Raw genomic sequence first — 72,089 nt, 5'->3', positions numbered from 1 at the left:
ACAGATATCTAATTTATGAATATAAAATACATACTTTGGTTTTGGTTTTTTGTCTTTTGTTTCACAGAAGTTGCAATCAAATTCAATGTCCATCATTGCCCCGGTAGATTTACCGCATGTACCATAGCTAGGAACAAAGAATTTTTGCTCAGAGTTGACTATCAATGGAGTTCTTTTGATCCAAAAGTTTTTGATCTATTCAAAAGAGAAAATTGGAAGTTATGATTGATGGAAGTAGATTATATATGTAAATCTTTTGCCACAGTATGTAAGGGGAAGAATCTATTAAGTAAAAGAATGCATTTTACCAGTTGTAAGGAGGCAAGGATCTGTGAGATTGGTCTTATTTGACTGCTAGGAGGAGCAAGGACTTTCTGATTTATTTCTTCGTAAAGCTTCTGGCTAATGACTTTGTCAATATATGCTTTATTCTCATCACACCTGTGATATTTATGTAATTTTTTTAGTAATTGCTATATTTATTTATGAATAGTGAAGTTTTGAGTATTGAAAGGAAGGAAAAGGGAAATGTATACCAAATTTTTAGTGAAGCTGTCTGTTGTAATGGTGGATCAAGAATAATGGTACTACTTGGCCGGGTAGCAATATCAATTCCTTTGATTGTTATTTGTAAAGAGGAAAAAAGAACAGAAAATAATGTATTTCATCAGCTATATGATTGTGTATAAAGTAATTAAATTGTCATCTGAATGATAAGGAAGATACTAACGATGATACGTTGTGATCTTTGGCCATACAAGCAGAACTATGGGGCATGTGTGAATAATATTCATCAGCTCAATGCCTTCGATGTAAACATATGGTTCCCACATGGTAAAGATTATTGGTCTGCATCTGGTATATATGTAGATAATAATAGGTGAACAAGATAATGTATTAGATAGATAGTTGATTGCATGAAAATTTAGGTTGTATGCAGGTGTGTTTAATAAGATAAAATAGTTGAAAAGTTACTTAGGATTAACGGCAATGAATCTGCGGATTCTGCGTGGTCCTTTTGGAGTTGATTCATTGATTCTGGAAATCCTTGAATTAGAGCACAAAGCAGATCTGTAGAAATAAGATCATTTGATAAATGAATAGCTTTAGTATGAAAAAATTTAAGATAGGGATAGTTGTATTGAACAAATTGGAATAGAAAAGGTAGGCTTACTAAATCTGATGATATCATTGTTTTTGTATTTTTCAAGATCCCAGAATGAAGTTAATGGAAACCGATTGTCCAATGTTAGTTCATTTACTTTCTCTGCCTGTCTGATGAAAGTTGTTTTTGTGATTGTTAGTTGCCATGGGACAGAACCAGCTTGGTTTCTTTCATCAGTGATAGATGAAATAGTAGTGTTGCTGATGTAATAAGTGCGATAAAAATGAAGCTTGCTATCTGCGTAGTTTACATCTCTAGTGAATGCAATTGCTTGAATTGATTCATTCTGCAAACAAGGACGGATGAGTTCATTGAAACTTAATGATAAATAAAGAAAATTATGCATGGTAGAGAGGGATGTTATATTGAGGTAGATTATTTTTAATAGCTGAGAGTTTTTTTGTGACACGAGCAAGTATTATTATAGCAAAGAGTAAGTAAAATGGTTTTTGTTATGGTTGGCATTTTTTAATGGAACTTCTGATATGAAATTTACCTGCTCATCTGCAAACATGAATTGCTGGAATGTGCTCTGATCTTTTCCAGTAAAAATGTTTGTTTTTTCAATCAGGATGACTTTTATGATCCATTCACTTGATTTATTTGTCAAGGCATTCACAGCAGTGCATCTGTCATCCATATCTGCAATATAAGCAATCAGAAAGATATTAATATCAATAGAGATATGTAAATATATATGATGGTGAACATAGGTAGTTTTAATTCAATATATTTAAGTTTAGTACATAATCTTTAGCTGCAGCTGCCAAAATTTCTTGATAAACCACATTTCGAGTACAATTGTTGGATAAACAATCAGAAGAAACAGGTCTGAGTAAAATTTTAACATCATTAGCAGTTCTGACTCTTGATAGTGCAACATATAATTGACCATGTGAAAATACTGGCTCTTTCAAATATAATCCCACAAAATCAAGTGTTTGTCCCTGTGATTTGTTGATTGTCATGGCAAAACATAAGGATATTGGAAATTGAGTATGCTTGAAAGGGATTGGATATGACTCATCATTAGAGGTATGCAATGGAATGCGAGGAATGAAAACTTGTTTACCAGAATGAATTCCTACTGAAATTTGAGCATGAATGACATTTTTGTTAAAATTCAAACATATCAAACGTGTTCCATTGCATAATCCTTCTATTGGATTGAGATTTCTTAGGAGAATAATTGGGCAATTTTGCTTCAAAATCAATTCATGTGGAGGTAATCCTGGAGGGTGAATAGTATTTAAGAAGTCACCATGATCAACTTGTTTGGTTGGATCTATTGTTTGATCAAAGCTGATATACTTGACTTCTTCTCCAGGAAACTTCTGAATTAAAATTTGATTGATTTCATGCACAATATCATTTGTTGTACTGAGAATGGTCCTGTTAATGAGAGCAGAATTGCCGGGCAAAAAGGTGGACAGAGATGGATAAACTGTGTGTATCAGAGTGCCTAAAGATTCTTGATCATTGATGAAAGGGATGATCATGGAAGAAGGCAACTTGATTTTGTCGTCTGCAATAGTTGCTTCTGTTCCATTTCCAATGTTGAGTAGAAGATCTGAAAATAATGGATCTAAAGATGCTCTCATATTCTCAGTCAGCCGAATCTTTTGAAGGTGTGGCCAGATATATGAGTTGATGAGCGATGCAGAAATGTAATCTTCTTTTTGAGCCTTCCTGACAATTGGTAGAGTTTGCCGAAAATCTCCACTGAAAACAATGATTTTTCCACCAAAGATGTGATCAGAATTGAGCAGATCTCTAAGCAATCTGTCAAAGGATTTAATTGCATATTTTTTTGCCATTGCTGCCTCGTCCCATATTATTAACTTTGCAGCTTTGATCAACTGAGAGATGGCACTTTGTTTAGATAGATTGCATGTGGTATTGCTTTCATGATGGAGTGGAATTTTGAAACGTGAATGAGCAGTACATCCTCCTGGAAGTATTGATGCAGCTGCTCCTGATGTTGCGGTTGCTAATGCAATCGACCTTTTGATCTAATTGTTGCAAGGAGAGCTTTGTAGAGAAAGGACTTCCCTGTGCCATCAGGTCCATCAATAAAGAATGCAGCTGATGTATTTGTATTGACTGCTTCCATTATTTTTGAAATGCAAATTGCTGAACAGGATTCAACATAGATACTGCTGCTAAATCTTTTCTGGACACAGGTATTGCAAGTTCGGCTTCTATTTCTTTTCCAGGATTGTTAAATTGAGCATGTGGAATAAAATTAGAGAAGCCAAAATCTTTTATGCTTTTTCCCATTATCTGCAAGTATTGATCAATTAAGGCAAGTACTCTTGTGATAACTGCATTCTCTGTTAATGATGAATCTACTACAATGTCTTCTGATAAAAATGGTTGAAATTTTCTCCAGAGTTGCTGCGGATTAGATGGTGGACAGTGGACTAAAATTACTGCAAATAGTTGTCTTAAACATTGTGGCATTCCATAAATAACAGCCTCTGATAAGCATTCTTCAGCTCCACTGTCTGTCTGAAGGAAACCTCGCAGTTCTGCTGTTTCTTTAAATGAAGATGCGAGATAACCGTTCATTGTCTTGAGATCATCAAAGGAAGTAGGCTTTCGAACATGCATGAGTAATATTCTGAGATAATATCTTTCACCTTCAATCGGATGTACCATTATTATACGGCCAATGACCTGACCTCGTTTTCTAGCATACCAGATTCTATCATCTTCATCCCATACAAAATGCTGAGGAAATTCCTTGTATAGAAGATTAAGATCTTGTGCTTGCTTGTTTGTTCGATTGATTGTAAAGAACTCTGTGAGCATTGTTCGTGAAAGCCTGTCATCAGCAATTACCTCTATTAAAGACTGATTCTCATCAAAAGACATAGACTGGTAGTTTTGAAGGTGTAGATGAAGTAAAATGACTGATGGACTAATAACACTGAGATCGAAAGCATAAATCCTCTACATGGCTTCAGGAGCACACACCCATCTGGCAGATTGAAAATTCTTTATCTCATCAATGATTCTATTTGCTTGTTATGCTGTCAATTGATACATTACTCTGTCATGGCCCTTATATATATATATTTGTATATATACTTCACATCTTCAATAGCAGAACATATTTCTACATTGATGTGACAATTATATTTAGCAAGAAAATATGGATTATAAAGGACAATCCATCGGTTGTCTAACTCATGTTCTCTGATATACACTCTGCTGCCATCATCTCGTCTTCTATATATAGGATAGGAATTTTTTCCATGTTTTGTACATTATGAGAAATCCTTTGGATAGTTGTTTCTGCATTTGTGATTCTGCCGCATACAAGGATTACTTGGATTCATCAATCCGCATGGCCCATGAATCATATGTTTTATAACCAGATAATATAAGTAGAATGACTTGCATTTATCCGGAAGTTCTGCACAAACAATCTTATTGTATTCTTCTAGAGAAAACATCTTTGAATGCTCTTTTAAGATGATCAAGAAATAAACATGCGGCAAACCTCTTTTCGGAAATTCAATAACATAAGTATAAGCAGCAACATGACCAAAAAGATGCTTCTTGAAAAGATCTTCCTTCAATTATTCTATTTTTGCACGAAATACCCGTGCAATCAAATCTGGCCGATTCTGAGTCTCATCTGGTTCTTGCAGATGCTTTTTTGTTTCAGGCCAAGAGGGATTACAGGTCATTGTAAGGAAAATATCCGGCTTTCCAAAACGTTGGACAAGGGTGATAGCATCCATATATCGCCGTCGCATATCCCTTGGCCCTCCTATAAAACTTGCTGGCAAAATGATACGTTTTCCTACATCTGATGCATTTGTTTGCCCTTTTGCTATGATATCGAGCAATCCCTGATAAGCTTCCGTCCTTAATCTGTTTTGCTTGTTTCTGTGAAATTCAAGACATGATGTCTCTAGTTTGACATAACTATCAATAGAATATTGCTGCAGCAGACGGCCAATATGGAGCAAATGTGATTGATCTGTATCTCGCATTTGAAACTTGTATGCGTAATATTCTCGGCATGAAACTATTGGCCTTTTCTTTTTTTTTTCTCTGTAGCAGCTGTGAATAGAACAAAAATGTAAGAATTAGAGATTTTATAGTATAGTAAATAAAGAGTAGAAAATATAAATGTTTGCAGGTGTACCTGTTTGTTCTGCATCAAATATTTGTTCTAGATCACTATATTGATGAAGAGAAACCAGATTTTCTTTTTTCACAGGTCTGATGAGGTTGGTTAAGAATTTGAGTTTTTGTCTTTCGAAGGATTCCAGGATGCCATCCAGTTTCTCCACGAGCAAATATCAGTGGATATTGTAATGTGTCATAGCAACTGTAATGTTGTTTAACTATTTTTTTGCCTCCTATTTTTGTACAGATTTCAATTTCTCTTGGGCTGTCTCCATTGGTATTGTTATTGTCTAACCAGATTGCTACCACTTGAGAGACTGATGGAACATTGAAAACACGCTGATCTAATCCTGGATCAAATTAAGAAAAATTTGTATTTATCTAAATCTTCGATGCCTACTAACCTCCGGATAAAAACAGAATAAGGGTTCTCATGAAGAATGGATCTTAGCTGCTGAACAATTGACTCCCTAAATTTGCTGGATAGAGCCATTCTGTTCTGTACCTCATGTTCTGTATCATAAAAGTACAGTTGGAGATTTGATGCCTTTTCACCATCAGAAGGTTTTAATGGATTGACAAAATGATAGATCTGGCCTTGGACTTGAAATGTGTAAATGTCACTATTTCTTTTACTGAGATCCTTGTCATAGTGAACTCCTAGTGATGTAAAGGCAAATATGTTGTTGTAACTCCTGATACATTGTCTAAATTCAATAGCTTCAGGAGTATATCCTCTATAAAGTTGCACAAGTCTATCTGGCATTTTTGTCTCTGCTAGACGAATTTCTCCTGATGCACAACAAAATCTTGGTGGTTCCATATAGAAACGTTTAGCATGACAATTTGGACAATCAGGAGCAGATGGGAGGATGGCTGGTTCCAATGGTATTTGCTAGAGCAATGGTATATTTTCTCTCCGTCGCGTTCGAGCTAACAGTATTAAGTATGAATGTGAATGAGTTATAACACAAACATAGATAAAGTCTATGGTATGTATCAGGAGATTAAAGCAATGAAAATAGTATGAAGGTTTTTGCCGCACCACTTCGATTTGGACAGGTGCAGACAAACTTGATGCTTCTGCTATTATTGGTGGCTGTGCTGAAAATTGGTTATTGTGATTATGGTATTGATGTAAAGGTTAGAATGTATTTTAGATATCTGGTATAATAATATAGGATTAAGTGTTTATTGATATTATTAGAGGAAAGAAGGAACCTACAGGCATAGATAGGACAGCTGAACCATTGAGTGAGAGCATCAGATGAAGGGGAATTGAAAATGTTTTGTAAGACTGGATCATTTGCTGCAGGAAGATAATCTATATATATACATATGTATATGTATACGTATGTATATATATATATAAGGATTTTGCACGTCATTGAAATAACCAGTAAAAATATGGAAAAAGTATATGAGAAAAGTAAGAAGTGAATAAATACATGGATCAATTGCAGATATAGCTGATATAGATAAGCTATCCAGTATTTGAGGAACTGGTGTGACAGGAAAAGGAAAACAGGAAGAAGGACTTGGAACAAATGGTGAGGATCGGCAAAAAGCATCAGAAGGTTTATAAGGGAAGGAGTTGATAATTGCTGATGCAGTAGTATAAATAGGCACATCAACTAAATGGTCTTCGTGTGCAGAAGAAATAGGAATAGATAAAACATCTGCAGCATTAGGGGTGCTAGATTCATGAAGTGCAACACAGTCTGTCTTTTGGTTGGGCATTCGTGCAGCCTGCTCGTGCCGTTTGGCTATTTCTGCAGCATATCTGTCTCGTCGTCGTTGATTTTTTTGGACACGGCATTCATCTTGAGAGCAAAATTTACGCTTTGGAGGCATACTAAATAAAATTAATGGACAGATAAATGTATACATTGTAATTAATGATTGTTATGATTAGATATAACAGGCAAGCAATGAATTCAGTTGATATGAACAATGTGAGATTATAGAAGTTAGAACTACCATGCACTTATGAAATAGTAAAATGAATAATATGTAAAGATAAACATAAAAGTTTTAAGATAGCATATGGAATATAAAATAGAATAGATCACCTTTAATTTGATATGCAGAGGGGAGGATGGAATGGAAGAGTGAGCGAAATGGAAAAGAGCCTGCAATTAAAATGTACATTGTAGCAAAGTGAGTGAAAAAGAGACATAAAAAACTATAATAATAATGATGATAATCACAATAACTGAAAAATAATTCATTATAAAATGAGTAACTGTTAAATACAAAAGCATCATTCATGCACATGCAGGTAAGGGAAGAAAAATCTCAAATCAAAGAATCATCATGTGCATTAGTGATCAAGATTGAACATGCAATAAACAACAATATAAAATATAAATAACAGGTAAGAAAAATGGAGAAATAGAAAGAAATATTTGTCTGCTACGATACAGTAAATGAAAACAGAAAGAGTATGAAAAACAGTTAAATATTGGAATGAAAGAACTGATACAAGTCAGAATATAGAAGTCTATTAACAGGAAACAAGTAGCAGAGTAACAGGTAGGCACAAAATTGCTGAAAAGAAGACATGACTAAAAAGTAAAGGATCTATTAACAGGAAAAAGAAGTCAAAAGAGATATAAATGCATCTTCATAAGTATAAAGGGAAACAGGTCATAATGATAAAACATGCATGCGTGATGGTAGCAGGGGAAGCAAAAAAGACAAAGGAAAGCATTAACGCAACAAAAGCATTGGATATATAAATCGTGGAGGCAAAACTAAAATAACTATAAATGGAAAGAAAGATTGTTAAGATCGAAAGGAAGGCATACAGAGTAAGTTATCAGGTAGAAGTTCGAGCAAAGAAGATGCAGTACAATAACAAAAGGTAACAATGAAACTGAGCTCCACTTTACCAAAGGAAAAGCTCATGTAGGAACCGAAGTCACAGGAAATTAGTAAAATAACGATAGGTAATAAAAGAAGGTACTTGGTGGCAGTAAACATCCAACGGACAGGGAAGTGGGAAGATTAAAATCAAGGATAATGAATGGTGATAAGATCATCTATGTACTAACTAAACATCTGGGTATATTTAATATAGATTAGATGGTGAAAAGAATGAACAAAAATAGTGACCATGTAAGTAGATGAATGACACTTGGCTATAAAGTAATCTAAATAGTAAATAGCCACATGGGTACATTAAATGAAGATTAGATAGTGGAAGAGTTTAGTATTAGAAAAACTAAAAGAAAAGAAATATAGTGAGGAATATAAATTCATAAATATAATATATACAAATTAAGGATTTTTAACAATTTGAAATTTTAAATTTAGAATCATATATTTGTATTTATTTATCGAATAATTGTTTTTTGAATCAATAAATATTCGATTGATTTATTTTTAAGTTTATATATATTAAATGCATGTCAAGTACATATGATTTTCATTCATTTGTATTAATATCAAATAGCATAATCGATTTATATATATTGATTGGAATTTAATAGTTAATATTTTTGTCAATATACACACTTTCGACAAAATTGATTGGAAACACATAAAATTTGTATTCATTTGCATATATTAGATGCATGGACAATTTTTAGCGATTTGCATATTTTTTTCATATTTAATATTTTTGCTAATATTTACATTTTGGAGAAAATTAATTAAACTTATATATATTAGATACATGTTAAGTACATATGATTTTCATTGATTTGTATTAATACGAAACAGCATAATTGATTTATATATACTGATTGAATATAGATAGATTTTTTACTCATTTGCATATATTAGATGTACGTAGGTTTTTAGGAATTTGCATATATTTTTCATATTTAATATTTTTTGCTAATATATATATTTTGGAGAAAATTAATGAATAAGTGAATAAATATAAAAAAGGCTATTTTATGTATTAGATGTGCATAGCATTTTTAGCGACTTGCATATTTTTTTGATATTTAATATGTTTGTTAATATACACATTTTAGAGAAACTTAATAAGCAAGAGAATAAATATAAAAAAAGTGGTAAAATTATAAACATAAAAATACTTTGCTCAATATATATTAGATATATGTTAAGTACATATGATTTTCATTGATTTGTATTAATACGAAACAGCATAATTGATTTATATATATTGATTGGATACAGATAGAATTTTTACTCATTTGCATATATTAGATGCACGTAGGATTTTTAGCAATTTGCATATTTTTTCATATTTAATATTTTTTGCTAATATACATATATTTTGGAGAAAATTAATAAATAAGTGAATAAATATAAAAGAAGGCTATTTTATGTATTAGATGGGCATAGCATTTTTAGTGACTTGCGTATTTTTTAATATTTAATATGTTTGTTAATATACACATTTTAGAGAAACTTAATAAGCAAGGGAATAAATATAAAAAAGTGGTAAAATTATAAACATAAAAATAAGTGAATAAATATAAAAAGAAGGCTATTTTATGTATTAGATGTGCATAGCATTTTTAGCGATTTGCATATTTTTTTGATATTTAATATGTTTGTTAATCTACACATTATTTTTTTGATATTTAATATATTTGTTAATATACACATTTTAGAGAAACTTAATAAGCAAGGGAATAAATATAAAAAAAGTGGTAAAATTATAAACATAAAAATACTCTGGTAAATATACACGGCTTTTTTTTTTTTTTTCTTCCGAAGCCCAAAGGGCCTACGTCAATATACACGGCTTCAAGATAGCAAAACGACGGGAGGAAAAGATCGAAGAAACAAAAGGACAAAATTGATTGCAAAATTACAAACGAACCAAGAGAAAGGGTACAATGGGAACAAAGCAACAAAAAAAGAAATGAGGACAAGCAGGACAGGAAGCAAAGCCGCTGCATGGAGCCTGGGAAAAGACCAAAAAGGATGAAATCAGCTACGAAATCACAACGAAACCGGCACAATCAACTGTAGCTCGACCTTCGGCGCTTTATGTAGTTTAGTTTAGATAATACGTTTGTATTTAGACAGAGGGATTTTGGCAAATTTGGATTTGATAAATCCCCAGCCCTAAGCCCTTAGCCTATTGGAAAATCTTTTGGAGTTGGAATTCTATATTCACTCATTCACTAGCATTTAGCATAGAATATTTTTTTTATTATGACTAGTAATGAATCGATGCAAGGCATAAGTAATTCATGAATAATGTTTTTATATATTATGTATGTTTATATCATATAATTATTGTATTCCAAAATTTACTACCATTTTGATCTTTACAAACTTTCATACGCAAATTTATTCCCAAGATGTCTGATTTTTCTTTATTTTTTAATCTTCCAATTTTTTTCTAAAATCTCACAACTTGATTTGATTTTATATCTCACTAACTTAAACTATGAGAGTATTTATAAACGCATAGAATGTCTAAATTCTTATAAAAATCATATAACTTATTTTCAATATAATTTGGTTGCATTTTCTAATACAACTCTTGTTTTAAAAGATCTAATCTTATTTGCATTATAAGTCTTTTAAGTGTAATTTGTCTTACAAATTAAATTATAAGTTATTAAAACTTATCATTCAAGTTTGAAGCCCTTTTAATCTTGCTAATGAAATCATTAATGTATGTGATCCATTAGATTCTCATACAAGTTGGCAATAACTCTTGATATGAATAAGGGTTAGATAAATTAAAGTCCTTTAATTTCTTTTTGATTCAACTAACTAATCAACTTATTCTTATAAATCAAAATTGGCATCTAACAAGACATCATGATCACTTTAGTGAGGAGAAAAGTTAATTAGATGTGCACATTTTTCATGTGATAAATACCCTTACCACACTTGTCGCACATTAGTTTAGAGTATAAAATATGTGCTAATTCTAAAGTGACTAATGATACTTCTTTGTTACAAAAATATAACTTCTACGAAGAGGAATTTAGAAATATCAATCTAAGATCTTTCCATTTAGAGCCAAGATTCCTTTAGTTATACTTCAACAAGTGGTCATAAACGAGATAACTTATTTACTATTACCGGTGGCACAATAGGCATATCATTATATATTACTTGCTATCCTTCCACATTCACACTATTCTCTGTCTCTAGTGGTTTAAGTCACTCATTTATGAGAAGCAATTAATTAGGTCGGAGTATAATAATTTATACTCGAGATATTATGATAACTTCAAATCTAAAAATCGCTTACATTTTCGGTCCATTAGCACTCAGATAGTTATTCTTGTGGAGATCTTTATATTGATTAATCTAGTGAATTTGATCATCTATCTAATACCCATATATTAGTTTAGTTGTCCATACATAATACTAGATGATATCTACTACTTCATTCAAAAGAAAAAATATATAAAATATGTTAGTCTATCCATATTAGCAATATCTTATCTTGTTAATACTATGACTAAAGATATTTAAGAATAAACCCTAAATAAGTCAATTAATCTCATCATGATAGCTCTTATGATCTCAATGACTTAGATTTATTCTAAGATGTTTATGATTCTAACGTAAAATAGATGCAATCAAAATGCTAAAAAAGCTATTCATTAATACATATCTAGTAAAAGTATATAAGAAATCCTATAAATCTATGGGCCCTATTTGACAAATGAGTTTTTTGGGTGTTTGTCTAAATTTACTATAGAAGTTGTAGAAAAAATTTTTGAAATAGGTAAATTTTTGAATATTTTGGAGTGTATAGTTTAAAAATTTTGAGAAGTTTTTTTTAAGTTATTATAGCTAAGTTGTTAAAAAAACTTGTAACAGACAAACTTGGCCAAAAACTTATTTGCCAAACAAGCCCATGGTTATAGGATATACATACTAACAAATATATCTAAACAAACACAATTAACAAATTCCAATAGGAATCCTACTCCTTTTATTTGTTTACCACTGCTGTGAGAGCTCCAATATTAGAGCTCATTTTCTCTTTTTTTTTTCTTTCTCTTCTTCTTCATTCTTCTTTCTTTTGAAAAATTTCCTCCTTATCACATACTTAACCATTTTTTTCTTTTAGAAAGCTCTTCTACATTAGACATATCTTCATCTTGAATGATCAAGAGGATTTTATATATTGAGAATGATGTTCTTGGGGATCATTTAACCAAAGTGATCTTATATTTGGTTTTGAAAATGATAATTGGTGGCATTACATAAAAAAAAATATTTGGTGTTCTTTTGGTGTTGAAAAGGCTCAATACTTATTTTTTGTTTACTTTATCTTATTGTATATTAACAAAATTAGACTATTATGATATATTCAAAATATTGGGTGAACTTTATTTGAATTTATTAACATTTTTAGAAATTGGTATCCTTTCCAGAAGTTATGTAATTTTCTATTGTCTACATTTTCTATGAAAAATAGAAAGGATAAATTTCATATACACCCCCTTGTGGTTAAGTGCTTTTTGAAATACATCCCATGTGATACAAATATGTTCACCTACACCTCCCTGGGCTTTGAATTTAAGTGAAAAAACGTATAGAATTCAACACTACTAATGGAAATTTCATCATTTGCGCTCCAACAGTGCAACTAGTTACTTTATTTTAATGATGTGAGACTTTAATAATGTTTTTCTTCCAAAAAATGTCTCTGAAATTATTGGATCATCTGAAATTTTTATGAAATTAAGTCATCATTATTGGATCATCTGAACTTTTTATGAAATACAAAACGTTCGAACCTTTTTATGGATTGCAAACGTTCATTTGGGGGTATTTTCGGAAGAAAAAAAGTTACCATTGCCACTATCAAAGCATTTGAACCTTTTGCACAATATAAAATGTTTGAACCTTTTTATAGATTACAAACATTCATTTGGAGGAAATTTCGGAAGAAAAACGTTACTAGAAATAAGTAATTTACACTATTGGATTTTGTGTATGGTTAATTTTCACTAGTAGAGTCTACTTCTGTTTGTTTTCCACTTAAATTTAGAACAAGGGATGTAAAGTGGATATTTTTAAATCACAAAGAGCGTGTCTTTTTTTTAACCTTTTTTTTTTGGAGGTTTTGAATCTAAAACTGCCTACTTACAATTTTTCTCTTGTCATCACCCAATACAACCCTCTCCCCCAAAAGGAGTGTATCTTAAAAAGCACTTGACTATGGAGTTGCGGGGCTTTTGATAAAAAAAAAAAGAGACTTTTAGGTGTTAAAAGTACTTTTAAAGTATTTAGTGAATATTATCCCATAAAATTAGGAATAAAACTTTGATATTGAAAGCACTTTTAGCAAAAACTCAAATTTGGTACTTTTAAAGTAACTTTTGTGATTTAAAAAATAAAACATCAAATTTAATCATTCTATCCTATACACATATTTTCAAAATTCTTTTGAAAATTTTCAAATTACACATTATCTAATATAATAAATACTTATTGAATTATATTTTCAAACAATATATTTAAAAGTACTTAAGTAGTTAATAAGTACCTTCATTAAAAGTTCTACAGGAAAGTACTTTTCAATAAGTTATTGTAATTCCAAACTAATCCTGTAAGGGGTATATATAAAATTTACCTAAATAAAAAAAAAAAGAATTAGTGGCCCAATTGGTTTAACTAGTGAAATCGGGAACCAGTCACTCAGCCAGGTCACTCGCGAATCTGAGTTTAGAATCACTGACCAAAAGTACACTGACACTCTTATAAATACTAGTGAGACGGCCTGCGCGATACGCAGGAGGGCTAATATTTTTCGTATTAAGTTGCTTAATTTTTAGCCATTATATATTTTTGATAATGTAGAGAGTCATATAATTGTTATAAGTCTGGCTTGAATTATAAAATAATAGTATGGTAAATTGGTTGGGTGAATATGGTGTTAACAGTTTGTGTAGTATGGAGGATACTTTGTAATATAATGGTTAATAAAGTACTATAATTGAGACAATGCAATGTCGACATTTGTGTGGTATGATTTGTATATATTATGTGGTTTGGGTGAGGTAATTATAAAGATACCCATCTATATTTATGTATATCTCTATTACTCACTAAGTTTCATAAACATAGGCCTATTTCCTTTTTTTGCACAAATTAAAACATTTAATCAATATAATCACAACAATTATTTTTCCTTCATATTTTTGTAAAATGTTGCTCACTAATATTAGATCATTAATCCACATTAAGAGCCATGTATTATTACATTGTTTTTGAAATTTACAGTATTTTAATTTTTTAATGTAAGAAAAAATCTAATTAATGTTGCATGTTTGACTAAAAGAATAATAAAAAAATAGCATACAACATTGCTTTTCAATTTAGAGCAATTTAGCCCCATTAGAAAAAATGAATATGCTAAAAATTTTATTATAATTATATATATACATTAAATATGGATATCTATCTAACAATATAAAAGTGAGAGTTACCCTATAAACAGTGCTTTTTTGTCAAGCGGTTATCCTACAATTGTTATTGGATGTCCGGACTATTAGTAAATAACAAACAAATATTGTTTTTTAGAGAACGAAGAGAATAAGAATAAAAACAAGGACATTAGAAATTTGTAATAATTATATAGAGTAAATATGGATATATAGACTAATATATCTTTATAATTGTATGTTTTAAAAAGTAGTAGGATTAGAAACCATTTTTAGTCCAAACCCTTGACACCTTAACCAATTTTGGTTGATTGTGATAACAATGCTAGACTTCTCTTTTTTTTTTAATTGCTGTTCAATTTTTGGGAATCGTGCAATCAAAAGCTACTGCTAACATGCTAAACAACCACTGCATTCAACAATTTTACAAAACACTATTTTATTTCATGTTTTTGCAATATATGCATTCATTTTTCTGCAAACAATTTCATTTCATGTCACAGTAATAAAATCCATTTTTTAGACTCACTATAGCCAATAATAATTTATTAATTATTTCCTTAATGTGTATTTACAGAACACTTAACAATTTTATTTTGTGTTAAGCCAACAATAATTTATTAATTGTTTCCTCAATAATTGTGCATTTACAGAAAACTTCAAAAGCAAACAATTAACCACAAAATTAACTTTCTACTAAAAATACAAGACTAACTTTTAAATTTTTTTAAAAAAGTAAAAAAAATCACTAAATTCAACATTCCAACTTAAAGAGCCTAAATAAAAAGGTATATAATAACATTAAATCACATAAATTGTCTCTTTTTAAGATGTACAACATATAAGGTAAAGGTTAGATTGGATGGTAAAGTAGAACATGTGAATTTTGGCAATCAATAATTTTGTTTTTTTTTTCTTCTTTTCAAGTAGTACCATTAAAGAAATATAAGAAATCAATGAAATCTAGCATTTTACATTCAATCCAAATTTCAAAAAGGAAGTCCCAAACCCGAGAGGGATGAATCATGAAAAAGGAGGGCGTGATGGGCGTTTGCTGGTAAGTACGGAACCACGATCACCTTCCATTTAGTTATAGGCAAAGTAGCAAACGAAGAGGTAGCAATAGCTGGAAGCAAATGAAGCAGTCCAATTGACAAAAAATGGCCAACCATTTGGCAAGAATTACGGGATAACTGCTTGACAAGACATGCACTATTCATTGGACAACTCTCCCTTTTATATAGTTAGAAGATAATATATATATATATAGTTAGATTATATAGATTATATATATATATATGTTATAATATGGTATAATATAATTGTTAGATATCTAAGTAGTCTTAGCGATACATGTACACTGCCCCCGGAGAGATATGGTGATGGTGACGATCCTAGAGTGTGAAGAGACGTGATGCACCATTTCCTAAGCTATGCATCATAATAATGCAGTTTATGCAAGCCACCGCCACTTTTTTTTTTTTTTTTTTGTCCGGTGTTAATCTATATCATTTCACAGAACTCACAAGAATAGCCTCTATATCAACCGCTTGACCAAAAAGGAATTATTCATTACCCAACTCTCGCTTTTATATATTTAGATAGATGCTCTAAGAAGGAACCGAAGTAATATTTATGCTCTACCAGAAAGAATCCAAACTGGCTATAAATTAATAGCTTTGCCCTTTTTGACGGGTCAAATGAAGCGAAGATGGCCAAAGTTGATAACCTACCATTATACCCGATAGGGACAAAGCATAATTTTCGGTTCATTACAACAAAAAAGCCAAAAAGTCACCCAAAGGAATGGTTCACACTTCACAACTGTATGCTCCTAGTTGAAGTCTAATTATTTTAAGGGTAAAATGTTGCAGTGGCTTTCCAACTATTATAAAATTTAATTTTTGATCCTCTAACTATTAATTGATAAGTTTTAACCCTTCAATTAATTAAATACATATAATTCTAGCACTTTCATCAACTTGAACTATTACGGTTAACAAAAATAGCATAACATGCGCAGCAGTGGCTCTCAAATTATTATAAAATTCAACTTTGACTCTCCAACTATTAACAGATAATTTTACTCTTCCAACTAATTAAAACATATAATTCTAATCCTTTCATCAATTTGAATCATTATGTTGAACAGAAACATCATCATGTGCACAATAAGGGCATAATCGATGGGTGCTTTTGTCTTCACATGACATGTGTTAAGGTAAAATTGTTTTTTACCCCATTGGACTCATAACCTAATTTACCAAATCTCCAATTGCTGAACTTGGCCAAAATCAATTGAAAAACTAAAACCCAAAACCCTGAATAAAGAAATTCTAGCAATGATAGGCAACTTGAATCAATTGACTCGTCTTCATTTGAAGGTTAACTTATTTTTCAATGCTGTTCCAAATTCATTGAGTTCATGTGCTTCTCTTAATGACATAAATCTGGCATATAATTCTTTTTCTGGGAATATTCCAACAAGTCTTAATTTTCTTCCAAGTTTGAACTTTCTAAATCTCTCAAATAATCAATTCTCTGGTGAGATTCCTCAAAACTTTACAACACTATATCTAAACTTTCTTGATTTGTCAAACACTCGGTTGGGCACATCCAATTATTTATCAATAGATGTTTCTATTTGAGATAACAATTCAAATTGACGGAAAGAATAGAATTATATGTTTTAATTAGTTGGAAGACTAAAATTTATCAGTTAATAATTGGAGGGTCAAAAGTTAAATTTTGTAATAGTTTGAGGGCCATTAGCATCTCATGAATCCTTTATCTCTTTAGACATAACAATTCAAGTTGACGGAAGGGCTAGAATTATATGTTTTAATTAGTATCAATTAATAGTTTAAGAGCCAAAAGTTGAATTTCGTAATTGTTTGAGAGCCATTGGGGCATTTTGCTTCAACTAGGATGGTTCACAACAACTATTAGTCATAATCAAGTATTAGTCACAAAGAGGAATGGTTCACAACAATATGCTTAAATATGCTCCTATTTTAATGCTAGTAACATTCTTCTCGGATAAGATTTATGAGTTATGGGCTATTTTGATATTTAATATCAAATGTTAAATACTAACGATGTGCTAATAACCATAATCCCTTATAACAAAATCTTCATGGATGGTTCGAAATACAATTTACAAAATGTAATTTCAAAACGTGGGTACTTTACATTTCATGAAATCAGATACTAAAATTCCTTCGATTTTGTTTCAAACTAATAAGTGCCATTCAAATAGCTTTTGGTTTGAAAAAAATGTATATAAATACGTAGAACAATATATGATTTCATCTTTTCTAGGTCACCAAGTATTAGAGATAAATTGATTATTTAATTGAGAGAATTAGACGTTCAGCACACTTTTTTAAGAGTACGCCAAGAAAATATAATCCCAAGTACCTTATCCTATGATGGAGTTTCCAATCAATTTAAAAGTGTTCTTTGCTCCTAAAGATGTTTTATCTTGTCCTAAAAACCATGGATTAACTTTTTATATATTGACAGTAGAGTGATTTTTTTGTTTTACATTAGCAAGTTTGGATTTATACCACATGTGCATAATTTGAATTTATGTTATGTGGTATGATCTAAACCTGCTACTGTAAAAAAAAAAAATTTATACACTGATAATGTATAAAAAAGTTATCCATAAACTTTTAAGAATAAAGAATTTTTTTGCCTTTGTTATGATTTGGTATAGAATTTTGCACACAAGTATTAGATTCGCATGTAATTCTGTATAATTCAAGAAGCCACAATATATTCTTGATAAGAAGTCTTTATCTGATGGATACATGAGGCAACAATAATATGCTTCAACAAAATAATTTCCATCAGAATTCCTTTTCTAAGGCTTGGGCGTATCAAATGATGCATTATACTACTTCTTTTGCAAGTCACGCAATTTATACTTCTTGAACACACAATATCAGTTATAGGTCCCCTTATTCTACACAATCAAGACAATTTTACTTTGATTAAAGTTTAAGCTTTAATTCATTTCCAGTAAAAAACATTACTTTATTTTAGTGCTTTTTCCAGGTATATGTATGTGATTATTGAGTTGATTAAAGAAAACCCTAAACTTTAATTTCTTTAATACATTTCCTTTAATTTCTTTTTTGATAGCCTTTAAGCATTTGCTCATAGGATTCTTTTGTAGAGCAGCAAAAGGGATACTAATTCCCACTCCCAAGTAATTGTAGCTTAAATTGATGTATGTTTGTGTGAATTATGATTGAAAATAACCTGCTGTGCAAATATACAGAAGTTGTTTTTGTTCCCATTGAAACTATCAATATTTTCATTTACGTCCTTGTATAAATAACAATTTATTTTCTTAAAATCTTAATAAAGTATAAAATTTTCCCCTAGAGGATTATTTCCTGCTTCAATCTTCTTTACATGTTTACTTAACACTAAAAAGGAGCTGCCTTGTCTGGTTCCTTTCTTTTTCAAGTAATACTTAAATTCCAAATTACTTTTTTGACTAATACTTGATTATGATATCTCTAGACTCCTTGGCATTAAGTAAGATAACTGGTTTTTGGCATTTTTGTTAATATTAAGACTCAATTTGGATGGTAAATCTTTTAGGGGCTTTTTCATTAAAAAATTACTAGGACTATTCTTTCTTCAAAAAAAAAAAGACGATCAAAATTTTTGTTTAAATTAAAAAAAGAAGAAGAAAACAAAAAGCTTCAAGGACATAACGCCATTTTTAAAAAAAATCTAATCTATGATGTTAATGTAAAAGTTGAATCTTGCTCGTGTTAAAGCTAATTAAGGATGTAGTTTCTTGTTAACATCATGAACATTTGAATTCTCAATTCCTTAATTTTTGGGCATCTTCTTTCTTCTTTCTCTAAAATAGTTGAAGTGAAGTATTTTGTATTTTGTTTGCACCAAAAGGTATCCCAGAAAAGCACATTTACCAGATAAAACCTAGTTGTGTATTCCTTTTTTGTTTTTTTTTTAATTGGGAGCTTAGTTGTGTATTCTTGTTTGTTAATCAAGTGGCGTTTGGGGTTATGTGATGGGCACTTCATTCCTCAAGTTGTTCAATTTACAAAGGAACACTAACAGTCTTATCAAAAGATTAAATAAATAAAACAAAAAAAAGGGGACACTAACAATGATCAACAGACAATGATTAGCAAGAGTAAAACAAGAAACAGTGCCCAATTCTTTTCTAGTTGAAGTACCCAAAACAGCCCCTGGGCCTTGGTCATCCCAAGCCTTCTAAGGCTTGGTGATGCGGGAGGTCAAGAATCCGAACATTACCTCCTATAAAAATTGTCACAATATGTGACGGTTTTCATTGGCCATTTTTGATGAAGTTTCTACTCACATGACACATCGAGTTCCCTCCCACTCCCTCTAGAATAAACTAGTTTAGGTTATAGGAATCCTATCATTGTGACAAAAAAAAAAGAAGTACCCAAAACACCTATATGATTTTGTATCCAGATATATATTATCCAAACAGCTAATCAAAGTGAAAATTTATCTAAAAAGGGTTCTAATTTGCGTATTGGGCTCTTTATATTACAGTTGTTCATTTTTTAACTTACATTTGCTATATATGATTAGAAATTTATTCTTGTCTATAAAACCAATTCTCTCCTCCTTTTCTCTAAAAACTCGTCCAACCAGAACTTCCTTCTAACTCTCTCATGAGAGAAAGACCAGATTTGTCTGATCTTTATCTATTAAAGGAGTCCTCACTCCCGTTTTCTCTTTAACTTGTTTGAATAAAATTTATTTTTAGAGTTTTTTGGTCAGAGTTTCTTGTATTTTGAACTCTTCCAATGAGCTTTTTATTCTCTCTTAAAATTTTCTTGTGAGTCTTTTGTTAATTTTTGTCATTTTCCTATAGGATCTAAGGTCTTGCAGATCTGCAAATCTAGATTTCTCACTTTGCAGATTCAAATTTCTCTTTGGACTAGAAAGAATTTTTATTAGATCTGACAGTTAGAAGAAATGAAGAGATCTACTAAGTTACAATGATTCGTATGAATTGAAGATATTTTAGAGTTTACAACATTATTTTTATTATCCTTGCCCAAAAAATTTTATTTTTATTGTTCTTTTTTTTGAGATATGTTAGATCATATAATTTTGTGATCCTTATGTATCTGTGACATGTTAATGTGTTTTCTACCCTTAATGCAAATTCATGATAATGGAATTATGTCGTTTATCGTAAAATAAATATTTAACTTACATTTAGACGTTTATCCGATTTAACTTCAAATATCCAACAAATTAATTACTAAAATGCATTTTAATAAGTGTCAGCAGCACACCTGTCAAACAATTATAATAAGCCAAGCTCAAAAATTTCCATCTTTTTTTTTTTTACTATTTTCATCTTTTTACTATTGCTCTACTTCTTTTTTTTTTATCGCAATGATAGGATTTCTATAATCTAAACTAGGGGGAGACGGAGGGGACTCGATGTGAATAGAAACTCTATCGAAAATAGTCAACGAAACCGTCACATATTGTGACAATTTTTTGTGAGAGGCAAGGGTCGACCTCCCACACCACCAACCCTTAGAAGGCTGGGCTCTACTTCAAAAATTCCATTTCTGGTAACCCTTTAGTGGACCACGCATCATAGCTTGTAGACCAATCAATTCTCTACTATTGAAGAGTCAACTTCGCGAAAAGCCATTTGAACCGATTCTTATGTCAAGTCTTTCACTTTCCAGACATACGTGACCAACCATCAATTCTCAACAATCCTGCATTAGAGATACTCTTTTTTGAAAAATAAATAAATAAAAAGAGAACAACTCAAAAAGTTGTTCAGTTCTTTTTTTTTTTTTTCAACCTCTCTTTGACATTCAACTTGCTGATTTGAAGCTATAAAAAAAAGTTTTATTAATTTCACAAAATAGTTTCTGCATTTAAATTTGAGTAACTCTGATACATACTGATAGTGTATATACTATCGCCGTTGAATCTACGACACAAGTGCAAAAATTGGATTTTAATTCTAAATTTTGTATAATTATCATTCATTCAAAACTGACAGTAGGAAAGATTAATCCTTAAAATTTTGGAGATAAAAATACCCATTTAGTTTTCAAATATATTTTTTTGAGCCAATTAGAACAACCACTCAATTAGTCATCCTAGATTATGTTCAAAAATCAATATAAAATTCCAGATCAAATTAGAATTGAACTTAATACCAAATAATTTGCATCTTCAGTCAACTTGTGAAAAATCAATATAAAACATGTATTTTTTGTTTTTTTTGGTGGTAAGAATGTGATTGCATAGCTAATCATTCAAGGCATTTTTTAGTGGCTAATGATAATTGCTTATTCTATTGTATGAAAAATACACAATATACATACATACACACAAATATACGTAGATACTAATGAAATAAATGTTGACACTATTTCAATTGTGCATGCATGTTCAAATCCTACTCAATATACTTTCAGAAGTTCTCTAATTTTTAATTTATGCGTAACAATAATATTCCAATTGTGGAATATTCATCTTGAATTCTTCTCAATAATTTTTTCTAATGTTCAATCTGTTATTAGTTAGTCGAATTTAAAATTATAAACAACGATTAATTCAGATTTCAGAACCACATCTATAAAAGTCAAACAAGATACTATAACTTTTGCATACTTTGCTCAGAAGAAAAATGTTAAAATGGGAAATTTGTGAAAGAAAGTGGAGGAAGGAAAATGAAAATCACTTTTATCTATATTTAATTGACAAAACTTCTGCGACAAAATGAGTGGTTAGAGTGGTAGTTATTTGACAATATTTTTAATAACTAATAATTTTTCTCCAAAATTCTGGTAATTTTTAGAGTACAAAATGTAGCTAAGTGAGGGAAAGTATAGAAAAATTTTTCAACTTTCCTACAAAACAAATACACACAAATGAAAAAATAACTAACTTTTCTTCATTTTTTCATATTTTTCCTTACAAACAAATATTAACTAATTGGCCTAGTTACTAACACAAAAAAAAAAAAAAGTAGAGTTTAAGTTTTTTTTTCTTTTCAGGATACTAACAAATCTGAGCCGTAGAAACATGGTTAAGATTAAATAATTTTTTTGTGGCAAATCACTTTTGTGTTCACACACGAGGTATTTGAAATCCTCTTGTAGATATTATTATGAGCCAGGAAGGATAAACATAAAAAGTAACATGGAAAAAAAAATTTCCTTTAAAATTCCCTTTATCAATATTATGAAAAAAATATATTAGCTCAATCCATTAATTCTTTTTGAGTTTTAAAATCCCAACCTTGATATACAAACTTTGTTCATATTGAAATGAAATACAATAAATATTCGAAATTTTACCTGCAAAGTTTTCATTTTCTCAAATTGCTCGCTTAAAAAGCAACATAAAATACTTTCATAATATGTGTCTTATCTAGTTTTTTTTGGTGTCAATCGAAGAAGTTGAAGAAACAAGCAGGAAGGCCGCCGCTGGGGGGGGGGGGGGGGTTAAAAGCGCCTTTTGTTTTTACGTCATTGAATCAAATCATAAATTCCTCCGCTACAATCTCCAACCACTTCTTCGATAGGTGAAAAAGTCCGCACGCAAGGAGGAGTCTCCAAACAAGGGGAATTTGGAGACTCCTCACATTCATAGACTTCACTTTTTTTGGTCTCCATTGGCATTATCACTCGATAGGTAAGTTCTTCATCATAATCACTTTTTACCTTGTAACAGTTCACTGGTTATTGTAGTGGGCTCTTTTTGTACTTTTAGCTGAAGAAGAGGCCTTTTTGGGTGCAAACAAAGAGTGCCTTTAGAAAAGAAAAGAAAAAAAAAACTTGAATGGAGGTTCTTGATTGACTTTTTGGGTTCTTCGAGGAGTGGATTTTTGTGGGTTCATCCCATTTTTGGGAAATACTTGGAGGGAAGAGAGAATTCGGTAGTCAGAGGTAGGTAGATAATCAGCATGGCGGATTTTATTAAGGAGTTTTTCACAAAGAAGACAGTTGTGGCTATTGGTTTGGGACAATTGCTCTCTCTTGTGATCACTTCTACTGGATTTTCATCTTCAGAACTTGCTAGAAAAGGTCTGTTTCACGTCTGAAACTCTCTATATTATCTCTGTTTTTTGAGGAAGAGCCCGTAATTTTCTGTTGTTTGAAGTACTTGAAAATGGTTTTTTGCTGCTTCTTTTAGTATTAGTCTGTTTTTTCTGAATGAATTTTGAGGATATATGATTATTGACTTCTCAAATTTGCGGGGGAAAAGAAGAATTAGTTTTTGTGATTGTCTATTCTTAGTGGATTATATCTGTTACCTTGTGTTCACTTCTTAAACTCTTTAATGGGGGAAGAGGCTTTTGTTCATAAATTGTAATCCAACCAACCTTTTGTGATAGTCTATTCTAAGTAATTATGGCTGTAATATTGTGTGCATTTCTTAACTGTTTAATGCGGAAAGAGGTCTTTCTTGATAAAATTGTAATCTGACCAACCTTTTTCTCCCATGTTTTCCTAGGAATTAATGCTCCAACTTCTCAATCTTTCTTGAATTACGTTCTATTGGGTGTAATATATGGAGGGGTTATGATCTACAGACGGAAACCACTGAAGGTTAGCTATCTCTGTATCTGAGCTTTTGCGAGGGTGTTTACATTTCCATATAATTAGTTGGTAATAAGTTGATGTTATAGCTGTCTTTCTGATATTGAGGTGATAATAGTTGATTGAATCTGTAAATGGTTTTCTGATCTTGAGGTGATAATAGTTGATTGAATCTGTAAATGGTTTTAACAGATAATAGTCTATCAAGTTGATAGTATATGGTGATATATGTCAATTCGCTTATGAACTGGTTGTGCCTCATAGAATTGGTAGTATTGTGGTATGAGCGTCTATCAAGTTAAGATTTTGAAAACTAACGGTAGGTTTTTTTAAAGCTGCCTCTGGTCAAATGCTCAAGATTTTCATGTTCTTAAACGTAAAAGCAGAGTTGCCAATCTCTCAAACATGCAGTTTATGTTATGTGAGGACAATGGCTACTCCATGGAGTTTTAAGATGGTGACGGGGTTGTCTTTATCTACTCAGATTCGTTCCATAGCAGTTGCAAAATAATGTGAGCAAAATTGTTCCTAAGACATTTGTGGTCTTATTTAACCTCTGTTATTATGTAACTAACATTTCCTGAATGGAAATATCCCACAAAGTTTCTCTGCATTTTCAATGGCAAACCGTATATATGTTTGTGTTTGCATTTCTCTGCTTGTAATCATGGGAGGGTTTGTTCTTTTAAGTAAATTTCTAAGTAGTGTTTCTGATTTGCGTACATGTGTCTGTTTATGATATATACATAGATACATGCACACGTACATGGACACACATATACACATATGGGGAGAGAGAGAGAGAGAGGGGATAAGAGTCATCTAAGAGAAAATTATTAACATATCATTTAGCTTGGAGTAATGTTTAATTTTCTGGATGAAGAAAGTGTGGATAGAAAGAAGAAACAATAATGAGATGAAACCTAACGTAGTTCATATATTACTGATGAACATGAACTTGCAAATAAGCTAATGATATAGGCATGACAGCATACTCACAGCTACAGAAATGCTCCCAGAGAGAGAGAGAGTGAGAGAGAGAGAGAGAGAGAGATTGATAAACTCAGAAACATGGCTGAAAAGTTGGTCACTTAGAGACTGGTGTTGGGTAGAGATGCATCTTTTACAAGAGAGTGAATTGAATGGAGTAGAAAAGTTATGAGTCCTCTCCAGGAGAATTCCATTTTTCAGAGTTGAGCTATAACTCATGAGAATACATTGCAGGAATGAAGAGAACTCAGCTGGGGTTGAGGTTGCTGAAGAACTGCCTATCATAGAAATTTTTATTGCTATAATGGACAAGATTGGTGGCGATTGTGTGAAATATAGTTGAGAAATTCTGTAATTCAGTCATCAGGACCTCAAAAGAGTATTTACTTTGACCAGCGTTGAGTTGGTCAATATTTCATGTTTAGATAAAAGGTAAGATATACAATGCATGACAGGGGAAAGTTTGTCAGACTGACTCCTGTTGAAAAAAACTAGCCTACTGGTTTGCAATGCCATTGAAATTGATTTAGTAATCATTAAGCCAGCAAGTTCATTTCTATTGTTGCTTTGATGAGATGTCAGCTTTTGGTTAAGAAGTGGGATTGTGAACATGCAACACTGATGACTTGTTAGTACCAGCCTTAGATGTTTGTGGCCTTCATGATTTTTCATCTTTTTGAACCTTTTCCTTTCATTGCTGTTGAGCAGGCAAAATGGTATTACTACGTCCTTCTTGCAGTTGTTGATGTGGAGGCCAATTTTCTAGGTGAGAATTACATGCATACTTTTATGATTTTTTGAATAATTAACATGTTAGATTGTGTTTTTCCTTAAGCATCAATAAATATCTTAATTAGCGTCTCAAGACTCTCTGGATAACTAACATATTATTGTAGTTCTCTTTTTGGTCAGATATTTAAAAAAAAATAGAAGTTTTATACATCTTATGTCATCCCAAACTTTTAGACTACGGAACTAAGTTACTCGTTCTTTTCTTAAAATGTGATTTTCCACTCTCTCCCAAAATATATTGCCACGTGAAACTTTAAATTTTCAAACGAAGGAGTAGTTGATGTTGTTACATTGTATCACTCAACCCCCCTATGATTCTTGGAATTAATTGCACAAACCCAATTGTTGACCTTTTACTGTCTGTAATGTCATTTTTGGGGCTCTAAGTAGAAATTTCCACTAATTTTCTAAATCCTATACCTCAATGGCTGCAATTAGATTTTTATCTCAATTAATTTTAGAAAGTGAAGGCAGAGAGAAAAGATGGAAGAACTGATTTTTTTGTAATATACAAGTTGGTGGAAACTGAAAGATACTGTGAATGTGTGTTGAGGGTCGTCTGAGATAATAACGTGAAAATTTGGAACTTGAAGCTCCCAGAATAAAAGTGTTGATTTAAAATTTAGGCATCGAAGTAGAAGAACATGTGAACAAGTAAAGACAAGAAGACAAGTCACAACAGGATTCAGTTTATCTATGAACAAATGGAAGTTATCAAAGTAAATGAAATCTTTTTGAAAGAGTTTTTTTTTCTTGTGCAATGATCCTGACATAACATTCCGTGCCATGGCTGGCAGCATTCTGTCATCCTGATTTTATTCCAAGATACAGGTAGAGCTTTGAAAATGAGATCACTGGATCAAGCCGATGGGTCAATGACTGACAGGAGAAAGAACAACCATTTTAAGCTCTTTTAACTCAGCATTGTTGGATTATTAAATCCTATACACTTCAAAGTAATTTTAAAATATTCAGGAAGGATTAATCTGATGTGTGATAGTGTATAAGTTTTGTCTTCTGATGTGTTTATGCTGGTACTTGGAGAAAGTTACCCACTCACGTGTTTTCCTTACTAGTGTATTCTGGAATGAGAATGAGGAAAAAGGAATATTTTCCCAAGCTTATATATGAAAATGAAAAACGAGATTTTTTGCGGAAACTTTAAAAATTATTGCAAAATGGCATTTATCTTCCTCTAGATTATGATTTGGTTTTTGGTTGATCTACAGTGGTGAAGTCATACCAGTACACATCCATAACTAGTGTAATGCTACTGGATTGTTGGTCAATCCCGTGTGTCATATTGCTTACATGGCTTTTTTTGAAGACAAAATACCAATACAGAAAATTTGTTGGTGTTGCAATCTGTGTGGCTGGGCTGGTGTTGGTCATTTTCTCGGACGTACATTCAGCAGATCGAGCACGTAAAGTCTTTCTACCTTGTTTTTCATGTATATTTTTTCCTTATTGATAAAAGTTGTATAAGTGCAATCACCTGATGGGATTTACCCTTCCTTTCCCACATGGCCACGTTATCAAAACTGGGTAACATACAAACCCAAAAGTTTAATAATATGAATCATTTGTTTTGCTTCCATTGCTTTCCATTTTTTATACTTCTTGCACAGAGTGAGACTTACATCTTATCCATTATCAAATTTTTTGGACTATATACAATGGAATATGTCTGCATGTGTTTCTTGTAACATGTTGGTCAAGGCTTATTCTCTTTTGTTATCTTGTAGTCAATGGTTGATAAACAATGCAAAGTGACCTTACTTTATGGGCATCTTAATTTTATGCTTTCTTGAGTGAGTTAATGCTTGATCTCAAAAATTTATACATATATATGTGAATTGCAAAATTGGATTAAAGGTAGAAGTAATGTTGTTACTAATTCTTTTAATTTGGCTATGGATTTTTCAGTTTCATTTGCAGCATTCCATTTGTCATATTGCAGCCTTTGCTTTTAATTTTGTATTTTATTTATTGATGATGATATGTCTGTAACCGATAGTCAGTATTTTTCAAGTTTTCCTTTTCTCAAAAAGTAAGTATAATTAAGTTGAAAGTGCCATTTCCTTTTCTACAGGAAAGAATTTGGAATAATGCGAGGTTATTATCTTCTTGCAACCATGTACACATGTATATTGTTTCTAAACGAAAAGAAGGCTATTGTGTTCTTGTACTTGCAGTGATTTATTTCTAGTCTCACAATGGTTTGCATGCTGCATGATCCATTGAATCCGCATTTACTGGACAGATTTTGCTATCCAGTTTTCACCTTGGATATCTTGTTGAGTATTCATTTGATGTTCATATTTGGAAATTACTTTTTCTTTCACTAATTTAATTGTCTGGCTGTAGATGGCAGCAATCCAATTAAAGGGGATATACTTATAATTGCTGGGGCTACACTTTATGCTGTCAGTAATGTCAGTGAGGTTGGTAAAATCAACAATCCGAACCTTTTGCATATACAAAATGATTAATCTGCCATCAGAAAAGTCATTTCTGCCTTCAATATCTGTCTGATTTAACCATTTCCTGTTACAGACTTGAAATTTGCTCAAGATAAAAGTGAGTAAAATTCCATCTATGTGCGCATACACCAGACATATGTACATATTTTTGTTTCTGCTTTTTTTTTGGGGGGGGGGGGGGGTGGGGGGTGGGGGGGAGGGCTCAGAGAAGAAGTGAGAGAGCGAGAGCGGAAGCTGTAAGCATTGTTCTGGAATTAAAGGGGTCCTTGACCTGTAACCCTATGTGTTATATAAGCAGCAGTTGCTTGCCCAAACTTTGCTACTATTAGCTTTACTTTCAAAATAATGCCAATCTGTCTATTACCTTGATTTTTTTTGGGGTTGGAGTCTATTACCTTGATGGTGCACTATAAAAAAGCAGCTCTGATGTTAAGTCCGAGGCTACTGTAAATATTACTTCTTTTTTTGGCAAAATGTCCTTGGAATGCTTCCATGATCATCTGTGGCAAGACATGATATTCTTTTTCTCATTGGATGTCACAAGTCTATAACAGTTACGAACCATTCTATGGGATGCTTTCTTACTTTTTACTGGGTTTGGTTGTTAATAAATTGGAAGTTTGACAGCCTCTGCTCAAGACCTGAAAGAAGAAAGCAAGGTGTTGAATGGGCAGAAGTTTCCGTCAGAAGAAGTTTATGTTTATAATTTGATGGCTTTGGAAGGCTGAAAGAAGTGTTTCTGATTTTAATGGACTCATCTGGATAAAAGCTATCAATACACAGAGCCAGACAAAATGAGTTTTAGAGCAGAGGCGGAGTGATTCTTAAAATTTGTTTTATGTATATACTGATGGTTGGCTTTACCTAAGGGCAGATCCCAAGAGATATTGGTGTTTACATGCAGACTTGTATGTCCATATGTTTATGTTCATGTGCATACAGTAAGCTAATAAATGGAATTCTTTGACTACTCTCTTCTATGACAATTGCATGAAGTTGGCCTCTAGTGTATCTCTTGTAACCATATTTGTTATATTTCTTTTCCCTAAATTGATCTGAAGTTGGTGTTAGTAATCCTTCTTATTCTATATACAGGAGTTTCTTGTCAAAAGTGCTGACAGGGTTGAACTTATGGCATTCTTGGGCTTCTTTGGTGCAATTGTCAGTGCTTGCCAAATGTATCCTTTATAAGATTTGCATGCTTCTACTTGTATTTGACATATAGATGTCGTGCCTGTAATGATTCAGGTCAATCCACTTATTATTATTAATCAAACAGCCTTCAATGTGGTTTTCTTTTGGTAGCTGTTTTATTTAGTATAAAACTCACTTGTACGAACTGTATGGGATGGAGTTTGGAGAGCTCTGATGTCTAAACTGCATTCCTTCACCTGTTTGGGAACTGTAATAAGCATATTTCTTGGGTATGCAAATGATAATATCTGCAGTTAACTAGAAGCTACCCACCATTAAATTTTGCAATATGGTTATTGATTGTCATGAATTCATACAGCCATAGTTCTGCAAAACAGGCGCTTAGTCATGTTAGTTTTTGTTTGGAAAATCACAGTATGAGATTTCTGCTTGTACAGGCCAGGAATGGGTTGACTTACTGAATAATTTTATGTCTGGGTTAGTAATTGTCCTTAATCATGTATATAGAAGCATACTTGAACGGGATGAACTCAAGTCTATTCACTGGTCAGCTGGAGCTGTGAGTCTTTCTCTCGCTCTCTCTCTCTTTTTCTCTAGCAGACACAAAATCACACAACCTCTGCCCTTCCACTGACCTACCCTTTTCTTTTTCAAAAAAAATTAGTAAGTAAGTGCATGAGCTTTCCGAGATGTAAAAGCCAAGCTATTGAATACATCTCTACAGAAATATGACCAAATTGTATGGAATATTTTATTCACCTGCTTACGTTGACACTATAAATTATACGCTCACACTTTTTTCCTGTCTGTAAATATTAGGCCACTTTGTATGTTGACATCAAAAGAAAACTTAGAAGTGTAGATTTTTGTTTTGACCACGTTCTGTTGATCTATAAATGGGTGTATTTTTAGGTTTACGAGTTATCAGATGTGCAATTAAATTTTAATCGTGCCCAACAAATTTTTTGAAGTTTGACGACTTAAAATCAATTTTTGGTCCTAGATATGCATGGGCAAGTTTCTAGATCTTTTATGTTTTCAAGTTACTCTTTTTTGAGGTTAATGGTCCCCAATCGACTTGTCTTACTTCCCATTTTGGTCAATCCTGAATATATTGCCCTTTCTACAGCAGAAACATTTAATACACAAATATCCCATACTTTATAGACTAAAGAAGATAAATGCACCCATATGGTTGTCCCCAGAATGTGTCGTTACTTTTTCTTCACATGTTTATATGTTTTCAGCTCTTCTGTAAAAGTTATGACTTGTCAAGCTAATGGATTCAGTCTAGAATGGTAATAATTATTTTTAAATACTCCTTTCTGGGACCTTTTTCGTAACTAAAGACAACTTTATCGAAGTTGATCAGAAAAGCATGGAGAAGATAGAAAATGTTTTGTGTCAAAGAGTTGTATATACATCTCTGCTTTATCAGTTCAGTTTTAATTATCGCTTCTTTGTATGCATGTTATGTATTTTCCTTTAGTAATTTCTTAACATTATCCCTGTATTTTTCCTTGCAATCTTTTGGTTTCAGGCTCTTCCATTTTTTGGATTTTCAGTGGCTATGTTTTTCTTTTACTCATTGGTCCCTGTCTTACTAAAGGTATGGATTAACTTGGAGTTTCCTACACATGTTTTCAGTGTTTTCAATACAGATGAGGCTTGTTTTCTCAGGTGCTAGAAAAGACAGCTATGTAGTTGTTTCAAGAAACATGCTTGATGATGTCCACTAAAGTTGCCCTTTGATGAATTAATTTGTCTCTCTCTTTTCACTTTGATGCCATACTTTACCGTATCCTTTTTTGACTTTTTGTGTTTTCATGTGTGATCCTCTTATAACATGCCCCTCATCCTAAGCAACCAATTGAAAATCAGCTTTATGAATGCAGGCAGCAAGAGTTTTTTCTTGAGGCCAACTTTACAAAATTGTCTGAAATATTATTTGTAGCCAAAGATGGATTGACCACCAATAAAGGGGATCAAAGTTGAATAAAGGAGCATCACCAAGCGAGGTTTTGTCTTGTGGGTGACAAAGGACCAGTTTTCATAGAATTGATATAGAGCAGTAGAAGTACCGAAGGGAGGAAAAGCCATCTGAAATGTCGTCTTTGTCTTCTTCGGACCAATCTTAATAGTTTCCCTGCAGCCCAATCCTTTCTTGTTCCCTTGCTATTTCTTTGTTCTTCATATTCTCATGCATGGCATGAAGGGGGTATGAATCTTGGTTTCACTGCCTGCTAATAGTAAGTAGGGGTAGAACTTACACTTATAAAAGGTAGATAAACCATCACTGACGTTGTAGATTAATGGCAAACTGGAAACTTACTGTGTCCCAATGTTAATGTCATGCTTTGACTCCCTTTTGGTACGTCCCACAATTAGTGTCTCCTACCCACAATCTCAAACTACTTTTTTTCTAGTTTCCAGCTCTTACCCATATTGTTTTACTACTGTTTTTCCATAGTTTGTGGGCACATAAGTTATCAAACAAGGTTCCCTCCAACACTCAAAAGATTGCAGTTGAGCATGTATCATATACACTAAAAATGATCATTGTAGAATTGTTAAAGTTTGTAACTATGCAACAACAGAGTTCAACTTTTCAGTGGCCAACAAAAGGATTATATGACCCAATTAAATCAAATATTGCTTATCATGACAATTCTTGTGCTTCTAACATAAAAAATGGCAATTCAAGTCAATAAAATTGGATACAAGTTCTTATGAATGTCCATGTTTTCATTCTGCACTCACGGACTCCTAAACACAACCATAAATTTGGGATGGAGGGGGTATATGTTTTGCTTCCTTGGTTATCCATATTTGTGAGGCCACTTCACTCAATTACGTTGAAATTCTTGTTTCTTACTGAAGGCCTCTCCTTTTATGCAGATCAGTGGTTCCACAATGTTGAATCTATCGTTACTTACATCAGACATGTGGGCTGTTCTAATTCGTATCTTCGCGTACCATGAAAAGGTTCAACTGGATCAACAAGAATTGAACTGTTAAATAGTATTACATTCTATAAAACAAATTTGAGTAGCTGTTTACCTTTTTCTAACCTATTTTTCTTTGCTGTCCAGGTTGATTGGATGTACTTTGTAGCATTTGCTGGTGTTGCTGTTGGGCTCGTAGTTTATTCAGGGTATAAAAATATATACATGTTCTCTCTTTTTGTTCAGAGGAGTAGTAGTGAATCTAATGGATGGCTATTTTATGTTTTGGCTCAACTTTAGCTCTTCTTGCAGTTTACCAGCTGATTAGATGAAGCTTCTTACTTGATCTTTACACAAATTGATAAAGCAAGATATTCTTGTTTTGCATGCGTTAGCTGTCTGATGTGTGCTAAATGGCCATAGGCTTTTAAATGGCCCTAAAGAGAAGGATTGCAGAAGATCACATTCTGCTGCCTTTTCTATGTTGCATACATTGCCATATTAATCAATAGGTTTACTGGATATGCTACTACATATAAAGCTTACGGAAGTGTTTGGTGCAACGTCACTTTCTAAATTTCCAAAACTATCTTTTAACAAAAGATTTTCTATAATTACATCCAAGCATGAATCAGTAATCTAACTACCACCTACTTCTTGCTTTTCAAACTCACTAACAATGAGTACCATATCTTCTCCTCACCTCCTATTACTACTGAAGTCTTTCTATTACTACTGAAGTCTTTAAAGGTTTTCCTCTTATATTTCTTTTCCGGAAGAAGTTGAACACAAGGAGTGCCTCTGCCACTAGTTTGATTAAGTGCTAAGCCTCTAGAGTTTTTTACTGTGCCAGGTTTCAGCAGTTTGATTACTGCATATTTCTTCCTGTTGATTTTGTTTCTGGTGGTTTTTTGTTGAAAGAGTTTGTCTAAACTTAATTATCTTTTTATCCTGGCGAAGGTGATGTTTTGTACTTGTTTTGCTGGTAAAGTACAACCTGTTGATTATATTGAAAAGGGAAAAAAAATTAGAAATATTCTTTTAGATCAGTGGAATAGATTTTATCAAGTATCCTACTTCTAAGGAGAATGTGCCGCCTGGTGCCAAAACTTGAATGGTTCTAGATTTGCCTTAACAAATGTTTTCTGCAGTTGGTTGTTACCTGTTCCTATACTTGTCCATACTGTTCTTGAAGTTCCTTTAAAAGTAGTTAGAATACTTATGTTTTCACGGTTTATGATATCTACTGCTGCAAAGTTTAGTCAATTAGATGACCTTAACCCTTCAAACAATAATGAGTTGGTTTATGACTTTGGTTGGAATTGAACCTAACCTAAGTGTGTTGTTAATCCATCTGTTGATCAAAACCTCATCCTAACACGAATGTCACAAGTACAAGGTGGTGTTAACCAAAACAAGTTTGATTTGTAGCCGTTTGGCAAAGTTGTGGTTCATCAATCTCTGATTTACTTCCGTAGATATTTGTCTCTGAATTGCAGAGACCTATATTGGAACAGCAAATAGTTTAGATATTCATGAGTGCATCATTCAATGACTATAACTTTTTGGTAGCAAACTAACGAGTCCCTGTGGCTGCCTATGTTGTGTAGGAGTGATAAAGAAGAGGATGGAATTCGCACTGAGACTGGTGATGAGCAGCAAAGCAAGCATTTCGACGAGGAAGCTGGCTCAGGAAGCTCATCAAGAACCGTTTATAACAGCAGGCCTGGTGTTACCTCCACCAGTGCTTCAGAGAAGGACAAGATTCCAAGAGGCAAAGACATGGCTAGAGAAACACAAGGGAACAAATTCAGGCATCTAGGGGTTTACAAGGGGTAGACACTGGTTGCTTGTTAGCTATGCAGGATGATGTAGAACTTGACTTCCCTAGAGGTAAGGGCAAATAAAGGCAAAAAGCCAAATGGGGTAGAATTTAAATTTTAAAAAAAAAAATGCTCGTATCTGTTGTCAAAATCATTGAATTTGGTGGCTCCATGAGCAATTTGCAATTTTACACGGTTGATGGGTATCCAATTCCATCTATTAGTTTTCTTTGTTCTAGTTATGAGTTTTACTTGGGATCCATAGTTTTGGATTCATGCTAGATTCTTGGGAAATTTAAGTTTGGAGGAGAAGAGGTTAAAAATATTTCTAGATTTGAGACGTGATAAATTTGAAAAATACATCATTAGTTTGCGAATTCCCTTTGAAATTGTACAAAGAAAAGCTAAAAATAAATGCTTTTGAAATGAAAGCAAAGATGGCACAATCCAAGATTTTCTATTCAACCATATCACCCATCTGTGTATTCTTGTCATACCAGAGTGCAGTTTGGGCTCCATTACCTATAGAAATGCCTATAAATGGCTGAACCAAATCCCTGCATTTCATTGTTTTCCTCCAAATCCATGAGCAACTAGAAATTGAATTGACTTCCCATAAACTTCTCCCCTTTGAGCATTACTGAGTGAATCCATCTCACCCATAAAGTGTCTTTCTTGCTGCAAATGTTCCAAGCTAGCTAAAGCAAGTATTCGACTGAGCTATGTTTTTTATTCCCAAACCACCTTCCCTCTTTGGCGTGCAAATATCACTCCATTTCGCCTTTAGCTGCATATTGTCCTTTTAAATCACCAGACCATGAAAAAGAGGCCAACATCCCATAAACCTTATGGATATTGTTGTCAAGTGTAAGCGGATTGCAATTCTATCAAAATAAATAAATTATTAAAATTGTACACATTGGTAAGAGAGAATTTTTGTTTTCAATTTACCATTTTCACAATCCATTTCTAGATGAAGTGGAAGAAAAAATAAACACCAGAAGATAATAAGCTTGACTAGAAAAATGCCAAGCTTGAGTGGGACTAAAGTTTAAGGGATTAAATTGTAGAATTAATTACAAAACTCCTCTTATGTTAGCCAATTTTGCATTTTAGCCCCTAAAATTATTTTTTCTCACTTTACTCCCGAGAATTAATTACAAAATCCCTCTTTGGTGCATCCAATTTGCACGTTAGACCTTAATATTATGTTTTCCCACTTTACTCCCAAAACTGTTAGTCAACTTGATGTTGTATAACGATAATGTCAAAAATAAATTTAGACCCCTAAAAGTTAGGGTTAATATCAGAAACCTCCCTTGAGGTTTCTTCTAATCACATCTAGCACCCCCCATGTTTTTGAAATCACACTTAGCATCCCTGAAATGACAACTTTGGTATCTTGTCAGCCCCTCTATTTGAAAATGGTAGTAAAAAATGAATTGTAGGAGAGAGACTTTATTTTTGTTCCACTTTTACCCAAAGCCCAAAATGATTAGTGAATTTTAGAAGATAAAAATAGAAATAAATAGGCATATGATATTAATTTAGAAGCTGAGGGTGTAAAAGTGTAATAAAAAGAATGTTATAACTAATTATCAGAGATTTTGGCGATATAGTGATGCATAACTAATTATGGACCTGGGGCCGGAACGGTTGCACTCCGGAAGCTTGTGTGCATTTTGCACACGGTGTAACATCATTTGTACACGTTGTAACACTAGAACAACAGCGAGTAATTATACTACCTTTAACACAAGCATTTTGCACACGGTGTAACATCATTTGTACACGTTGTAACACTAGAACAACAACGAGTAATTATACTACCTTTAATACAAGCATTTTGCACATGGTGTAACATCATTTGTACACGTTGTAACACTAGAACAACAGCGAGTAATTATACTACCTTTAACAGCAGTAACCGTCCCACACGGTGTAACATCATTTGTACACGTTGTAACACTAGAACAACAGCGAGTAATTATACTACCTTTAACAGCAGTAACCGTCCCTGCCCGTTCTCCACTAATTACATAGTCCATGATACTTCATTGGATCGGTCTGGTAACATGATACGTAAGCCTTATATTGCAATCCAATTCTGAACAAAAACACCATCTACAACTAGTTGTTTAGATGGTGAGGATTGCAATGCACAAAACTATACACAAGTAGTTCTAAGATTAGTCAAACAACACCATAAGTGGCAGGAAATATAAATCAGATGCACATTGCACCACTTATCAAAAAATTGTCCACAAAAGCTAACATTGCTTCAGTATTGCTGGGAGCTAAGAAGACTAGTACCTAAACTACTTCAGATACCAAAAGCAAGGATTGCGGGGAACCTTTAGCACTCTCAAAACATCATAGAGAAACTGCTGGTAATAGTGTTAGAGGCCACTATTGCAGCAGTATTAATGCTAACAGAAGTTTCGGCTTGAGATCCACCATTTAGAGTAGTTTGAGCATTTGGTACAAAGGGAATTATACCTTGCTTGTTTACAGCAGCATTGGTTTTCCAGCATTTCCCCGCTTAAAAATTTGCCTGGTATTGGTGGTTTTTGGGTAATTTCTCACCTTTTGATTAGGACAACCTGTCACATTCTACTGCCAGGGGTGCTAAGTGTGATTTCAAAAACATGAAGGGTACTAGATGTGATTAGAAGAAACCTCAGGGGAGGTTTCTGATATTAACCCTAAAAGTTAAATATATTAAATCCTTTTGCAATTTGCCCCCTTCCATCATTTTGATCCCAATTTCTCCTTTTGTCCCAAAACCGTCGACCAATTTAGGACAAATAATGTCTAATAACATTAATATTGCTGACATAATAATGTAAAAATAATACATTTATGGATATGGATTTAATTAAATCTCATCCCATAATTCAACTTTTTTGTACATCGAGTTTTCACAGTGATAAGGAAAAAGTTTTAGAAAAATATTATTATTAAAAACTAAATTGTGATAGTATTTTTAAAGCCGTAAATATACATGGGTAGCATCTATATTATATTAAAAAATGAATCTAAAAGATTTATAAGCCAAATCTATCATAGTTCTCTCCTTTATTTAGGATTACCAATAAAAAATGTATACTTTCATATTAAGAAAATATCTAGCTATTAAAAGAAAGTGCAGCTACATGTATGTTTTGAAATAGAGACCAACAATATCCATGCATTTTTTAGGCCTTTAGTAATATTTTCACATTTTAATTCTTCAACAATGATTTTCGCTAATTTTTTTCCCTTAATACATGAAATGAGTAAGATATTTCCCTCTATCTAGAAAAAAGTGTAATTATGGAATGAAATTTAATTGGATTCATATCCATAAATATATTATGCAATCACTATTGTAATAGAGATATTGATTTTTTTTTAGACATAATGTGTCATAAGTGTCATAAAGCATTGGAGATAACTAATGGTTTTTAAAGCAAATAGACAAATTGAGAAAGGATAAAAAATGTTAATGGGTACAGTTCAAAACATGCTATAAGTTAAGGTGTGGTTTGGGAGTAGGAGTTTTGGGCTAAAAGAAGAGGAAAAGAAGAGAAAGTCAATTTTTTCTTGTTTGATAGATTTTAGAAAGAACAAAAAAATAATAATAATAAGGGAAGCGGGAGGATTTGGAGGAATATAGTGTAGCATTATAGTGGCCCAAACTTTAAGGTAGAAACCTGAAGGAAGCTTGTTAAAATTTTAAAATTTACTTATCTTTAAAATGTTCTTGAACAAATATTTAGTGACTTACATATCCAAAATCATTTCACTTATTCTCCAAACTCCCAAACAACATCACATTCCTTTCTTTTCTCTTGTTTCTCTTATTTTCTCTGAAAACTTGAAGTTTTCCCTTCTGTCTTAAACTCTCAAACTAGCCTTAAGAGGATTTAGGCTTAGTTTGAGAGTTTAGGACAGAAGAGAAAAGAAAGAACAAGTTATAACAAAAAAAAGAAATTCCTATGAAAAAAAAGAAAAGAAGAGAAAATATATATATGATTTTCTTCTCAAGTTGATTGAGAGTTTAGGAAAGAAAAAAATGATTTTGGACATATTAGATATTATAATTTTATTGTTTAACATTTTTTGGGTAAAGTTGGCATTTGAAAAAGTTTATGACGGTTAAGTGGAACTTTCCTTCGTTTCTTTCCATTTATCGGATGAAAGTATTTTAACCAATCCATCCCTCCATCTCCTTCCACTTTCCTTTCTTTTCTTCCCACGTAAATCTTCCAAACAAGGGAAAACTTTAATTTCCTTATTTTTCTCGAAATCTCAACTCCCAAACTAAGTCTTGCAGTAATTAACCTCTAGGTGTGTGTATGTTTATAGACACATATATATACTTGATAAATTAATAATCTCTAGTATGTAACAATTTTTCTCAGTCTCGACTTGGGCTAACAAGGCAAATTAGTAATTTTGATAAAATAATAAAATAATTTAAAAACCTTAACATAACCCTTTGTTCCTATTCATAACATAAATTAATAATTCACTAAAATTACATATAATATTTTTCTAAATATATGAGTCTAATTGTTGATTTATGAACACCTTTTAAATGGAACACCATAGTTTAACAATGAGATATGTAAGAAAGTTTTGTGTTTATTTATTATAAGAAGACTTCCTTGTCATCATTGTTAATCTGATTCATTTAATGTTTATAATTTTTGTGACCTTTTGATAATAGAAAAATCTCATCAATTAAAGTATGTTGAATACATTAATAGAATTAAATTACACTTACAAATCAAGTAGATATAGTTTGGAGGGGGGTGGGTTGGAATTAGGGATAAGGTAGGAGAGATTGTAAATAAGAGATGCTAAATTCAAAACCTTGCAATTATGCAAAAAAAAAAAAAAATAGATGTAGATTGGTTCATATTTGAATTTTAGGCTCATTTTATTTATAGAATAATTGACCTTTTATAAAATAAAATAACACTTTAGTTGATTAAATAAGTGTGTCTTTGAATTGTAAGTACACTTAATAAAAGGAAAAATTAATTGCATTCTCCTTTTTGTTAGTCACATTTTCATCATCATTTTTATCATATGGTTTTCATTTAATAGACTATATAATAAAATAAATGGCCAGATTGTGATTAACAAAAAGTGGAGTGCGATTAACATTTTTACTAGATGAATTAATAAATTATTTATTTATCAATTAATTAATACTTCTTTAAGTTAATAAAATTTGTATGGTCCCAAGGTTATTAATTCATAGAGGTTATATATATGTATGTAAGTATGTATATATGTGTGTGTGTTAGTTTGACATTAGTGCTATAGAGCATTAAACTTGACTAACAATTTTGGAGGCACAAAGTGAGGAAAAGATTATTAGGGGATAAAATGTAAAACTGGCTATATCGGGGATGATATTTCTTAATTACCCCTAAATTGTAATTAATCAAACAGAAAGCTCATACAAATAGTTCTTCACATATTGGTTTTGTACCTGTTATATCTCTCATATATGGAACGATGATTTTTCACTCCTCACATATTATTTTTATACATGTTGCATACCTAACATATGAAATGATGATTTTTCGTCCCTTACAAATGAAAAACCCACAATTTTATTCCTTTGGGTTATTTCTGCTAAAAATCTTGCCAAGAAAAAAAAAATCATGTGCAACTCATGCCTCACAAACTTTAGGGACAAAAACAAAATATTGCAGAAAAAGAGGGACAAATTTTCATGAATTTCATGATAAGCTAGGCAAACCCTGCCCTCTTGGCAATCTTAAAGCCCTGCTCTATTATGAAATCCAAAAAAAAAATCAGAATTTTCCCTTATGGACAATTATCGAGTTAGAGAAGAAAACAAGGAAGAAAGCTGTTTAATTCTTCATTTTATGAAAACAAGATTGACTTTTATTTCTCTAGAGGATTCTACCCCCTTAATGATACAAAGGATTCTTATATAAAAGAATCTTGACGATTCAAACTTATGAAAAGTCTCTTAATCCTTCGGAAAAGTAAAATACACTTCTCATAACCCTTCGAAAAAGTAAACACACTTGACTCTTGACTCTTCAAAAAAAAAATAAGCACACTTGACCTTTTGTACAGTAACTTGACTTTTCGGAAAAGCAAAACACACTTAGACGTTTATTTCTTCATCAGGAGGTGTGTTTCATGGGGTGCTTTCAAGATCAATAATATTATAATCAGTAATATATTCATGATGCCTGCTCCTATTGCGCCTTTTGTTGAGTGCACGTCTGGCCTTTGTACTACGTTTATACTTTGGTGAGAACCTGCTGGTACTTTTAGGATAAGGATCTTGTGAATCTTGCATCATGCTATCGGTCATCATATTAGAGTAATCTTGTCTAACTTTGGCAATGGCTTCCCAATGGGGATGGGAGAATGAGAAATTTATGGGTCGTGGAATTTCTCATCCTCCCATCCCCATTGAGAAGTCATTGCCAAAGCTAGACAAGATTAATATGATATGATGACCGACAACATGCTGCAATATTCACAAGATCCTTATCCTGAAAGTAGCAGTAGGCACTCACCAAAGTATAAAAGCAGAACAAAGACTAGACGTGCACTCAATAAAAGATGCAATATGAGAAGGCATCAGGAATATATTACTGATTATAATATTACCAATCCTGATAGCACCCTATCAATAAAAGATGCAATAGGAGAAGGCATCAGGAATATATTATTGATCATAATATTACTAATCCTGATAGCACCCCATCAGACACCCCTTTTGATGAGGAAATAAATGTTTAAATGTGCTTTACTTTTTTGAAGAGTCAATTTACTGTACAAAAGGTCAAGTGTGCTTTATTTTTTCGAAGAGTCAAGAGTCAAGTGTGTTTGGCCTTGTTTGGATAGGTATTTTTCTAAAGAAAAATTGCTACGTTTTCGGTGAATGCATTTCTCAATCACCTTTTTATCTCACATATATCAAATCGCTACAGTAATTTTTTTATAAGAAATCTAGAAAAATGCAATCCAAACAAGGCCAATTTTTCTGAAGGGCAATGTTTTAAAAACCGTACCGTTAATTGAACCGGTGAAGTGAAAGGGTTGAGGTTCAACCGGTCGGACCGGTTCAACCCCGGTTCAATGAATTTTTAAAAAAATAATATATATATATATGCACAAAATAAGACATGTAATGGACTAATTTAATACTTTATATGATGAAAAGTTTACTATTTTTAATAACTTGGATTTTTAAAAATAAATTTTTAAATTATAAGTTAAAACAATAAATTTCATCTCAATTTCAATTATATCTAAATCCAACCCAAAAATATCACAATATTTTGAAATTATACAAAATTCACGACTATGATAATTTAGACATTGTGAACTTAAATTTTAATTTACGTTTTGGGATTTAGAGATTGCAATTTAAAAAAGGAAGTTTGGAGTTCAAAGGAAGTCAAGAGAATCGAAAATAGAAATGTAAACTTGATAAGAAACAAAAAAATGAGATAAAAGTGAGTGGTTGTGGCATTAAATAATTTGAGTTAAAGAAAAATAATTCTTTTCTAACCTTTTTTCAATTTAATGGACAAAAACAAAATTAAAAGATGGAAGAAAACATCAATAAATTAAAAATAAAGAGGTTTGATTAAAAAGAGAGTGATAAAAGAAAAGAGGATAGAGAGAGAGAGAGATAGAGAGAGAGAGAGAGTTGAAGATTAAAAAGAGAGAGCCATGAGAGGATGAGATTTTGTAAGAAAAATGAAAAAAAGAAATATAAGTGTTTGTTTTATATAAATAACTTATAAAAAAAAACTAATAAGATGTGATGGTGCAACGGTTGATACATTGGTCTTCTATTACAAAGGTCTTGAACTCGAATCTTGATAGTTGCATTTTGCAAAACTTTTTTAAAAAAAAGGGAAAGTTGAAAACCGAAAAACCGCCGGTTCAATCCGGTTCGACGGTTTTCATGGTTCAACCGGATTTTGACCGATTTTCTGGCAAAGTCAACAATGGCATAGAACCGGACCGGTGCCATGGCCGGTTCGCGGTTCAACCGGTCTGGTCCGGTTTTCAAAACATTGCTGAAGGGTCAAGAGAAGTGTATTTTACTTTTCCGAAGGGTCAAGAGACTTTTCATAAAGAGTCAAGGATTCTCATATCATTAAAGGGGCATAATCCCTCGAAGAAATAAAAGTCAGTCTTGTTTTCAAAAAATGCAGAACTAAACAGCTTTCTTCCTAGTTTTCTTCTCTAACTCGATAATGGTCCATAAGGGAAAATTTTGAATTTTCTTTGAGATTTCATAATAGAGCAGGGCTTTAAGATTGCCAAGAGGGCAGGGTTTGCCTAACTTGTCATGAAATTCATGAAAATTTGAGTATGTTCCCTGGTGGTATTAGGCTTCTAAAAGATGTGTTTTTTTCTTCTTCACCCTATTTTCCTAATCAAGAGTGTGGCAATAGCTATGGCTACCTTCGGTTGCCATGCTGGTGGTGTCGTCGTCGATTGCCTTCACTTTCGGTCACAAATTTTCATTAAAATTTAATTTCCTCTTAGTTTTTTCTGTAGAATTTGATTTTAGTATTAATTTTTTCAAAAATGAACACATGTGGTTGGGAAATAGAAAAAATACATGCAGATAGAATTTGGCTTCAATAATAGTTTCGTGTTTTTTTTTTCTAAACTCATGTAGCTAATAGAAAAACACTAGCATTTTTTTGTATTGGTTGTGTAAGATTCTATCCATCACCTTTTTTTTGGCTGTTTTTGTTTATTTTTTGTAAAAATTAATATTAAAATTGGATTCTACACCAAAAAATTGAGTTGGGAGTTAAAATTTCATAAAGTTTTGTGATAGAAAGTGGTAGTGATAGTCGTGCCTAATAGGTTGAAAATGATAGAAATGTGAATGACGTTTTCCCTAGGGGTGGGCGTGGGTTAAGTACCCGTCCCGTCCACTATTTGGCTGACCCAACCCACACCTTGCGGGTCAGCCATTTTCTGACCCTTATCCGCCTCACATATCAGGTGCCCGCTGAGATAGGGTCGGATCAATGGGTACCCGCTCCACCCTATTTATCATTTATTTATTTAAAAAAATGATTTGTACTAATTTAATTTTGTATTTTACATATTCATCTAAAATTTAATAAAGATTTTTTCTCAAAAAAGTCTCCCACTAAGAAATAAACATGCGAAGAGAATACAAGAAAAGGAAAAAAAATTAAAAGAATTCAAAATTAATAAAAGTTTGAAATAAGTAGCACATTTTTTTAAACATTTGTTCCACATTAATTAAATTCTTTTGTATAAAATAAAAGATCATAATCTATACAAATGAATCTTGTAAATAAACTATAGTCTCTCATATTTGTAACGTAATTTGTTCAATGAAATTGCTTATTTAACTCTAAAAATAATATTTTATGGTAGGTGTATAAAAATAAAAAAATATATATATATGCGAGGCGGTTGGGTATCCGCTGGTTTTTAATTGTGTGACCATAACCTGCCCCGCATCCTAACGGGTATTCGATCCTTTTTTGATTCGATCAAATAATGCATATTGGGTATCCTAATTTTCGAATTTAATCAGATCAAATATGTCAGATTTTTGGGTTTGCGGATAATTTTGCCCACCCCTAGTTTTCTCCTTGTTCCTATCTTTCAATTTTGCCCCTAGAATTTGTGAGACATGCACGTAATTTTCTTCCAACAAATATATGAGTCTAAATGAGTCAAAAGACTGACTATCTCACCAATTCAAGTATTAAGGTAGCGTTTGGTTCGCATCTTATAATTGGATTCAAATTTGGGATCTTTCATCTTCGGTTTAGAATGAAGTCAGTCATTTCAATAAATTTGTTTGGTTCAATACCAAGAATGTATATCATTACTATAGTTGATATTTGATTCGTTGACTCTTTCGAAATAGGATATAAGAAATTTTCACTAATTAAATGTATAAGTTTAAATGTATTAGTAATTTTAGTATAACTATTTAATAATTTCTATTAGTAAACATGTATAATTATTAGCATAATTAATACTATCACTTATATTACATATACTAATATACATTATATAATACATATAACTAATAATATCATTATTATAAGTTTGTAACTAACTAAATTAAATATTATATATAAAATTAAATATAATTATACAAATATTATAATATAAATATATAATTATAATTATATAATATATATAAATATTAATTATACTAGTGTATTATATAATATTAATGTATATTATATATTAGATATAATCATTATTATATTTATAATAATAAATATAACTATAATTATATAATATATTATTATATACACATATATATTATCATTATATGCATATATAATATATATTTATAAATAATATAAATATATTATTATATAGTATTATTAAATTTATAATATATTAAATAAATATATATATTGTAATTATTAAATTTATAATATAATTATATTTAATTAAATAATTACAAAATATATTTATATAATATATTATATATGTGTATATAATAATTATAAATATATTATATAATTATACTAATATTGTAATAAAATATATAATTTTAATTATAATATATATAATATATATGTATATAATTATACATTAATTTTTTAAACGGGTGGTTGGACGGGCTCCATTTCTAAACGGGAATCAGATTTGAGTTTTGTCCAAAACCCTCTAAATTACTAAGGAATTAGGGAATTCCAAATTTTTAGATATTATTCCAAAATTTCAATTCCGATAGTAGTAATCCAAACAATAATTATGCGATTTATTCCAATTTTCCATTCTGAAATCCTCTTACCAAACGTTACCTGAGTATTGAAGATGTTGCAAAATTTAGACCGTTAGGTTTACAAGACTAGGGCCCCGTTTGGCAAATGAATTTATTGGATGTTTATTTAAACCTTTACTGTAACTTACTGTACAAGTTGTAGGAAATTTTTTTGAAAAATTAATCTTTCCTACACTGTCAGCATTCGATGAATGATAACTGTGCAAAATTTGAATTTGACACATGTTATGAATCCAACGGTGATAATGTATACACTGTCAGTGTGTATAAGATTTACTTTATTTTGAAGTGTATAATTTAAAAGTTTTGAGAAATTTTTTGAGATTATTTTAACTAAGGCCTTGTTTGCCAAATAAGTTTTTGGTCAAGTTTGTCTGTTACAAGTTTTTTAACAACTTTAGCTACAGTAACCTTAAAAAATTTTTCAAAAATTTTAAATTATATATTTCAAAATATCCAAAATTTACGCACTTCAAAATTTTTTTTTACAACTTCTACAGTAAATTACAATAAAGTTCTAAACAAATATCCAAAAAACTCACTTGTCAAATGGGGTTTAAAGTTATTAAAAAACTTGTAGTAGACATACTTGATCAAAAACCTGTTTACTATACAGGTCCTAGGTTTACCAAATTTCTACCAAAAGCTAGAAATAGACCTGGCAATTAGATTCAAAACCTAACAACCCACCCAACTCACCCACTAATTTGAGATGTTGGGTTGGGTCAATTGGGTGTTGGGTCAATTTTGGATTGGTAATAAAAACTCATGTATATTTTAGATGGTTTGGATATTTGTGTTGGACAACCATTACCCAATTTAAAAAAACAAATAAACAAATTAAAATCTCCACCACCACCACCACCACTTTCGCCGCCTTTACTCTTTGAGCAAATTCACAAGCCTCCTCGACGAACAGTTCTTTCTTGCTAACAAGTTTTCAATCAAAAGAAACAAAATTTCAATCCCACTGTGGGTTCATTTTTGCTACCCCCTTTTTGCAGTTCTATCATCCCAAATCCAAGCAGAAGTCCTAGTACAATCTATATTTTGTCTTTTCCTTAATTCTTCCGGTCACAAAATCTCAGATTAAAGCTCTCGAACCTTAACCCCATTTGTTTCTGTGGTGTCCTTGGCTATTGTTTCGACAGGTATAGGGCCTTTATTTGTTTCTCTATATTTTTAGCTTTCTGAGTACTATTTTATTTAAAGTCCTTGGTTGGTTATAGATCAATTGGAATATTGCAGATTTAACTAAATTTAAAGCCTTTATTCATTGATTGGAATCTCTGTACTTCCCTTTTGTTTTTATTTGCCGTTGTCCTTTTACTCGATAGTGTACTTGCGTTTCTTTATTTTCAGTTGAACTGTTTTGGGCTGTTGCAAAAGATTGTCCTTGATTTTGTGTCTAATGGAACTGACAGAAATCCCCCCCCCCCCCCCCTCGAGGGCAATAGATTGTGGTTTTGTATGATTATTGTGCTAAGTTGATCTGCTGGCTTAGAGTAGTTGATGATGATTAGATGGATGATTCTTTGGAATTATGCTGCTGAGACTGCTACGTAGGATGCTGTAACCTAAATTTGACCATTAGTTACACAGACTGGTTAGAAATCAGCAGCTATTTGCTACTATATTGAGTGTATAAGGGCTTTAAATTCTAAATTTTGCTGTGCTAGAATAGTAATATTTTTCAGTTTGGGATTGAAATTGGGAAAGCTCGAGGGAAATAAAGATTCATAGCTGGAACTGATGTAAGGATTTGATGCATTGCTAATGGCCTCAATGAATCCTTTGCTTGATATTTTACCTGTAGATGAGGAACTACACTATTAAGTTTGTTATAAACAAGAGTGCAGTAGAAAATATAACAATCTTTACTGCACTTTCTTTGATTAACAATTCAGAATAATTCCTATGAGGAAGTCTCTTTTAGCTGTCTTATAAGCCGAATGTAAATAAAGAAAACAGTATAAGCGCTTTGCTGTTTTCTTCCCTCTTCTTTTGTTTAACATTAACCTAAGCCTCAATTAAGTCTTAGACTGCATGCCCCCTTTTTCCTTTCTGCCCCATTTATTGGCTTTTTGGTGTAGTCGTGTCCTTGATAGCAAACATAACATGTTTAGTGTTAAGAATACTTGATTTGAGTGAAATGATGAGGCAAATGATATACTTTGCTTGGGAACCAATGAATTAGGCAAAAAGAGTTTGAAAGAAATTATCTTTTTTTTTTAATGATTCCTTTTGAACTCTTTTTCATTTTTGAGCCCATTATTCTCCGCATGTTTGTTTCTTTTATTTGTGGTTTCATATAAATCTTTACTAGAGAATCAGTAGTAGAAGGAAAACATTTTAATAGGATTTTACTGTTGTAGATGGACCCAGAAGCTGCAAGAACAGCACGAGAATCTCTTGACCTAGTATTCCACATGTCAAACATTCTTGAAACTGGGCTGGATCGTCATACACTTTCGATTCTCATTGCCCTTTGTGAAATGGGTCTCAACCCTGAGGCACTAGCTGCTGTTGTTAAGGAGCTCCGCTGGGAAACCATTCCCAATCTTTCATCGTCTGCTTCTTCTTTGTCTGCAACACCACCGGCTCCTTCCATTCCTTAGGCGGAGGTAATTTTTCTTTTCATTGTTAGTGTGATTTTTCTAATTGTTGGTTATATGTTCTCTTGATATTTGTTCTTTAAGTATCAATATTTTTTTGGCCTTGTGTTGGGGTTAACAAGTTGATGGGCTTTGAGGTATGAATGTTTACTATGTTGTTGTGAATGCAATATTATTCTATTCAATTCTATTTTTAGTGGAAAACCAAGTGGTAGTGAAAATTTGAATAAAATCCAGAAGAAATATGAATCTGTATATTAGAACTTGTTTCTCAAGTTGTATAAATTTTTAATGGAAAGAGAGAGATATTATTGAATAGTAGACTGCCTTTAATTGTTGAGTGGGTTCCTTTATATTGGATGCATGGTCAACATGGTCCTTTGACAGAGAGCACTTGGAAGGAGGGAGACAACTAACAAGCTGTTTTGTTTTGACACTTAGCAAAACCATGCCAAAACTAGGTAGAAGATTACAGAGTTGGCACTGTTGCTACCTCTGGAGAAGGGGAAGTAAAATGAAAGATAGAAAGAAAGAAATTCAAAGTGAAACAAGTGCATGACTCAATTGTCCCAGTAAATGTCATGTATTTTGCCTGTATTAGTTAATAAATAACAGTGAATAGGCATGAGCAATATTGGCTTATCCACTTTGGCATGACATAATATTTGGAAACTCCTGAATACATCCTGCCCATTTGCTACATGTACTTGACATTTGTAACACATCGCTATTATGATCAATGTTTGAGGAGTAGGTTGTGGCAATTGGTGGCAATGTCTTGAGGAGTAGTTAGTCCTCTTTTGGTGGCAATTGTTGCAAGGACAGTTGTCAGTTGCAGTCCTATTGTATTTTGGGTGGTTAATAATTGGGCATCAACACAAATTTTCAAAATGCGTGGTCCAGATTTCGTGGGTCTAGATATATTTCACGAAATCCTGGCCACACATTTTTGAAAGTTTTGTCAGTGGTGAAATTCGGTTATTAACCAAGCTGACAATTGCTCCTATCTAATTCCTGCATTTTTATGTGACCCATAAATTGCAAGCAACACGTATTTAGTTTTGAATAGGTGCTAACTGATTCATTGTTTATGGTAATGTACTACGTTTTTTTCAATGGATGGAAACAAATTAATACTTCGAGATATGGTAAAATGCTATGGTTCAAACACCAAAAAAGTGGTGAAATTTAGTTATTGACCAAGCTGACAATTGTTCCTATCCAATTCCTGCATTTTTATGTGACCCGTAAATTGCGAGCAACATGTATTTAGTTTTGAATAGGTGCTAATTCATTCATTATTTGCACTAATGTATTACGTTTTTTCAATATATGGAAACAAATTAATAGTTTGAGATACGGTAAAATGCTATGGTTCAAATATGAACAAAAGATTAGCTGATAGATAACCCATTATTACTGAAGGATTTCTCAAAATATTGTTAAATAAAAAAAAAGTTGGGAAAATGTTGCTAGGTGAAGGGCCTTTTCTTAATTTATGCCCACCAAATATTATCCTTAATTTTTTTTTTTTTAAAAAGCAAGTCTACCGTACTTTGAGAACACAGCGGGTAGTATTTGCAAATACACAGCAGGGACCAAATTTGTGAATTGAGCCTGCCGTTGCAGCGGTCAATTTAACAAATATAAGATGAAATTCTATCTAATTATCTGTAAAACCCAACCATAACGAAAGGGAAATGACTTGGGCTAATTACTCAGAATATTGCCAAAAAAAAAAAAAATTGGACATTTACGGCTCTGACAATGGTGTGGTATTAAACTATTGCTGTCGGGCTCTGTCAGCCCGGCAGCAAAAGCAAAAATTTTTTTTTTTTGAAAAACAGCACTGTCAGCCGGGCAGCCAATTGTGATACAGCCCGGCAGCAGCTGCAAAAAGTTAAAAAAAAAGCCATCTCCTAACTTGATTAGACGTGTGAGTTTAGATTCAATTTACCGCAACGTTTTCTTCAACATCCGTGAGTAACTCTCAGTAAAGGGGCTCAATTTTTGGACACTAAAAAACAATATCATGAAAAAGTATCAGAAGCATTTGTTAAGGGTGCGGTGCAACTTCAAAGTGACCTTTTTACTCTTCTCGGGTCATTGGACATTGAAGATCATGAATTCATGATTAGGCAGGCGGACGCTACTTTTGATGCTTTGGACTTGTTACAAATTGAGCATAAGAAATAGGGTTAATCTGGCGGAGTTTCGACAGAATCAGGCACTCGTGAATCTGGCGGAACTTTGGCCAATTCTGTTGGGCAGTGAAGTGAATCTGTTGAAATGGGAGATAGAGATGGGAGAAAGTTCAGATATCAGGAAATAAGATGGTGCTGAGTGAAGTTTGCTGCTTGGTTTGTTTATATAGATCCTTGGTGAAAATTTAGCCGTTCAAATGAACGGCTAGATTACAAAATTGTAATTTTTTTTTAAAATTTACCATACTACCGGGCTGAGACAGACCGGTAGGGGACAACACGTGAAAAAAATTGCTCACGGGATGCTGAAGCAAAAAACTTTAGTCAGATGCTAGCCTTTTTTTTCTGTCGACTTATGTAGTTAGGCTAGGTTAGGTTTTTTTTTTTTTGACTTTTTGTCAGCCCGGCAGCACTGACACAACTGGCTGCCGGGTTGTGTCAGCTCGGCAGCCAGTCAATTTAAAAAAAAAAAATTTTTGAGCTGGCAGCTAGTGCTGTTTTTTTAAAAAAAAAATTTTTGCTTTTGCTGTTGGGTTGTATTTAATATCACACCATTGTCAAAACTGTAAATGTCCGATTTTTTTTTTAACAATATTCTGAGTAATTGGCCAATGACTTTCTGCTTCCTTTTTTTTCCTATATTTGTCTTCATTTTTTTTGGTTATGTGAAAAGATTAACAAACTCATGCATTTTAACACTGAATTTTTATAGAAAAATAATAATTTCCAAAGAATAAGGGTTTTGTAGTCAGAATAAAATTTTCCAGGAAATCTTCATCACTAGCCCGTATCTTATAAGTGAGACTGGGGGCTCCTCCCAAAATCTGAATTTCTTCATATTTTTCACTATTTGTTTTATACATTCTCATTTTAGTTTGTTAGACTATAAAATCTTTATTCTTTGGAAATTATTATTTTGGTATAAAAATTCAGTGTTAAAATTCACGAGTTTGTTAATCTTTTCACATAACCAAAAAAAATGAAGATAAATTTAGAAAAAAAAAGGAAGCTGCAAGTCATTGGTTAATTACTCAGAATATTGCCAAAAAAAAAATCGGACATTTACGGCTTTGACAATGGTGTGGTATTAAATACAGCCCGGTAGCAAAAGCAAAATATATATATATATTTTTTAAAAACAGAACTAGTTGCCGGCTCAAAAAAATTTATTTTTAAAAAATTGACTGTCAGCCCGGTAGCCAGTTGTGTCAGTGCTGCCAGGCTGACAAAAAGTAAAAAAAAAAAAAAAAAAGGCTGGCCTAGCCTAGCTATATAAGTCGACAGAAAAAAAAAGGCTAGCGGAATCTGACTAAAGTTTTTTGCTTCAGCATCCCGTGAGCAATTTTTTTCACGTGTTGTCCCCAAGCCCGGTAGTATGGTAAGTTTAAAAAAAAAATTCAACTTTGTAATCTAGCCGTTCCAGATTTTCACCGAGGGTCTGTATAAACAAACCAAGTAGCAAATTTCATTCCGCACCATCTTATTTCCATTTTAACACTGAATTTTTATACCAAAATAATAATTTCCAAAGAATAAGGGTTTTGTAGTCTAACAAACTTAAATGGGAATGTATAAAACAAATAGTGGAAAATATGAAGAAATTCAGATTTTGGGAGGAGCCCCCAGTCTCACTTATAAGATATGGACTAGTGATTAAGATTTCCTGGAAAATTTTATTCCGCCAAGTGCTCCTCATCAGTTCCTGAAGTGGTACTTGATCATTTTCTTGAAATTGATAAATTTTTGGGTACCTGGAATTGGAGTTGTTGAGCTTTTGGAACTGTTGAACTTTTGAAACTGGTATCCAATTTGACCCATCTCGAGCTTTCTGCCGACATAGCTGAGACAATTTCTTTCTTCAGTTGAAGTTGAAGTCAATGCTATAGATTTTTTGAAGTTTATGCTTAGATTCTATTACAAAAGGAATGCTTAGATTCTGTTTTTCCTTCATCCCACCATCTCCAGATGAACAATTATGGCCCTTCTTCATTGATTGTTGCAGATCTTTGAAATATTTGTTAGTTTATTAATTAAAGCTACTGACCTCATATTAGGCAACTTTGAAAACCCTGAAGGACCCAAACTATCTGTTCAAAATAAGTGATGTTATGCATAGAGTATTAGGCTATGGTGTATATCAAATTAACCTGCCATGTGTAGCTAGCTTTTGCGTTATCTGAATATTGCTAGATGATAGATAATTTGTTTCTACTATACTGATCCTTTAAAGCGGTAATTTTTTCTTTTTCAGTAGAAAGGTGCCTGCCGTGTTTTGAGAACATGGCTGTCTCAATTCACAAATTTGGAGGGACCATTTTGCCAAAACTTTTTTTTTAATTTAAGGGTAAAATTTGGCCCGTGAGCATAAATTAAGAAAAGGCGCCTTGCCTTGCCCAACAACATTTTACAACTTTTTGTTTTGGACAATATTTTGAGAAATTTGCCCTTGTTGATGTGGTGGGTGAGCATCAGACGAATTAAGACAAGTTTGCAAGTTTGGCCTTAGTTGTTTGACTTTGCATTTCACAAATCCATGTGCTTCTTATTGCTGCATCTATTTTCACTCAGCTAGGAGCAGGTGCAGCTTGCTTGAACTGATTGAGCTAATGTACCACACGATGATGAAGATGTGGTGGTTAAAGATCAAGTGATATTTTCTTCTAATCACCTTTATACAGATGCATTTTTAGATCATTTTTAGGTGATCCAGGGTGTCTGCAGCTCATCATTTTTGCCCAAGATTCAAACAATATGTAATGCATGTGTCTAATTTGTGGTATAATTAGGGGGACATGGGATAGTGTAACTTATTGGTATGATATATTGAAGAACCTTAAGTGGGGTGATGGTTGCTTAAAATAGTTAGTATGAATCTAAGTTGTTTTTAAGGAAGTTATTGCTGTTTGTAAAATTGAGTATTTCTGCCTTTGAAAAAATTTGCATACATTTGGAGCAAAGTTCCTAAGTTATGTAGCATAACATTATGTGTTGTATACAATGCATAATATATGATAATACTAGCTTCCTTTGATTTAGGGAAAGTACTTGATCTTGTGAATCGATTGATTTGTCAATGCGTCCTTGCGATTAGACAAGGAAGAATTGTTTGTTCATTTGAGAGCAATTCACTAGTTGTAGTTTCTGACCTATCATATAATTCTATGCTCAGACATTGCTTCTTTGTTGGTAGGATCCCTTGTTTATGACCTGACATTTCCTTGTGAAATTATAATTATTTTTTGGTCATGTGTATTTGATCTTAGTGAGTCTCATATCTGATATCTGATTATATATACTTTACTGTTTTTTCTGTTTTTCTGTAAACTTCCGAGCTTATACATCCTAATGTGAGACAACCATCTGATTGAGCATGCACCAGTACTAGACTGAGAAGTGTTTGCGCCTAGGTATTCTTTACCTGTCTCACTGAGTGAATATATGCTCTGTGCTTAGTTACTGTTCATGAATAAAAATTTGCACGAAGCCTTGCAATTTACACTACTTGCATCATATGCTTAACTGCCTATCATAAATATCATGAGAGTAAGGTTCATATATTAAATATCTGTCAATAACTCCAATCTACTATTAGTTATCGCAGAATAAAGTTTTCCTTCCAGATTCTCCTAAACCTTGTTATTATCTCATTATCTCTTCACTCTCTGGGTGACTTAAGCAATTGTAAAGATAAAGATGAATGATTATAATTCACCATTTCTAGTTTTAATATATGAAATTTGTTTCTGCTGGACCTCTTTTACCTAGATGTGTCAACTGAATAAAAGAACCTTATCCCTTGCTTTCTGGTGTTAAACTGCTTGAAGAATTTGACTCTATTCAACTCAACCAGAGGCCTGCTCCCGTTATTTATGAAAAACAAGAGAGAAAGGAGGAAAAGAAATGAGACATGGATGGGAGCTTTTTGGGATTCCAAGTTTTTATGGGTATGCTAGTCTTCTAGTTCTGCATGACTGATTAGTGACACGATATCTCTACTTTTGTGAATGTAGAGAGAGTTGCGTAATCATCCATGTCAGCTTGTACCTCATGCACTATTTCAGCCTGTATGGGTGACACCACGTTCATCTTCTGCCTATACTATTGTTCTTTTCCTTTCCTATCATGACACTATATTAGCCCTTCTGGTCAATAATCTGGCTTCTTGTGAAAGGATAGACTCGGTGTCAACTAGGTGATAGAAGTGATGTTGACCTTAGCAGGCTTGTCAAGACGTATTGAAGCCCTTTTTTCTTGACTAAGTTGAACATTGCAGTAGTGGTTGCTTAGTCTCAGAAGTAGACAAGAAATGTGAAGTAATGGTCATCTATTTGGGTTATATTTAGAATAGCTAGTATAGGTTGTTGTCGTTCATTCGTTTCATGTCTACTGTGGAAATGTTGGTTGTTACTTATTTACTTATATTGACTGCGAGCTTCAACATCAAGGCTAATTGGTCTCTTGCAAAAACAATAATATCAGGATCATGGTTGCATTCACTGTGGTTGTATAGAAAAGCTTGTCTGCAAGAGAGCACGGTCTTTGAAATGAATGGCACACATCCCAGAGCAGGCTAACTTAGCGATGTTATAATAAAAGATTAAAATGCAGATGTGATTTTTGCCATAACCAATGCCAAATAATATGTTGCTGGCATATATGTATACATACAAATATATCTTATATGCAAAGATATAATCTTCGAATTGGATATGCATTTGTGTTGTGCATGTTGAGTAGCCATTTACTGCCTTGAATAACAATGTTGTTGGCTTTGGCTATTTTAACATGGGAAAATGCTGAAGTCAGTCTTGATCTTATGCAGACACTTTTGTTTATCTGATTTCAGAATAGCGTTTAAACGTTTCATGTCATCGCTTGCAACAGGGCCCTTGAATTTTGGGATACTGAATATTTCTTAGCCACATTTATCTAAAATTTCATGCATTTGGCTTGTTAGTTATCAGATACTCTTATCAAAGTGGAATTGGACAAGTCATGATGCTTGTTATCTATGCATCTTTAGTTGTGTGGATAACCTTTTCTGTTTGATTTGAAAGTATACTTGTGTTTCTGTTATGCATTATATAAAATTTTTGTGGCTACATGCTGCTGGGTAAAACCTGATAAACTGAATGCTAAATTTTTGAATAGGTACTGGGAGACAAAAGGCTTGAGCCCTCCAGGATGGGACGCTTTACAAATTTCTTCATTTTACCAAACCAGTAATTCATATTTATTTTACAAGTTTGTACAGCTTTGGACGCTTGAGAAATGTGACAGAGTTTATTTCAATCATGAAAATTGTTTCATTACAAATTTAGCTTTTTTGTTAAAATTTAATTGTGTTTTTAGTTCCCAGTAATTGAATTAAATTTCAATAGAGGACGTTTCATTTTTTTTTTTTTTTAAATTTGGGGTCAATCTTCATCATTGTATATTAACACTTAATAATCAAGAGATTAATGACAAAGGAGAAGCAACTGCCCTTACATCTTCCCATGCAGAATGTTTCAGCGATGGGAAAATCATCTTCTCACTTTACATCACTAAGTAAACCATCGATCACTTCAGGCTAACATATTTCTATATCCAGCACACCCCAAAAAATAATAATAATAAAAAAAACTAATAATCGACCTGTGTATCGAATCCCTATAGGAAACTAAACTGATATCAAGAAGGGATAGTCTTACACATCATCACTATCACTCTTGGAGGCTTATCAAATAATTTACATAGCAAGGTCTAGAAATGATCTTAAATATTTTAGCAGAAATTTTCTTCCACTAGCTACATTTGGCCTTTTTTTTTTCCTGATTTTATTGTTGGCCAGTGTAAGAGAAGCTTATGCAATGCAGAGGACCAACAAAGAAACGGAGACCATTTAACTGAGTACGGGAGGAGGAAATTTGATAGACCATTTAACTGAGTAAAATTGGCAAAATTTTATTACTTTCACCTGAAGTTTATTGATAGATGCTTATTACCAAAAAAAAAAAAACTGACATCCTAAGAATCAAAATGAATCTGTGTCCCTAAGTTTTTCAAGAGTCCTATGTTTTTTTCGACGTGACCTCGGAAAAAGAAGTTGCTGAATCTGCTTGTCTGCAGCAGCCTCTGATGTTGCCTGCACATACAGAGAGACCAGGATTACAGTTAGTTATGCAAAAACAGGACTTCATTTAGAAGCATGTTTAGTATAGAAGGACAGGAAGCTAGTTACATGTGCCATTTGCAGTACAGATCAGTGAAACTAACTTCTTTGATTTGCTGTACCTTAATGGTGGAAGTTACTGCCATAGGCACAATGCGTGCCAAATAGATCTCAAAAGAACGAAAAGTTTATTCATGATACTTCGGATTAATGAGAACAAAGTTAAAGCAAGTTAGCACGGGGCCTTGAGAGTGTATACAGAATCGACTACCCAGAATCCTCTCCAGAAAATCAGATGATGTTTAAATCTGTGTTTCTCTTGAAGCCAAGGGGGTTACTTTTCTTGAACATTTTGATCGAACAATGGACAATTGACTCCACTAGGTAACTCAGAAAGGTATCGTTCAGTGAAATGATCTCCAACTATTTAGTTTCTGTGATCTGTTTGTGTTGGGGAAAACCCCTAAAAGTATTATCTGGTCTTTGCTAGTGTTAGTATGCACCTTAAATTAGAAGTCCCAACAGTATTTGTATTAAAAGTCAGATTTCTTCCTGTATCATTCTACTAGCACTAGAAAATTGAAGCAATAGAGAACCTTTTATATTGTTACTTCAAAATGTGAATATTTTCCACTGTTAGCAGCACCTTCAACTTTACAGTTCAGATGGCAGCTTCCTTACCCTAACTTTGAATGGAAAACGATGAGTTAACACTTCTGATCCTGAGAAGACCCTGACATCCATTCCAAGACTGTCGACTCCAATCAAATTTGCCCCCTAAATAAATGGAGCAGACAAACATTGTTATCAGTTATCAAAACAATATGCTATATAAATACCCATGCATGTTATTGGCAACAAACCACCAAGAAATACATGTTGGATAAAGCCAAAAATCCATAATATGAATAGGTATGTGCGCGAGACACTACAGTATCAGGGAATTTGTCACAGAAAACAAAGCAGAGAAACTGGAATCAGGCTAGTAAAGTAGTCTTAGGTGAAATGTTAAAAAAGTTAACTGCAGTCTAGATTGAGTGCAGTACAATGGGATATTGACATCTAGCATCGGCGGTGGATCCCACTTCTCATTAATGCCACATGAAACGACTTCCACATCAAAACTGTAGCTCGTACATGTCCAAGAAAGGGACCATAATCCCGGGTGATAATGTAACTCCTTATTTTCATATGATATACCTTGTTCACTTAAACTATATTCACCAAAATGTTGAAAAATCACCAATTTAAATATTTTTTATCTGCACCTTCAAAATACATATTTTAACAAGGTTTTCTGTGCAAAACCTAATCTGTCATGTATAGTCCAACCAAGCAGCAAGTTTCTGTTGAATGTCAGAAGTTCTACTTCATGCTGAAGTAAGAGGCAGTTGTCACAGAGCACTGCCTTCGTTACTCCATCCAACCAACAACAGTATTATCCTTCTTTTTTTTCCTAGCAATTCTACAATGTCGGACATGACTATAATCTAATAGCTCTTAATTAAGTTTTAGAGAAACATGGCCATATTTCTCGGACCAAAATCTTATAGCAAGAAGAGAAAACTACCTCAACAAGAAGTCCCTTCTTTTTGCAAAGAGCTTTGAGTGCAAAATTGCATCTCACTCCTGGCTCATCAAACCGCTCTACAAGTGCTGCTGTTGAGTGTACAAGAATATCAGGCTCAGCATCCTGAAAATCTTCTAAACTGATAGCCAACTGCATATAGTGAAAAAATGGTCATTTTTATGCCCTCAGGTAGTCAAAAGAAGTTGAACATAACTCATGACACAACATATCTTGACATCATGGACTCTCTCTGAAAAAGATACTGAAGTATGGTCCAAAATTATTCTGGTGACTAGGGGAGCACTAACTTTTTCAATTAATAAATCATGTCTTGAATGACAAAGATGACATTTTGGTTAACAAAGAAGCTATCTTTATCCTACATTCCACGAAATTCAGTACTTCTGAAACTATGGATGCAGATCAAGAATTTCTAGTAATCGACCAAAATGCAATGCCTAGTAACCTGACCAAGAAAATAAATATGTTGTCACAACAAAAAACAAATACTTGGTTAGTAAGCAATTACCAGGAGGAATAACTGACATCTATGACAGATGCAGCTACCCACATAAGCTTGAAAACGATTTCCACATGCATACAATAAATCAAGTAAAAGCAGCTTATAGGACGTGCAGCCATCACCTCAAGTGGGTAACTTAATATGTCAATTTTATCCTATATCCTGTTGTCAGCAGCACTATTTCAGGCTATAGGAAGTTGAAATTCTGATATAGTTAATGGAGGGAAATTGTAAGATATATCTCAACGAGACACCGAAAATTCCTAGAATAATGAAAAAATATTGTTATCCAAAACAAAAGTATATGTTCACTGGAACTGAGATAATTTATGCCAAAACTTTACCAACAACCTGCAAGACATATCAAGCTGGAGGCTACAATATACATGCCTGTTCACCATATACAGAGAATAGGTCCATTTTCATGATATCCAATCTGTAGATGGTTGATCTCTTATGACTTCCATAGTCACTAGAACTGAAGCCTTCCCCATCTGCACATGGAAAATGAGTAAACCAGCTGAGCTCCCAAGGTATGAAGCTAATAGCATTGATGGGACGGTTTTTCAAAAACTAGTTTTTCAAATACAATAAAAATTTTTAAAAAGTACTCTAAAAGGTAATCTAAAAATTAGTTTAAATTTTTTTAAAATTTTAAAAAATATCTCAAAATATATTCTAGAAACTCTTTTACTCTTAAATATCCCAAAATATTTTCTGAAAATATCCCAAAATATAATCTAAAAACTCTGCTACAGCAAAATTTTTCAAAAACACCCCCAAAAACAGCTAATCCAAACGGACCCATACCAACCAAAGAAAGTTTTCTAGGGAAAAGGGTAAAGAACAAAAGAATTCTTGCTACACAAAAAGTTGACGATCAGTCCTCTTGCTGGAGAACTTTGCTGACTTCTCTGTCAATGATTGCAAAAGTAATAGCCCACACAAATATGTCTAAGGCAGATTGAAGGAGTTCAAATTATATAGGAAAATCAGATGGGGTGAGTAAATCATAAGAAGAAAGGAATTTTCACAATGGAATACAATTCAAGAAGATAAACTCTGAAAGAATGATAGTTTCAGTATCAGTCACAGAATCAAACATCAAAATCAGCCATAACATACCCCGAAAGTGCACTAAAGAGGACTATCTTCCCATGGTGAAAGCCTTTGGCAGATAAGTTCCCTTTCCCATGGTCATGGTTTACACATTTTACTTCGGTAACCATAGGATTCAACTTAGGACCAATGATACTAGTAGAGTTAACCATGGTCATGGTTTACCAGTTTAGCCTTCCTGAATTCCAAATGGAACATTAGTCCCTTGATGTTTTATTGGTGGACCTAGTGGTAGAATCTGTTGGATCTAAGGACTAGAAGAGATCTAGAGGACTAGCAATTTAATGCGTTACTAGAGATTAGCTTTTGATATATAAGCTAACACAGAAGCTAAATGTCCAATTAGCACTTAGTTGTAGGATTTCACGAAATGGTGAAGGTAATAATACTATTTTCAAGCTCTTTCCCACTCTGGCAACCTAAAATACTGAGGCAGAGTGTGGAGAAAACACAATAGTTTAAAGGTGCTAGTGAAAAAAATGTGGGGGCACTTAAATTCAGTAATATAAAATAAATGAGAACAATACGGTAGCATGTAGCATCTGCATCTCTTTATTGCAAAATTATTTCAACCAAAAAAAAAGGTATTTTTAGCTAGAAATTTCCCTTAAAAATGCTGGAAATCCACTAACATGGCTCAAAAGTGGAAAGTTTTGAAAAATATGAAGAGAAAGAGAAAGCCCTAGTTAGACATGGTGATGCTGTTGCTACTAGTTACAAGCCACCTTTACAACTTACATGTGTTTAGAATAGTAGCCCATGTTAGAACCGAGGGATCTTCAACATAGGTATGCACAAATAGGGATGGAAGATATAGAAAGTAATATCTAAAAGAAAGATACATCAACATTGATAAATTTGTAAGAGAATCAGAATACCTGTCCAGCCTGAAGTGTTGCAATCATTATTTTCATCATCAAAAAGCCTTCTTAGATATAATTCTTCATCAACATAAGCAGGCTTAAGGTGTCCCCAAACAGAAACACCATTCGAAGGATGGTCAATCATTTTGACATGTTCCGCTGAAACAACCTATAGGAGAGTATAAACCAAAAATTGATTTTAAGAAATCCTACAAGATCCACCAAATCGGCAAGAGTAATTCATAATTCATGGAGGAGGAAAAAAGATTGTAACAGCAATATGTTTCTGTTAGACTGTGTATTGTATCTTTCCTTCAATGGTTACATCCAAGCTCAAACAATTCAGCCCTAAATAAAGTCTGGTAATGCATCTCAAATGGTTTGTGACAGTGCAGTTTATTTATCATAACTAGTGAAGTTTGAAATCCTTTGAAAGAAAAATCTGTCAAGAAGTTTCTATCATTAGTATCAAATACATGTCATGTCAAATATTAAATTCTATATATTATGATAACCATCTTTACTCTTTACTTGATCAGCCTTATACTAGAAATAACTCTAACTAGGTGTCATAAGAGGTTGAACTAAGTCATAACACCATAAAAAGCAGTTGTGACCTAACTAATCAATGACCTGGCACCAGCATTTTCAAAAGTCACACAGAAAGGTCTAATAAAATCAAAAGACTACAAGATTGTAGGTGTATATCTGACTTTGGGAAAAATTTATTCATCCTGAGCATTGGACTGATTTTATAAAAAAAAATCTGGTGGACTGAATAGACTGAAACAAAGGTCTGAATCTGGGCAAATTTGAGGATGTGACTTGGCAAATCCTTTTCCAATAAGTAGCATATCATGCATGGAGATCCAGAAATGCAGCTGTCTTCAAAGAAGACTTGCCAAAGTTGGAATTTCAACTTCCTAAACTTCTGGAACAAGCAAAGAAAGTGGAGAATTTAAACGGACTCTACAGGCTAGGGGCTGGAAGGAATTATTCTGCATTGGATGGGATAAACCCCACTCTAGCTGGCCAAAAGTCAATGCAAAGCAGCAACAGATGGGTTGATTAGAGATGAGTTTGGCAGCTGGATATGTGGTTTCACGGTAAATATTGGTTTTGCAGGTAATATTGGGGATAAAATCGTGGACAATGATGTGTTGGATCACCTTCGCCTGGATCTAGGTGGGAAGAAGTGGATAGTCAAATCTGGTTCACAACCGGTCGAAAAAGACAAAAAGGAGAGCCCTCATAATAATCTGATCAGGATGGTGACTAAAACATAAATGGAAAGAAGGGAACGCTTGTGCCAATCATCCAGCTAAAATGAGTCTCAACATATCCAGCTGGTCTCATAAATCTCAGGAAGCCACCAGCTTCACTTAAATTTTACTTTCTTTAACTGCAATTAGTCGTTTAATTCCAATGTAATGGGCAAGAGGCACTCCATACAATCGAAAAAAAACAAGAATAAAGATGGTGCACATACTAAGTTATCAAGCATGGTATGAGGCCGTGATTACGACCGTTGAAAAGCACCGAGTAGAAATTCATTGATGCATCTAATTGTGAAATCACTAACTCTACTTTTAATTGTTGCTACAATTAGTATAACCATGATACCAACCAATAACAATTCTTTTAAGAGAAAAAATTGTGATGAATACTCCCAGTGATGAAACTTACTTTCAGGATACTAAACAAAAAGTATTGTTACATGAAGGAACAAATAGTGCCCAAGGATCCCCTTGTGCTTGACCTGTTATTTTTATGTGAACTAAAGTTGTTTTCACGTAGGTCTAATGAACCTGTAAAAGCACTCCAAAAACTAAAATCCTTCTCATTACATTTAAAACTCAACCAAGTTTGCTTATTGTTGCAAGTAGAAGCAGCTCCAAAAGCAGTTAGCCAGCATCTAATTTAGCAAAAGAAACAGTACCCACCTTCGTCAAGCACTTGGCAAAATAAATTGGATGAACCCAACTAGAACTGTCTGGCATTCCCCAATCCACTCGTACACCCAACATCTCAGAATCTTCAAACTGGTAAAATATATAAATAAATTATTACAGCAAAAGCTATAACTAAAAACAGGAAACTCAAAATAAGTGGCTTAAAGCTTATTTCACCTCAGCGTAATCATTAAGGTAAGTTATGTCATCACCATAATTATTTTCTAAAAAGCCGTACTCAGAGGTATCTACCCTTCTGTTTTCATATTGTGAGATGTCCATTCCAATTAAAGCATTCTGCAAACAAGCAATAGCATATTGATCATTATAGGATGTGAACAGTAAGAAAACGAAAATGCCACATAGTAAATCACCATAGACACTAACATATGAAAGAACGATTGATACAAATGCAGAACTTAAGTTTTGTGTTTTACAGTACTATCAGGCTAACACAATGCCTACATCATGGGTTGTAATTTCAACAGATGGCTTTGGGTGCCGCCAGAGAAAATCTTTCAAGAAAGTCTAAGAGAAGAAAAACTTCTTAATCCTGGAAGGAGACAAGATCTGCAGTCAAGTCTAATATAAAGTCCATTTTTGGTGATTTGGTCTGAAAAGCAATTGTTAAAAAAATATTCTACATATTTTTTCAGCGTGAACTTTAAAAAACTTTCTGATATGTTCCTTAAACAAGTTTTCCAACTATGTTTTAGTCTGGATCCTTAATCAAGCCATTATCTTCTCATAGAAAGTCCCTTTTTTAAAATGGATTTTGGATAAGCAACACAGTAAGGATGCATCCTGAGAAGATATAAATTTCATCGTTTCAGATCTTTAAACTTGAAAGGATGAAGAAGGAAGATACATTCTGATACTAAGACACAAGCAGAGGAAAATGTAGGTTAAAAAAAAGAAATAAAAGAACTAGCATTGGAAAGAAAAGAAAGGACCACTATCCTACCAGAGGATGAAATGGCTCTGTGAAAGTTGTTTGAATATTGAATTTAAAAATCAACCTACACAGCTACTCAACCATGCATCATCCATAAAGGAGAAAAGCTATCCAGCAAGTGAGAGATCCTCACCACAGGGTTACTTGCTTGAGGATCTTGCAAGATATTGTCTTTGTCATAGATCTCAACAAATATATCTGCATATTTTAACTTCATAAGAGTTCAAACATCTAAAATCTAGTGTAAGAAAAACAGTTTGGCAGATAATACAAAAATGAGAAGCCAAACCTCCATATTCATCGATAACATACGGAAAATCAGCCCAAGAGACTTGTTCATGTGGTTCACAGTGCACCATACTAGGGAAGAACAACAAGGCTCTGTTGTTAGCCTAAAACAAGAACTAAAGTTAGACCTAATGTTACTTTTCAAAGAGTAATTCAAATAGTTCCGTTCCTTCCAACACATCAGAAGCACCTTGAACATAGTAATACTTTTTTTGGCTTTTTTTCCCTTTCTATGTTAGCATGTAACAGTCATGAACACTAGATGCACGAAGAGAGCAAACCTCAACAGTTGACCTTGCAATTTCAGCATCTGTGAGCTTAGTAACTCGAGTTCTTCTACATTCTCTTAGTTCTTCAAGTGGGTGATAACCATTATCACCACCATAACTTGAGGAATCAGGTAGAGAATCTGAGTAATCAGCGGCAACTGAAACCCTTGAATTGCAATTCTCATGTCCATTTGGCAGCCAAAGTGTAACTCCAAAGAAAGAATTGTCGCACCTGAAACTGATAATAAAGTTCACAGAGACAGCAAAAATAAGAATATTAAACAGGTAATCCAAGGAAAGCATCAGTTATGGACAATCAAGGGAAAGATCAAGTAAAAATGTCAACCTGCAGCCCCGCTCCCCAAGGCTATAACCACCATTCTCAGGTGGTATTCTCCATCAAAAGAATAAAATAAAGAGTTAAGAAAGTTAGTATCAAGCTATAGACCTTAATCCTGAATGCGCAGAAATTCTATGAATGCCAGCAACTGATTTCGTCCAACTCCCGGTTATTCCATATGATGTTGAGCAACAAATTCCTTCAGAAGGACAATAGTGGCAGCTGGAGGGACCTAAAATACAAACACGCATAAAATTTGAAAGAACAACAAATGGGTGATTTCCATGTGTAAAATGAATAAAAAAAAGAAAAAGAAAAATCAATCATGGTATAAAAAACAGAGTTTCTTCTAATTGACCATTCTTTTTTCCCATACAAGTTGTCACTCTACTTAAAAGAAAACCAGCATGGATATGAAGCAAATTGTCCTTTATAGTTAGAAACATTTTTCTATGTGTGATTTGAAATTAGTGACTGCAATAAGCCCAATGCTTATTCCACAATACCGACTATTTTATATGTTCAGCCAATGCTTATTCCTCTCTAAACCTTCACTTACACTCTTCTCAAAGTGCCAAAAGTCATACTCTCTTGATCCAATCCTCAATTCCTTAAACCAAGCAGTTCAAATTGTTGTACTTAATTTCATCTTCACCACCGAACAATGGGATAAATTGCACTTAAGTTTCAATTTTTGTTTTGCAACCATTTATTATCAGCAAACTGCAATTATCCAATTGAGGGGCTAATATGAAGTCATGGACTAATGCCTCTTTACTCTTGCCACTTCAAAGTTGACTGATCGAAAAAATTCTGTAACTTCATGATTAGATTTTGTGTTTGGGTTGATTTGCAAATTCAATTAGCTATTAAGTCATAATTTAGCTAAGAATCAGTAATTTTTTCTGTTGCATCACTGCAGAGGAGTTTTATGATCCAAACCAACTTTGTTGCCTTAAGATAAAATTCCAAGCACATTTAGGCAAATGCAAATATAAGATGAGCAAGACAAGACATTATACTAACCAACTCCATCGAATGTATTCAATGTTTATACAATCCAACACGAAAAACGCAAAGAACAATTCCAACACCCAGTAAGCTTCAAAGGATTCACAAACAAAAGGAACGCGGCAATATAGTCTATTTGGAATTCTAATACCCACAAAAAAAGGCAAAAAACACGAACTTTTGCTGATCAGAATCCAGATTTTCATAAACGAGGAACGTACATAAACAATTACGTGAAGAAAAACACAAACAAACAAAAACAGAGAAAATAAAGGGAAGGGAAAAAAATTATAAAACCATCTGGTCCATATGTAGTTTAGAACGAACAAACAAAAAAAAAAAGAGCAGTTGATTACCGAGGGAAATTGACGAGGAAGCCGCTGCTGCTGCTGCTGCTGTTGCGATCCACATGTATGAAGAAAGAGATGGTTCAATTTACTTCAGTCAGAAAGGAAAGAAGGAAGGAAAAGGAAAAAGGATGTTCCTGAAGGAAGGAAGGAAGGCTCTGAATGAGAAAGCAAAACAGTCAGCAGATTAGCAGAGCCGCAAAACGGAAGTGTCAATTTGTTGGTTTGATGCGTCGCTGGTTTTTCTCTGTTTGTTTCGTTGTAAATGTTCCACTTGTATTTTCAGCCAAACGAGAAGTATATATATATGTCTTTTTCTGGACCTTATGAGGCCAGAAACTGATGGTTTGGTCTGATCAGTAAACGTGCAGATGTTCCTGTCTATATGTTAGTTAATGAGATAAATCACATGGTCCACCTATTGTAGGATTATATTTATGATGCCGATATTAATTTTTTTTTATAAATTCATGATTAAAAATAGTCTTAGTTTTAAGAAATTTACTTTGAAAGTGTTTGAATTAACATTTAATTTCGTGATTCTTTTAAAATAGGGATTTTCAACAGTAATGAGCAATCAATATCAAGTTCGAAATCGGGTGTGAACCATATTAGGGCGCCAATTATTTTAACAAAATTTCTCCTATTGTAATGTTGCACTATCGTATACATATTATCAACTTTGTGTAATTCTATTATAATAGCTGTTATCCTCAAGAATTGCACACCAATATTACCATAGTTTTTTTTTTTTTCAAAGTTTTCCCCAGTAGCCTTGATATTAAACTGATGGCTTTGGTGGGCAATCAAAGATGGAGGATGGATATGGAAATTTTGATTAAAAAAAGATAGGATAAAAAGGTTGAGTATTGGCTAACTTTTGTGAGCTTTAAAGCTGGAGTGTGAAGTTGAGGAAAAGGTAACAGAAGAAGAAGGGTTACAAAGTAAATGTTATTATCGGAATATAGTTGAAATCATCCTCAATATCCAGATTAACGACGGGGAATATTAATCAAATAACTTTGAGATCCTTGATTTGACTATCTCGAGATATAGTTGAAGTCATCCTCAATATCTAGCTTAACTACTATCAATTGCTTTCCATTCTCTTTTCAATCTCATAAACTTTGGAGTCTCTTCTTGAACCAGAGAAAAAAAAAGTCAACTTATTTTTGGAGATGATACTAAAAATAATAAAGATATGCCTATTTTGGATAAAAGTGCACTATTTGAGTAGACAACCACAACCACCTATCTAGGGCCCAAGTGAAAGGGTAGCTCAAGTCACATTTTTTAAATTGCAATACTTTTTACCGAAAATTGTAACCTAATTGGCAAGTTGCTTCACTTGTAATCGACGAGTTCGAGTAATCAAGGGGAATAAGTGAGGAACCACTATCTATCCTCTTACAAAAAAAAATTTGGTGTTGATTGTTAATTTTGAAACTTTTTGGTTGATTCCACTTCCTATCTATTGTTTTGACATGAATAAGGAGTAGATATTTTTAATTTACATCCCTCATGTTTTGGCCAAACTATTACTAGATCCCCTGTGTTTTGGAAAATAACAGCTATTTCATATGAATTTTATCATATTTTGAATGGCAAACTTTTGTTTATAAAGGCAAATGTAGCTTCTTCTGAAAAATAAGGTAGCACGGTGTAAATTATGAAAAGATGAACAAAGATATTTCTTAAACAACCTAAAAAGTTGAAAAGAGAAAACAAATGACATAGTAACAAATAAATGCCCTCATTATAAATCTTCTTCAACAGCAAAAATTCACTTTCATCAATCATTCATATTCTTTGGATATAGTGCTTTTGGGTGTTATTGAGCCTAGAAAAAATTGAAATAACAAAATGGATTTTCTAGTCATAAATTCGATAAAAACACATGCCAAAAGAAAATAGTTTTTCCATAATTACTTCTCAAACGCATATTGTAATCGATAAAATCAAAATTATTAAGCATTTGATGTTATAATATGTTCTTCTTTTTGGTGTGTGTGCAGTTACAAAAAACCACTCCAATTGTGCTCAACATGAAAGAAGAAACAATTGAATTTAAAATATTAATGAAGATTCCTCCACCATTTACTTATTTTCCATACCTCTAATTTTTCTAAGAGATGTGATATAACTTTTTCGTGCAAGTATAAATCCTATATCCCAACTGCTATTGCACAGATTATACATAAGTATAGGGATAGTCGAGGTCGAATCCGTAAGGAAGATTAATTAACTATCAATTTTCATCGAACTTTTCTATTATTTAGACGAGTGATAATACACTTAATTAAATTATACTGCAAACATAACAAAAGATAATGGAAATGGCAATAAAAGCTTCCTAGGGTTTTGGATATCCTAACTACCATTGCTAATGTAACTAGCCGATTAATTGAGCTTTGTTACATTGGTTAAATTTTTTTTGTTACATTGGTTAAATAGTGGCATAATTTCCTTATGTATGTATTACTCGCTTTCACTAGTGTATCTACTATATTATAATTATCTACTATACTTATAACTAATTCATGCTTACTCTCATAATATAAACTAACTATAAGTTCATTAAGTTTAGTGAAATTACTTGGTTTAAACTACAAAAGTGTACCTCTATTTTTGTGAGTCTAGTCCCTAGGTTTAATACTTTTACAAACTAATATCGACTTCTACTTTCACTACATCATTCAATACCTTTCGATAATTACAATTAATGCCCAGTTAATTGCAATTGAAAAATCGAAAACATTAAATAGCTTGCACAAAATATAGGCTTAATTAACTAAGAAATTATCAAGTAACAAGCATAAAAAATTCATCCTAACCCTAAGAATAAAACTTAGTAAAACATAAAGAAAATGAAAGAAAATAATATTCTTTTATTGCACTAAGCATTTAAATTCGAATACAAGAAGTAAAGAGTTGAGGAATAAGAAACTCTTATCATAAGTGAGCCTCAATCCCTTTCCTTAAATTCTTAAATTTCATCAAAGCTTAGTTACATAGAAAATACTAACAAACCCTAACTAGAAGACGACTAAAGATAATAAAAGAATACTAAGTTGTTTCTTGAAGTTACATAGTGCCTAACCTACTTTCTAAATGCCTAGCATATAGTATTTATAGGGAAGCAAAGTGGCTGCATAAAATGAGAGAAATATGTTAGAAAATCTCTAGAAAATCCCAACCACCATTAGAACCATTATAGATTTTCCCCGGATCCCAAGTTTAGGTAGCCCGAAACAATGTAACTCTATTTGAAATTTGTCTCTAATCAGGATCCGGCTACTCTACTTCATTATCCTTTTTGCCATGGATTTGCTATGGATCGATTTTATATCACACAAAATAAACACTGAACAACATGTTGCAACGAAGCCTCTTCAAAATGGTATAGTGGTTTGTACCACTCAATTGGTATTAGACTGGCTAATCTGACACAAGTATTGAGCTGAAGGTCACAGCAATTATAGTGGCTCACAAGTCTGAAATTGTGGGGACAAGTAAGTATAAAGTAATAATAAAGTGGTAAAAAGGAAATTGAAGGAAAAGTTTATTTACCGGCAACCTAATTAATAAGTCAACACACATCATGTGAAAGTTAAGTTGGGCTGCCATCTCTGGAGACAAAATTGAATGGGAAGAAATAAAAACTAAACCTGATTTACTTTTCATGAAACGAAAAGTAAAGTTGAGTGGGAAGAACTGGCAAGTCCATCTCTGGAGAAATTACACTCCTACCGCAGTAAGAGACCCAAGGTGAGATTGGCTGCCTACAAATTTTAATTACCAGATTGACATCCAAAATAGTGTAATGAATCGTCCCCCACAAGAGGCAAAGCTGACAAAAAATTAGCCAAGAGAGCAATGGCAGTAGATGGGTAGAAACAATTGTTAGATGGATTGAACGGAAGAATGAGCAGATCAAGTGCGGGAACGAGCGGATCAACAATGGCATTTTCTGGAATAGAAGTAGATTGGCTAGGTGAAGGATCGATTTGGCCAACGTATAGATATGTGAGAAAAAATTTGAAGGGAGAAACCGTAGAAAATGCATGAAACCTAATTATGTTCACATAGGCTAAGAAAAAGGGAAAATAAAAAATTTCACTATGATTGTGTTGTGGTAAATGCATGTAACAGCATTCTATGTTATATTGGGTGCATTTTTTGGTTAAGTACCGAGACTTGTTAGTATGGAAGTTGAGTCCATTTGATTTTGGACTTGGAAATGGACATGGACTTGGGATAATTTTTTTTCTTTGGTTTGTCTATGGCTAGCAGGGAGGTATAAGGAGGCCCCTATGGAATGGGAAGTGGAGGCAAACGGGTGAGACAATAGTGCAAAATAACAAGTATTACAAAAATATGTTTAGCAATATCGAAAAAAAGACATAGTTATGAAATTACTTATATTTCTAACTAGGTAATATACATCACCAGTTCTTCGATGTATATGGTGAGGGAGATAGTGAAGGGACTGAATGATGACCAGGTTAAGGCAGTGGAAAGCATAGGATTCGGTTCTATCTTGCAGTTGAATGAATTTGACATAAACATGGAGCTCATGTCGTGACTCATTGAGAGGTTTGATGGAAGCAAAAAAACACTGAATGTGCATGGACGTAAACTCTAGATTACTCCACGAGATGTGGAGTACATTCTAGGGCTTAAAAGTCATGGAATGCAACTGATGGTAAATACACATGGTGTTGACCAAAAAATTGAGAGGGAGCTGAATATAGATGTTATTGGAAACCAGGTTGGTTTGATAAATTTGGGGAGGAACATACAACTGGATAGCAGTGGGGAAGAGTTTAAGTGAAATTTGTGCTATATTTGATAAGTAGATTACTGGCACCATTCATTATGGCATCAGTAGGACTCTAATTCTTGCGGTGGCAAAGGTGGACCTACTGGAAATGATAAACTGGTTGAAGTACGTTTTAGATGAATTGGCTAATGGCATAGCAAACAGAGTAGAGAAACCATTTCCGAAAAGTGGGGGGCTGCATGGTTTTCTCGATGGTGAGCTCAATTTGTTGTTTAAAAGTTGGAGTTGCATTTACATTTTAGCAACTAACTTGGTAAAGATTTGTGATCCTACTTGGAGCATGTGAATTTGAGGAGATGTAAGCCTATTCTATTGAGCATGAGGCCAATGCCACGAATTTGGTATTGGGCTAAAACTAATTTGAAATTCAGAATAATAGAACTCCAAGGTGTTGGATTATTTGATGGCAATTATACTTATTTCAATTATACTTATAGCTCATTCAAAAATTCAGAATAAGGTAAGATTTCGTAAAAAATAAATGCAACGATCATATACTTATTTTGATTAAGTCTCCTAAAATTTGCTTATTATTGTAGGTTGATGTCATAGTGGATGAGAGAGCAGTTGACCGAAAGTTATATGATGAAGAAAAAGCTGAACAAGATAGTGCAGACCAATTAATAGATGATACATTGCGAGATGTGCAAATGGCTATGATGAAATTAGGAGGCCAGCAAGAGGATTGGAAGCGAGGATGTTTAGGCTAGAGACGAAGATAGAAGCGAATCACAGGATCTAACTGAGCATTGTTGCTGCAATAAATAAAGGGAAAAGGTGTTCGATTGATAGAGATGTAGCAGATGCAATGAAAAGTGGGATTGACAAGACGATGGCCTCAAAAAGGACTTGTATGAGGAATCCAGTAACGCCAAAAAAAGTTAGGGAATCCAATGACAGAAGGGAGGAAGGAAAGAAGGCAGCCAAGAAGATTGAGAATAGGAGTGGATATCTAGAAATTAATTCTCATAACCCAATAACACCACCAAAGTTAGGGGAAGGTTGTGATACAGTATGTAAGAAAATTTATGATGTGGATGATATCTTATCATTGCCTCAGAGGATCCCAAAGGTAAAGCCAGCAAAATGAGAGCCAAAGTCTAATAAAAGGAGGGATGACATTGGCGCCAACACAACAGTTGCAATAGTTGCAGCTATGTCAAGCTGTAATAATGTAGTCACGATAGAAAAATATAAAGGAAAGAGATGTAGGAGTGAACTAAAGGGGCAAAGACTAAGTCTCTTTGAAATCTGAACTATGGTTGGGAAGAGGACGAAGCATGGGAAGAAAACACATAACCAGGTAAAAGTGATAATACATATTCCATTCATGGTCATTGCAATTTTATTTTTTTTACCTTGGTTTCCAATGATGTGACCTTAGATATAAAACATACTGGTGATTGGTAGATAAAACAGATGTCGGAGTCATCACAGGAAAATTCTGAAAGAATAAGTAGGATATTTGATTACATTGTTGACGACTCGATGCCCCGTAGGTGAGAAATTCTTGCTATTGATGTACAAATTTTCATGTATACATATTTGAAGATTTTTAGTGAAATAATACATGGTAAGAATGCTACTCTCTTTGAATTGCAACTCCATAATTGTTCATATTTTGTCTCACACGGCATCTAGAGATGCCATGTAGACATTGCTTCTTAGAGGATGGTTAAACTCCGAGGTGAAGTCAGCCAATTATGAACTTAATGTGCTGATTTTTTTATTTATGTAATTTCAAATCAGATTTATGTGTG

The 72,089-nt window shown here is 32.9% G+C and overlaps 3 protein-coding genes across 5 annotated transcripts; 2 read left to right on the top strand and 1 right to left on the bottom strand.

Moving 5' to 3' along the window:
- The first annotated feature begins 23,250 nt into the window (after positions 1 to 23,250).
- On the top strand, positions 23,251 to 34,704 carry LOC113765370 (solute carrier family 35 member F1-like). The gene is made up of 11 exons (XM_027309522.1): positions 23,251 to 23,762; positions 24,193 to 24,287; positions 25,977 to 26,034; positions 27,290 to 27,484; positions 28,428 to 28,504; positions 29,639 to 29,721; positions 30,206 to 30,257; positions 31,239 to 31,307; positions 32,597 to 32,683; positions 32,791 to 32,852; positions 34,254 to 34,704. The coding sequence occupies exons 1-11, from the start codon at positions 23,642 to 23,644 to the stop codon at positions 34,480 to 34,482; spliced, it is 1,128 nt and encodes a 375-aa protein (XP_027165323.1). The 5' UTR covers positions 23,251 to 23,641; the 3' UTR covers positions 34,483 to 34,704.
- An 11,468-nt stretch (positions 34,705 to 46,172) lies between these two features.
- On the top strand, positions 46,173 to 55,430 carry LOC113765319 (mitotic-spindle organizing protein 1B-like). 2 transcript variants are annotated; one of them, XM_027309451.1, is made up of 3 exons: positions 46,173 to 46,427; positions 47,652 to 47,900; positions 55,247 to 55,430. In XM_027309451.1, exon 2 carries the CDS (start codon positions 47,652 to 47,654, stop codon positions 47,892 to 47,894), a length of 243 nt encoding a protein of 80 aa, XP_027165252.1. In that variant the 5' UTR covers positions 46,173 to 46,427; the 3' UTR covers positions 47,895 to 47,900; positions 55,247 to 55,430. The 2 variants fall into 2 exon arrangements, with proteins under 2 accessions (XP_027165252.1, XP_027165253.1); XM_027309452.1 differs by lacking the exon at positions 55,247 to 55,430 and adding an exon at positions 52,664 to 53,483.
- A 585-nt stretch (positions 55,431 to 56,015) lies between these two features.
- LOC113765402 (uncharacterized protein At3g49140) lies at positions 56,016 to 65,742 on the bottom strand. 2 transcript variants are annotated; one of them, XM_027309565.1, is made up of 12 exons: positions 65,496 to 65,742; positions 64,237 to 64,360; positions 63,801 to 64,026; positions 63,521 to 63,623; positions 63,365 to 63,429; positions 62,454 to 62,573; positions 62,268 to 62,366; positions 60,340 to 60,493; positions 58,733 to 58,836; positions 57,820 to 57,969; positions 56,931 to 57,026; positions 56,016 to 56,222 (listed from the first exon to the last, which is right to left on the bottom strand). In XM_027309565.1, the coding sequence occupies exons 1-12, from the start codon at positions 65,548 to 65,550 to the stop codon at positions 56,112 to 56,114; spliced, it is 1,407 nt and encodes a 468-aa protein (XP_027165366.1). In that variant the 5' UTR covers positions 65,551 to 65,742; the 3' UTR covers positions 56,016 to 56,111. The 2 variants fall into 2 exon arrangements, with proteins under 2 accessions (XP_027165366.1, XP_027165367.1); XM_027309566.1 differs by having other exon boundaries at positions 63,801 to 64,020.
- Between the last annotated feature and the right edge of the window lie 6,347 nt (positions 65,743 to 72,089).

The sequence above is a fragment of the Coffea eugenioides genome, chromosome 3 (genome assembly GCF_003713205.1).
Source record: "Coffea eugenioides isolate CCC68of chromosome 3, Ceug_1.0, whole genome shotgun sequence".
NCBI lineage: Eukaryota > Viridiplantae > Streptophyta > Magnoliopsida > Gentianales > Rubiaceae > Coffea > Coffea eugenioides.
Note: the sequence above shows the minus strand (reverse complement) of the source record. Positions and strands in the feature narration are given on the sequence as shown.

Bases quoted from the DNA above. Each gene is read 5' to 3' on its own strand.
- LOC113765402 (XM_027309565.1), bottom strand. From the start codon at position 65,550: ATGTGGATCGCAACAGCAGCAGCAGCAGCAGCGGCTTCCTCGTCAATT. The intron at 64,027-64,236 runs GTCTATAGCTTG...CTTTATTATCAG, and splicing joins TCTGCGCATTCAGGATTAAG to TTTCAGGTGCGACAATTCTT. The intron at 58,837-60,339 runs GTATTCTGATTC...TTCCATGTGCAG, and splicing joins CAACACTTCAGGCTGGACAG to ATGGGGAAGGCTTCAGTTCT.
- LOC113765370 (XM_027309522.1), top strand. From the start codon at position 23,642: ATGGCGGATTTTATTAAGGAGTTTTTCACAAAGAAGACAGTTGTGGCT. The intron at 23,763-24,192 runs GTCTGTTTCACG...ATGTTTTCCTAG, and splicing joins TTCAGAACTTGCTAGAAAAG to GAATTAATGCTCCAACTTCT. The intron at 28,505-29,638 runs GTTGGTAAAATC...TTCTATATACAG, and splicing joins CTGTCAGTAATGTCAGTGAG to GAGTTTCTTGTCAAAAGTGC.
- LOC113765319 (XM_027309451.1), top strand. From the start codon at position 47,652: ATGGACCCAGAAGCTGCAAGAACAGCACGAGAATCTCTTGACCTAGTA.